At 43.9% G+C, this 72089-nt stretch overlaps 1 pseudogene; it reads left to right on the plus strand.

The window, feature by feature from the left end:
- The first annotated feature begins 26601 nt into the window (after positions 1 to 26601).
- Positions 26602 to 27516, plus strand: LOC121835085 (annotated as a pseudogene).
- The last annotated feature ends 44573 nt before the right edge of the window (positions 27517 to 72089 follow it).

A 72089-nucleotide genomic window follows, 5' to 3' on the forward strand; every position in this document is an offset into this window, starting at 1 on the left:
TTTTTGCTAAAATACAATTCTCAAGTGCGCATGCCCCGTTCGCTGCCTTTCGTGCGCACTAAAACACTCCAAAACGCGCCTCGAAGCACCGGCACCGCACCTATTACGAGTAGGGGCGGCGATGTGAGGGGGGGCATTCGAGGCGGTTTGGCCGCGACTCCTTTCGGCGCGGCCGGCTGCATTTACTTCGCGGCCAGAAAACATTCAAAGAAGGAATCGTATAGCGACAAATGAAATGATGTCTTCATTGAACAGAGAATTTGCTTGCTGCGCTTGCCGCAAGTGATCCGGCGTTTTCGGTTGACAGCGGCGAGGCGAGGCATCACCGATTCAAGCGGCGTCGGTTTCGATCGTTCAACGCTCCTGCTCACCTGTTAGCATTCGTTATCCACTCTCAAGTCCCTGGTAATCCCCACCGCGTCTGTGCACGCACTATTCATCGCACGGAACACCCGTTCAACTGGCCATGGGACTGATCCACTGATCCCACTGGGACGAGAGACCGAGAACCGAAACCTTTGGGGCTGCTCGGTGGAGCTATGGAGCGCCCCATGCTTTTCACTCAAACAAGTAGACACATAAACGCGCGACTCCTTGAATTGGGTGGCGACACGCGCCACCTAACAGACAGTGCTCAAACTAAAAAAAAAGAAACCAACAGTCTTTGCTTTGAGCGGCTCACCTGACATGCACTACATATTACACGTCACACATACGCGACATGCAGACACCATACAACATTATACATGAACGCGGTCACAAACAGCAGAAGGTACAACATTAGATATTGACGCTCTACATTCCTATATACACGAATAGTCGACACCACCAGCTTATATACTGCTGTATTTTCTGTGACCGATTAGGATGGTGACCACTGTCATATTTTTCATAAATACGAAATGACTGCAAGATTTATCGGTATATATTATTTTCCTCTACTGCCCTTTAGAAAGCGCTCGTATCTCTTATGTAATCTATTGAAAAAGTGAACTGCAGCTGATAAATCAAATTGAATAGTCGCTACACGCCACGTTTTGATCAGTTTCGTTTTCTCGCTTGCCTACACTTCAAGTATACAGAAGCCTGTTTAATTAATTGTATTAGTTATCGAAACCAATTTCAGCTATCATAACTTTCTGAACACGCTACTGCATTTTCTTTTCTCTTTTTACATATCCGAATGACTTCAGCGGCGGTTGAGTAAATGTTGAGTACACTGAGCGCGCGCAGGTGATTCTAGCGAAGCCCGTCCGCCGCTCCTCCCCGAAGCGTTGCTTCAGTTTTCTTCTTTTCGCTACAATTGTTTCTGCTCAAGCGCGTGTCTTTCAAATATGCGTTCTATGCGCTCGCGCTCGCGCCAAGAGGACAGTGCAGATATGCCGTTTTCGGGCCGGTGCCTTCACCTACAGCGAACGCGAAATACGTATGCTAAATTATCTGAAGCCTGCAGGTTCAGACAGTTGCGTTTGACTGCGTTGCGGCAGCGAGAAACCAGGACATCCCTGCTGCTTATATCGCGTGCCAAGACGATTCCTTGAATTGAATTCCACGCTTCATGCCAAGCACAGATGTGCCGGTGAGTCGCTTTCAGTTCTCGACGCAACGCTGTCAAACGCATTCAAACTCAAGTGTCTGAACCGGCCTCAAGCATCAAAGAACGCCGAGAATATAGTTATCTGCACTGCACCTGCTGGCTTCTCCAGCAGTACTTTTTCGAAAAAAAAAAAATGTAAACCGAATAGCACCTGTATGTTTGCCAACGCCTTATTTTTTTAAATTTACTTGGAATCCTTTATATAGGCAAGAGGAACGCGTGCCGAAACGCCTGAAATCCTAGTCCCCTCCTCAGTATACTCCACCTTGGATGACACACACTTGTTTGAAGCATTTTTTATCGAGTATGCTCGATGAAATGTGCCAAATGAGCCAGTGAAGGCGAATCATATATCCCACGACAGAGAAATACTCAAATACGCAGGCATGATCCAAGATATCTGTGTACGTTCGTCCTGTCCGGCCTCAGTCGTGGTGTTCAATGCTTAATACTTCCCTGCACTTGAAAGCAAAAAAATTGGATATGACAGGCGTGCAAGTTCGGCGGAACCGAGGAGGTCATTTGCAACTGATCTTCACGCAGAACTGACCGATCACACCTTTCATGAGATCACGCTCTTTACTGAACCGCACAATAAAAGATGATAAGAGTATCTCGTTTGGCGAACATTCCAGTCAACTCACGCCTGTGCGTAGCTCCCTGTGTTTGTCTAGAGATTTGGGTGAATTCCTCGAGCACGACGCCAGCTGCCAACTGTTTACTAGCAGTACATGGTAAAACTCGCGACGGAACCAAAACGGACAACCGCGATACTTTTTATCTGCCTCGGGTTTTAGTAGGTGCCTACCAGACTTGGAAGTAATCCGTTACAAGTAACGGAATTACTTGTAATTAATTACTTTTTGGGTAATTTTGTAATTAATCCGTTACTTTTCTAGAAATGTAATTTTTAACGTAATTCCATTACTTTTTTAGTAACGGATTACCACAAGTTACTCGTTACATTCTTTTGTTAATTCGATTTTTTTTTATATATGAAGCATAATTGTAACAATATGATTTTTGAGTAGCGCCACCGAGTTGCGGCGGAAAGAGGAGGACATAGACTGAACCCAAAAGCTTGTGACGGGATCTCGGTAAAGAAAGAAAGAAGGTGGAAAGAGGGAAACAGAGGGGGGAGGTGACTCTGCTATCCCCTTAGCACGATAACAAGAGGAGGGCCCCGACGAAAGTAGACAAAGAAAAAAAACGGGAGTTTTCACACAGCTAAAGAGGTTTCTTAAGACAACCGAAGGGTCGCTTACACGATGCAAAAACGTCGCCTTTCGGTCGCTTTTTCTGAAAAAGAGAAGCCCCTTCTGAGCCTTGGGCACTTGATTCGGAGTGGGGCGAAAGAAGAATAGAAGAGTAATGGCTCATAAAAATGTCACATGACACGGATCTCCCAAACTGGAATTGTGGGGTGGGTCTGCTGCGTCTGCTGTTTCTTTTTGCTAAGATCATTATCAAGAAGTTTGTGCGATCCAGTCCCTGCCCGCGCTCCGATTTCAGAAGCGGAAGGACGTGAGTAAAGACATAAGCAACACACTGTGAATAAGCTCGAAGTTCAACTAATAGTTTTCCTTCGCGTCTTTTTCTTTAAATAAAAACAGTAGCCACTACAACTTCGTGTGCACGGGGGACGGTGGGGAGTCAGCCTCCCCTCCTCTTTTTGCTTATTTGCGTTTTGTGCGGGGGACAAGCCGAAGTCGCCGTGAGTTCCAAGTACGGGGCTTTACGGGACAAAAGGCCAGATGCCGTCCAGTTCCAAGGACGATTTTAGAACTCCAGTGCCTTCTGATGTTTTTACGTCACTTTTTCTTATATTTTCCTGTTACACGGCAAAAAAAGCATGTCGTTTCCTTCCCGTGTTGGAGACTAGTTTTCCAGCTTTCTGGTCAAGTAGAGACAAACACCAGAGCCCTAGCTCAGCCTACAAGCGAACCTAGTGGCGTCTTGGAGAACGATACTCACAATAGTCACCAGATCCGCTGATGAGTTTTCTGCGAATTTTTTCTTTCTCTTGCTTAGCTTTATTGTTGTTGTTGTTGTTGTTTTTTTTTGCAAGAACCTCGCGTTTTCGTCTTCTTAGTAGGGTGTAGCCCTTGCCAAATCCTGTCTTTCTCTAAACTCTCTTTTTCTCTTCCTACTTATGTAAGAATGTTTTATCTATATGAATTGTTTTTTCTGCTGTTAAATATTTTCTACTGAGGTCCCGCCTCTAGCTCGCTAATCCACGGCTAAACATACGCGAGAGGTCCCAGCAGTGAGCATTCAGCATGTCTCTTGTACTGTCGCCATGGCCCTCTTTCGAGGGTCATGGCGACAGTGCGAGAGACATGATGTGACGACAACGCATAATGTGACGGCAACGCCACATTATGAACTGAAAGGTACCAAGGGAACTGCGAATTTAGAGTTTCAGTGCCTACTCTGCCTCCCCGAAAGAAAGCGAAGTCCACGAATTCGAACCGACTGAAACACGCAAAGGTAAGCGCTTTTTAATTTTTTTTTTTTTTTTTGTGGAAACCAGTGATTTAGAAAATAAGATTTTTGTGTAGTTCGTAATGTGGCGTTTGCGTCCCCAAATTTACACTCGCAACATTGCCTTTGGTTATTTTTTTCAGCCCGAGTGTATCCGCTGACGTATGGCGTAAAGTACATTTCGAACAGTTTATAAATATATTGATATTTATTTGAGCTCAGGGGAGCCTCGGCGAGTTGCTGATGGAGTTTACGAAAATTGTATTTTCGCATATCGGCAGCTCATAATGCTGCTTCCACGCATACCATTGCGACATGAGCGATATGGGTGTGCGATTTGGTAAAATATTTGATCTTCTAAAACGTACCATACTCGGTTTCCACTTTAAGTGTGAGCGTAGCAGAAGCTATAAAAGCGAGCTCCGGGCTTTCAGTGTCACTGCCAAGCACGCGCGCTCGTGCGGTCCAATCGTTCAGGGCCGATCAATTTTCCTCTTTCTCCCGAAAGAGAGGAAAGGTGAACGAACTCAACTTCCAACGCCAGCTGCTCTTGATGTGCAATAAATACTAAACACAAAACTTAAATGACTTCTTACATTATTGGATGCTAGTAATATTTGTCTACGTATAACTAATAAGTTACGTTTTTACCGCATACAGGGATAATACGAAAAATCGCGTTCTTGCATGTATTTCTTAAAGTAATTGAAAAGTAATCGAGTAAAGTAACGAAGTAATTAATCGATTACATTTTAAAGCCAGTAATTTGTAACGGTAATCCGTTACTTTGATGGCCAAGTAATTGTAATTGTAATAATTACTTTTTACAAGTAACGGGCACAAGTCTGGTGCCTACCAAGGTTGCCTGAACTCTTTGGCATGTTTGTTTTCTGCCAGTTTAGGCGAACTGAGCCACACGCCTGCTTCGACCGGTTCAAATTTAAATAAATGGTAACCAGCGCACAAAGAAAACAAGTTTCAAGTACTTTTTGAGATTTTTGAAGTGACTTTTACTATTGAACGGCCGCATGTACTTGAATGTTCAATTCAAGAGTTTATAAGACGTGACTACCCTATGCTTGTTTGTCACTTGCCAACAAAGTGGTAACGCTCAATGGCTCGAGCCCAGTGGGTAGTTAAGTAAGCCTGTCGGGTAGTTACAGCCGTCAAAACGCATGATTACTAGGGGGGGTGCTCACTTTTTCTTAGAGTGTAAGTAGTGTAGGCCCTTCGACAAATCGCCTTCTGCGCTCTGCTATCTGCTATCTGTACTGCTATCAGCTATCTGTACGACCTGTGCAGTAGCCCTCTTCTTCAGAATATTGAACCCCGCACATGTGTGTACAGCCCAGCGATAATCAGTAGACCAACAGGCGGCTGCCAAGGTCACGCCAAGGTCACGCCACTGGGGCGGTGTTGCTGTCGGCACGGCACATGCGCAAGCGCTTCACCTCACGGGATACTGGTTTCTGCACACGCGCAGTACGCACACACGGTGTGTGCGAATGTGAACTTGTTCCTAAACAGCCCGTAGGCGTGCACACTTCTGTAAGTATAGGTTCCCTGGGCGCCGATATCTTGCTTCTTGTTTAGATCGTCTGGTAGTCGATCCCTGCTGAGGCGTGCCCGTGGTTTGCTATACTGGGGACCAAACCAAACATTTCTACACACTGTGGTCATAAACTAGCTTTTGGAAAATGTTTGCTTCCAAAGGTGTAGAGCTTTCCCTGAGATACAGCGATTGGCGTGTCTGGCTCAGAAAGGCAACTTGTTCAGTTCGGTCTGCTTGGTAACCGGAGGTGGTTTGCACATTTATTACGTAATAGTCATCACGCGATTAAATGAACTACTGAACTTGCGTCCGCATTCAAAGGGACAGCACTTCTACCAGTGTATACAAGGACAAACCAAAAACACTGTGCGGCTACATTATTTTTGCTCTTCCTTTCTTTCCCCTGTAAAACCAAAAACGTGTTGGCTAAGATCGATATTAGTAGCAGCGTCCGCATCAGGCACGTAGCCAGGGGGAGGGGGGGGCCCATTGGGGGGGGGGGGGGGGGGGGGGGGCCCACTTCCCCCAAAATCTCCCACTTTGCTGGCGTCTCCTCTCCCCCTTTCCATCATACAGCATTTTCTCGTGAAAGCCCCCCCCCCCCCCCCCCCCTTCCCCCCCTGAAACAAATCCTGGCTACGTGCCTGGTCAGCATGGTGCAGCATTTCCTGTTATGCCTAGTTTCTTTTTTCTTTTTATTGTTTTGTTGTTGTCTTATCTAGCTCTGACAGGAATTCTCAAATAGGTAATAAAGCTGCTGAATGCGGTGTAACAAAATTTTGCGAAAAATTTAAGACGTTGCTTTTGTAAATATATTGTTATGTTTTTTTATGTTGGGTTAAATAGTCATTATCACTTGCTAATGCTGCTTACCTACGTGCCTTGTTGATTTGTGTATAACAATTGCGTTTATACGGAAGTTCTATTTTATTTCATCTAATTTTGTTTTAAATGTTTCTCTGCATGAACAATATTCCGATTGCTACTGTTCTCTCCTTCTCCCTTTTCTAGGTCGTGAAATATATTTCGGGCGTATGTCTTTGAGAGTACTACACTTTAAAACATGTATAATTTTAAATATTACGGTACTTAGGCTTAAAGACCTATAGGTACTGCACTCATCGAGGATGCATATTGATCATAAACAAATATGTAAAAGTGCTCGCGGCATTGTGCATACCTTGGCAACTCTAGGCTATTGCTACAATCTGGTAGACGACCATCAGCTTTTCACATTTCAAGAAATGTGGCCTTTAGGCCACTCGCTAGAATATATATTGGTTGAGTTTTTAGTAATAAGAAAAAATCAACAAAAAATTGGCTTTACTTGCAAGATTGACAAATTATGAAGTTAGCCGCGTCAATAAAGTACTTGAATTGGTCCTTGTTTTTAGTTAGATATTGATGTTCATCCGGGAGAAATAAAAAGTATACGGGGCGTTTTGTACACACAGAGCAAACACTATAACAAATGATTTCTGCAAGGAATAGCGAAACATATAAATATATAAGCTCCCGCTCGCTCCCAAGCCGTGCAAGCGTGCCTTGCGAAGCCTCGTCAGTAGCGTGTCTGGCTCGCAAGCGAAGAATCGTCGCTGAAATTCTTCAATTTGTTTTTTTAAGCAAATGAACTACTTTATAAATTGAAAACATTTATTGTCATATGACTTACTGCGATATTTAATGCGCAGGATGTCATTTTTTTAATAACTTTCATTCCACGTGTGACGTCACGTTTTACGTCAGGGTTTTGGGTTGTTTAAAATTTCCGCTTGAGGTCATGTGGCTGTGACGTCATGGCCCTTTCGACCAATCAGGATTATCGCTTCCATGATTTTCTCGTCTTGCCACCGACGCCGGCTTTTCTGCGACACGAGTTTCTTAACGCGATCGCGTTAAAAGCGAACATAAGAATTCAAGTGTGTCACGAAACTACGTAAACTTAAAGGCCGACGACCTGACTCGAGATTCTGCAAGGCAGAAGATCCTCCTCCCCATGGGAGAGGAGAAAACAGGCAATGGTCGGCCAGCTAGAAGGGGGAGAGAGGGAAATAAGAAAAAGGGGAGAGCGCGAACTGGTCGTCGGTCTTTAAGAGCACATTCCAAGCTCAAGAAGGTTTTTTTTAGCTTGTGATTTTTTTGTGGACATAGCATTGCATTATCTAAGTAAAACCTTAAAAAGCTAGATTCAAGGACCACATCCAAGGTCGCGGTGTACTCTAAAGAAAGAGACAATTATTACAATTAAGTTTTAGCTATTACGAACCACTGACAAATACATACTTATTGACTCACCTGTCAAGCCTCAAACTTCTAGAAAATGTTCGCTTTCGGGGCAAAATAGCAAACGAGAACGGTGTTATGCAAGGACGATTGTTCAGGTAGACATTATCGTCAATAGATCTAGAATCTCTGGACAAATATTTAGTTACAAATTTTTGTGTAGATCCATTAAAGTATAGATAGGAAGACCACAACATTTTATTTCTCCCTCTAGAGCGAAGTATACGAGATCTCCTGAAGCGCTACTGGGATCAGCCAGAGCTAGTAGATACTCAGGTATGACAATTTTAAATTTAATAATCCTTCTTTCTTCGTTAAAAGAACAAACAAAATGAAATCCGTTTTGAAACTAAGTCAGGTGGACGTTGGTGTACATTTGAAAATATCTTAAGATAGGCGCAAGCTACCGTACGGCCGATTGCAAACAAAACCGCAAAACACAGAATTCGTCTTACGGCTTGGCTTGCTTCCATACACTGTTCACCCCTAAGCTGATGCTGCGGTGGAAGCCACAAGCGCGTTGGACGTGTCATACCACGATCCTTCACCACGTGATTACGCTCTCGCCCACGTCCTCGCGCGGAGAGCAGGGTCAGGTGGTAAAAGGGAGACGGCTCATTGGTCCGGCGTGAGGGTAGCTGCCACCGTAGCCTCAGCCGAGGGAATAACACAGTAGAGCAGTGTCCTGTAACGCAGCGTGCTGTAACGCACAAACCCGTAAAGCAGGAGCGCCACATTCTTACCAAAATATTTCAGGCCGTTTATAGAGATCCTATCTGGCCCCAGTGTCCACGCGGGAAAATCGAATTTGAAATGTTGTAATAATAATAATAATAATATTAATATTAATATTAATAATGCTGTATTTTTCCTTAGTACCCACAACCGACTGTGGAGCAGTTCGTGTGGTGCACTGTCAGTTTGTTTTTACAAAGACTGTTTAAAATGTACAAAATCATTCGAAAATACACGAATACATGTTTCGAAGCCAATACATCTGCTGCACAAACTCTCGATAGGATAGTGTACACATCCGCGAGGCCAATTTTGAATAGTACAAAATCAAGAAGAGAGATCCAATTCACAGTGGCCTACGTCATATTGTAAAACTATAAGACAGCCAGCGTGCTCGCACAAATAAAAAACCCTATTTAAATGTTTCGAGCCGCTCGTTGCCTGTCCGCCATTGTTTGGGCTCGTACTCTGGACGTGTATTGGACACGAGGGCTACGTCAGTGTTCGGCAAGGACTCGGGCCCAATCACACGCTCTGTGCCCAATAGGTGGATGGATGGATGAATGTTAATGGCTATACCCTTTGTAACGGGCGGTAGCTTGCGCCACCTACACTCTTAGAAAAAAAGGGAGTCAGGTGGAGTCAAATGCGCTTTTGACTCCCCATTTTTGCGTGATGGCGTCGAGGTACTCCATCTGGCAGCAAAAAGGAGTCTGATGTGGTTCGGACTCCCTCAAAAGCACTGGAGTCAAATGAGAATAGTAAATGCCTGAACTCAAGTGACCCCACTTGGCACGCAGGGAGTCATCTGATTCTATGAGGTTGGTAGAGTCAGCGTAACAGAGTCTCGCCACCAGAGTCAAATGACCCCGTTTTCAAGTCGCGTGAACATTAGACAATTTGACGTGTTTGCAAAAACGATATCACCTTTTAGGGCAAGGTATTTCCATGCACTCCAGTCACATACAACTCCCAAGGTTTGTTTAGACAGAAAAAAGAAACCAGCGTGGCATAGGCATTTTATTCGACATGTCTTAATTACATTACCCACACGCGCCTTTGACTTTTTTTTTCTCTCATATTTACTCAGGTAAATGTTTGCGGCTCGCTCCAAGAAAGCCGGCCCAATGCACAAGGTAAATGGTAGCGCTGTGCTCTATCTCCAGAAATCCGCATAAACGGCATATGAATTATTAGGAGACTCTAATTTGTAACGGATAAATCGGGGGTCAGCTCACCGCAACTTCATTTTGAAATCAATCCCGGAAGATGTTTGCTGATGTCTGTACACATTTAAGAGCACGCACTATGTCACAGTTATTCCGCTGTCGCTCATGCTTTGCCTAAGCGCATAACACCACACACAGCACACGAATCCCCCGGAGGTCCGGTGATGAATGCGGTCGTTGAAGATCTCTTCGGTATCGATGACTGCTTCTGGGGCGCGCGCAAAGCCGACGAAACGAAGGCCCGAGATTGGCGGAAGCGCGGGAGCCTACGCTTAGGAGAGCATTGCGTATTCATCGGCATGTCACATTCGGCAGCTTCAAGCAACAAGCAGAGGTGGAGGAAACGCTGTAAACTCTGCCCATGCATGTCCCGTTCTCAGCTTCATGCCCTGTTTTCCCGAGAAAGTAAAAACATCCCGACAATGCCGCAGATGTCGTACACTGTCTCCCCGAATTCTCTCGGAAGCCTCCTCCTCTCCTTGACTTATGCCCTCTCCTCTTGCCGTACTCGTCCCTTTTGTGTTCCCCAGTGGAATTTTCCGAGCCGTCAAAAAAAAAAAAAAAAAAAAAACTGGTTTGTTGGTGGCGCTGGAGGGTCGCTAAAACGCTTCGGGATATGTAAAAAATGGCCGACCTAGCGTTCACCAAGCCATGCTCTGCCAATCTTAGAGGCGCCGTCACTGATAGGTTAAATTTTGCTCCCTCCTGCGCTTTTTGTTGGAACATAAACGTTCATTTGTTTTTGTTTTTTTTCGTTTTCTTTTCTTTCTGGCTTCGAAGGGATCTTCTATTTTTATAATATTTCGAGCCTATAGACGCTTTACACACGCGCCAGAATACAGCCGCCATTGCTGACCTTCTCTTGTTTTACCGAAATACCGACCCACTAAAATTGGTGTGGAAGAGCCTCCACAAAAGCCAGTGCTGGGGAGAAAGGCAGAATAAAATCTAAGATGGCGATAACATGGCCTGCTGTGGTAATAATGAAGTGAAGTAAACGTAATAAGGGGGAAAAAACTGAAGGTCAGTTATGGTGGTGCCCATGCACAGCTGCTGCAAAACTTCTATACGTGATGGGCAGTTTGATACTTTAGACCCATGTTACGGATAAAAAATCAGGGCGCGGGATGGCCAAAAAAACATACTTTTCGAGCAAGGCTCGTCAAATCATGAGACGTTGGAGAAATGCAGCATTCTGCATTAAAGGGGTCATGAAACGCTTTTCCAACTTTTTCCTGTTTCGCTTTCCTCCTCAACTCTTAAATCGCGCATTCCACCAAACAGTTCAAGAAGACGAAAAGAAGGGAGGCCCCTCTTGCTCGGAACTTGGTTTGTGTACCCGGAGAGAGCCATTGTCCCCCTAGAAGATTAGCCCGTCGCTCAAAACTCAGACAAAAGTTCCTTTTCCTAGCCCGTTCACCCCTAAGCTGACAGTGCTCTGGAAGCTACGTGCTCCTTGGGCTAGCCACACTTTTGCCACGTAAGCGTGGCAAATGTGGCTGCACAGAATGAAGTCAGGTGATGAAACGGAGGTGGCCGATTGGTTCGGCAAGCGCGTAGCTTCCACCACAATGTCAGCTTAGGGGTGAAGGGTCTAAATGAGGTCCGGTTTTGTGTGACGTCAGTTTGGACCCGATGACACGCTTTTGGGACCGCGGATGTATCCCAGTGAAAAGGCAGAGCGGTTACGAAGGGGAGGAGGAACGAAATAGTCCGCTGTGTTTTCGAATTTTCGCACTGAATATCAGGCTTTTGACTTTCTACCTTTTTTCTTTTGGCCCACTGAATGATGTTCTATTAGTAAAATCCCAATCGAAAATGATCTATCCCAACCCAAAAATCGTTTCATGGGCCCTTTAAGTCCTTATTTCGAACTCTTTTTGTCCGCCTTCCGCCCTTTGAAAAGCATACGGGAAGGGCCTTAGAACGCACCTGGTATGGCTGCGCTGCAGCGTTCTTCCGCAACATAAAGTTCGTCTGCCTTTCTCGCCGTCACCACGGCAACGAACGCCGAATGAATAGAAGCACGCACGGTACCACCGCGTGAAGCCAGCAACAGCTGACGCCATTTTACGAACGCCGTCTGCTAGCCAAAGCCGAGCGCGGTTGATCCTGTTTTTTTTTTTATCCGTAACATGGGTCTAAAGTACCAAAGTGCCGATTTGTCTTCAGACAATTCCGCGTCCTGTTTTTTTACCCGTAACATGGGTCTAAAGTATCAAACTGCCGATTTGACTTCAGACAATTCCTCAAACGGCCAGCTGCCTGAAGTGCAATTTCTCAATTAGGTCAGTTTACGCTAAGCCAATAGTTGTGACAAGAGGACACCCGTGAAATTTGGTTGATCATGACATTCGTGAGCGTTATCTCAAGAAAAGAAAAACTAAATAATGCGCAACTACGAAAAAAAAAACATTGTGAGAAAATAGTATGGAAACTTCCATTGCTACAACTTATGGCCAACTCCTAAAAATAAATGTTGGTGGTGCTTTCTCATCAACTATAGGAAACTGCGAAAATCGTCCTCCAACGTCAGGCTCGATTTAGGGAACACACTCGCTTGCCCTGGTTGCATTACGAAACTTTAGAAAGATTACACGTTGTCTTTATAATTCGCAATAGTGATATGTGAACTTGCAGCAGACGCGTAACTAACATTAGAATGGGTCCTTGATAAACCCTTGCGTGACACAAATGCTAAGTGCGGACACGCACCCGGGAAACCATGTGAAAATTGGGTATTGAGTTGTGGGAATCCCCCCCAGTACATAGGAAATTTCTCCGACTAAATAATAAAAAACTAAATATCAATATTTCCTTTGTGAGACGCTCCATATTTATTTTGCAATTTTTCATCAAGTACCCAAGCGGAATGCTTTTGCGATTTCTTTGGTCCGCGAATTCACTTTGTGAATTTTTCTATCGTGAAAATTGTTTTAAACCAATCAAGAACATGTGTTGTGAAAGAACCTAGCGTTATTTGGCCTACGGCGTGTCGATGTATCGGATTATGACTTTGGTCCACAGTGTATTACGAAAAGCTATAGCCAAAAAGAAAACATCGCTTCTGGAACCCGTGGGATCTCTGTTTTCTTTGGTGCTGCCCCGGACGACCAAACTTGCCAACCGTCCCCTGTCTAGTATTGTCCATACTTTCTATTTCATAAGTCATGAAAAATAAAAGCATGCACAGCGCGTTCCGTAAGAAGGGATTATTTTGAAACTAGCATCGCCATTGCTGACAATATGAGCTACAACAGCCACGCGTGCTTATATAGAGCATCTACTAGCAAGAGGTTTTGGTCCAGACTAGGGCTAAAATGCAAAGTTTGGACGTTGTTATTCGAACTATTTTGCAAATAGAAAGATAGTGCAGCTTCCCGGAATCTCAGGAGCAGCAAAAACTAAACCAAGTGTTGTATTTATTGTCCGAGGCGTACGTGTGCATGCAAGTCACAGGCGATTTTAACCGGCAAGTGACACTTTCATTGAAAGTTACCTCAATCACATTTGTGTTTCTGTAGAAACACAACATCTCCAGATCCTCTTTTATAGAGCTCTTTTTCATAAAAAGGTTCCTTTTCCTCGTGATACAGATACTAAGAAGTAAGATATATCTGCAAGTGAAGCTAGAATACACTCAGATGCTAACTTGTATAAGCGGAGGCAAGATCAGTAGTGTGGACACCCGAATTCGCTTCTGCAGATACATAACAGATAACTGGATGAAACAACGGTCAGAGTGTGACTTTTTTTTGTTACGTCCTTATTCGGTTAAACATTGTGAGCCTTCCTTGGAACTCATAATCGGCAAGGCAGCCGCCTCGCGGATTGCATAATCGGAGAGAATGATAATGATACCTGATATAGCAAAAAAACAAAATATGTTTATGAAACCACAATTGTCAATCATTTTAATCCACCTTTTTATTCCTATCGACCTTCGTGGCGCATGACTTCATCAGGGTTTGGTTCATTCAAATGATCAGGTGCCTCCTCCGGCAGTGTTGTTTCCACATCCCCTATAACGTGCCTGTGGTTCCGATAAACGTGTTTCTTGTAGGAATCAACACTTGCGTACATTCTTGGGCACCCATCGATGTTGCAAAGCACCTTAAGTCCCCCTCGCAGCTGTGGACATCCCGCAAAAGGAGGAAGTGCTGTAAGAAATCTCGCTGCGAAGAACTCTCATCTTGGGCAATGGAAGTGCACACGCTGTTCCTCCATCTTCTGGCGCTGTGTACTGTTACGGTCTCTGCGTCATAAAGAGGCCACACCTTGACTCACTACCTTGACTCACTACCTCACTACCTTGAGACACGCATTGCTACAGCGTGAGTTGCGCCCGACGCGGCCGACGGTCTTCACGTCACCGCAGCAAGGACAGTTTTTCCCGAATCCCTTTCCTTCATCATCACGCTCACCTCGATGCGTTAACAGCCTCCACCTTACCGATTTCGTGTAAGCAGTGCAGGTTTTCTTTTCTAATTATGCACGTCACCGGGTGACATATGTACAAGGCATCGAAGGGGACGGCATCGACCTTTTAAAAACAGTATACACCAAACATTCAAACGTCAAAAAAAAAAAAAAAACATGCAGAGAAAAAGAGGTAACAGGCTGTGAAAGGGGGAAAAACGTTAAAAGCACTAAGGCTCCATCCAAGGAACAGACCGGCGTGGATGCTACGAGACGTCCCAGCCAATCAAGCGTCGAGTGAGCATCACGTGACCCCAAGCTGCACGTGTCGCCACGCCCAACGGGCGGGTCACGTGATACTCTTTTTTACTGCTATTGGGGCTCGTAGTCGTAGCGAGGGCCTCTTTGCAGTCTTTGTTTCCATTGTTCCTTTTTCGGTCGGCTTTACGGCACCCTTACAGCCGGCCGGCACACACTCGTTCTTTTCGTTTTGCTGAAATAGTCCGAAACATCTGTGTACAATGCGGGAAGCGTCACAAGAATGTCCCCCTCCACCTTCCTTCGTCCATTTAAGGAAGAGCGAGGGGCGGGGGTTCCTCTTGTCACTCGCCGGCGCCCGAAGCGCTCGAGAGCATGTTTTTGGAATCTGTCGGAAGCCGCCTTTTACTGCCACGCTCCCCTTCCTTCAGGCTGGTGTTGCTGAACGTGCAAACAATTTGAACTGTAATTGCCTGATTGCAAACTGTGCTCCGTCTACGAGGATTAAACTGCTTCAATTCGTAACGTACTGCCGGCCAAAGAGCGTATTCAGGGTGGTCTGAGGCACCCATCTTGATGCATACATCTGTCCCACAGTTTGTCCATTGCTTATGGATGCACGTGTGCACGTACGTTCTAAGACTAAGGTCACGCAGTAACCCCCCCCCCCCCCTCCCCCCTCCCCTTAAAAAAAGAGCCATGCAAAAGCAAAACACGAGCCAAGATCTGCTGAAGAAGTCCCTTTTTGTCCTTGCCTCTGTTAGTTCTCCCAAGAGGTCTGGCCCTGCGAGAAGCAGGGGTATACATTTATATATTTTTTTATTAGTATTTTTTTTTTTTTTTTTTTTTTTACGGGGTGCGAACGGGAATGGGGCAGGCGCTCCAGCGTTCTAGCCACATCCTCTGAGAGCCACGCATACGGCTTCGTTTACCATCTTGGAAACTTCTTTTCTCCCCTCTGAGGGGTTAGAGCGGTTGTTTGTGTAAGGAGGAAGACTAATTGGAAGGGCCAAACCGTAGGAACGAACCACGACCAGTACCTACCAAAGAAGAAGCATTGCTTGCAGGGACAGCGTCTCGCTTCTCCGACACGTTGCTCTGGCGGCAGTCTTAAACTCTTGGTCTGGTGGCTTCACATTTTGCTCTTGTAAACGGAAAAATGTTAGCTGACGAGACCATCACGTGCCTGACTTTCTGTGGCTTGTCTGCTAAAAAGGTTCTAGTTCCCGGAAGCTTGAAGCTCGCTGATTTAAAGATAGTCTTGAAAGCTCACCCGGATTTCAATGACATCAGAGACGACACCATTCTGCAGGTAAGTCGCCGACAGGCTTGAGCGCATTATGTTTGAAGATATTACACCGTTTGTTTCTCACCTTAATTGCGTTTGTTTGTTTTCGCGCCTGGTTCCAACTTTCTAGCGCGGTCAGCCTAATCCTCACTTCTACTGCCACTTTCGTGCTTAAATGTGGCTGATCGTAGACAAGGAACAGCTTCGACAAACTTCAGTCAACACGGATTAATACAGCGCATCCTGTATATTTTGCGAGATATCAATATGTAAAATATAATGCAGAAACGCGTCGAAGTGAAGGCCAATCTTTTTAGGTTAGATTTTAGGGATAGCTCCAAAGCGAATACGAAAAAATAAAGAAATAGACCAACGTGGATAATATTTGTGACAAAATAAGCCCTATTCAGTTCACTTATGCACATATTATAAGAGACATCCTGAAATTCCATGGCACATTAAGGCGACGCCCACACTGTAGTTTACAATAGGACACATTAGTTGCGTCTTTTAGGTATCCCCACAGGTGCTCCAATATTTCTAGTTTACTGTCGAAGTTGTAAATAATGGAATTCATTTTCAAACATGCAGCCTTTCTTTGACCTTTCGGCAAACGCGATGTACCGTTGCGCACAGACTCCAGGTACATTTCAAGCTTTTATTTTACAATATTCAATTCCCTTCTCATTTCAGATTAAGGACAAAGACTTCGACGAGTGTGTGGACATTGAGGACAACAGGATTCTGGATGATAAATCCAAGATCATTTATCCTCAATGTATGGTGACTCAAGTGGGGAATTTCAATGACAAGTAAGTTTGTTGTTGTTTCATGTAGAAAATTTGGTTTCTTGGCTAGTTCACTCAAGATACTAATTTATGTGCTGAAGCTGCCTGATATAAGTGTTGACGGAATTTAGCACTGCTGATATACATTAAGAGCACCTAAGTGTACTTAAAACTTATATTAATGTTTTTTAATAAAATATTACAGTTATAGGTAGGAATTTCATTTTTCCTTTAATATTCCGCGTAATTAAGTGTTTTATGTTAGTTTATATTCTGTAATCCCTCAGCATTTCTTCCATATAAGTGTAAAACTAAGCAGCACTACCTTTAGAAAGATCGAGGCGTTTTTATTCTTTTTAATGCACATCCTGACATTCAAAACGGAAATTTGATCAAAAAACGGTTTTGACTGGTTGTCTCAACTTGATACGAAAGCACTTCTGAAGTTACTAGACCCTCAACTCTTATTATCGCCAAAACATTTGGCGTCGGAGATCTTTGCTGTGCGAACAGCAATATAACCCGATTATAATAATATTCAGGCTGCAAAGTTCAGATATAAATGTTCTCCTTCCCATGCCGCATTTTAGCCACAAAAATTTGTTTAAATTTATGTTCAGAAATGTTTGCCTAGGCGACGAACTGTGTATAACCTTTGCCTGTAAATTACAGCAAAATCGACTGCAAAGAAATTTAGTGCTCCGGTTTTCCCGGGCTGCTAATCCTGAAGAGTAAAATATGTAAACCATTCAATAGAAGCATGGTTGAGTCTAATATATTTTCATTTTTGATCTCTCACCTGCTCTAAAATTTACCGATTTGGCGGCAACAAATGAGAATGGGACACTGCATCACGCGTTGCCCTCAGTTTATTTGGAAACTCAACATGTTTAAACAAAAAGGAAACTCTCTGTTTTATTCTAGGACCTGCACTGCTGTCGTGGAGCCAGTAGCACCGTCGTCAGGTGTCCTGACGGCGGTGACCACAGCAATTACACCGATAATTTCCCCAGTGCCAACGCAGGGCTCTGCTCTGCTCCAGTAGGGACCCGAAGGCGTACAGGCTACCGGAGGTCCTGTTGACATTCGAGCTAGGCTGGTTACCCTGACCTGATTCTTGATCCACTTCGGCATCGTATCATCGAGTGACTGTACTACGACCTGTGCACATATACAATTGTAAGTGGCAATATGTTACAATTTTCTTATTCAATGCTATATTTAAAACTTGCGAAAAAAAATCCCTCCCAAGGTAACCTGCAGTTCATTTTCTATTGTTCAACATCAAAGCAAAGCAAACCTATTTATACATAGTGAAGACTGTCTACGTTATAGCGACAGTGGTTCACGCAGTAGACGAGAAATTGAGTCAGTGCAGCACAACTGCTAGCCTAGGCTTCTTAGAAGTAACACGGTGTAGAGATCACTAATTATACAAACGTGTGACGGTACATTGCTCATCCAGATAAGAAAGGCCAGGGGGCTGGGGCTGAACCCAGTATTCCGAGCCGCGAGCTTACGCTCCACGTTCCCTGAGCCGCGACGCGCTACCATCCGCCTGTTTGTCGCAAATCAATTTACACCGGGACAGCTAATAAAAATAATGTAAGTGGTGCAAGCGCGAGGTGCCAGTTATAAAAGGTGATTTGACGCATGTGTTCGCGCAGCTTCTGTGTATGTTTTTTCTCACTACCAAATGCCATTGATTCAAAGGGTTAAACACCTTCGCCAGAATTTCAAGAAAATACAAAACGCTCGCGAAAACTGTCCAAAATATATTCGAGAGAAAATTTTACAGCCTTTCTATCAATTATTTTGCAAGGTACCCCGGCATCTTGCACAATATGCCGGAATATCGTTAACGTCAGCTCCATAAAAAAAAAAAAAAGAGTAATCTAGTTTTGGTCGAAGTCAAAGCTTAGGCACGAGCCCAATGCTCTGTGCGTTCCCGACTCGCAGCTTGGCTCGCGCAGTGTAAGAACCGTCGACTTCGGTCGCACGGAAGCTGAAATGAAGTATAGAGGCACATTCAGCTGCTAGCGCGCTGAATGAACCTCTTGCGGAAGTTTTATCACTTCGACCGATGTCCGCTGCAGGATGAAGAAGCCTTGATTTGAAAGTGCACTTATACGGCTAAAAATCTATTTGTATTTTCATGTATGTTGTTTTCTTACAATTTTGAAAATTGCTTGTGCTTCGTACCTTTATTTAGATTTTTCTGTACTCTTACAATTCGAAGAGTTAGCGGGAATTTTTATCTCCCCAATGTTCCTGAGAACTTTAATCCAAAGTCGTCTATACATTCCAATAAAAGAGAGGTCACACATAGTTATTTTCATGTATACATTTCGACGTGTAAAACATTAATTTTACGTTAATTTTTTCATGCGGATGTATTAAGGGCTGCAGTAAGAGGCAAGTTTCCAAACTGGCGACTGAATCTTAAGTAACCCATACAAACCACCGTCTTATTACGTCTCATGGCATTTCTGGCATCACCTTAGATCATGACTTAAACGCTACATTTAGTAATATGGCTCCATTATATTAATCAACAATGTTTAGCGCTCTCTCAACTAGATATTTTTATCTTTCAGGATCCCACAAAGACGTCAGTCTACCCGGCCGTGACTTACAGCCGGCATCATCCCACAAGTTCTGACGCTGCAAGAATGACGTTTGACAGCCTCACGCTTCCAGCCCTGGATATCCCGGGGGCTATCGAGCTGGCCTTTTGCGCGTATCGGGCGTTTAATGTGGAGTGAAAAACACGTTTCTGCTTTTAGAAAACCTGTGTAACATGAAGCAGTCTCTGCCATCCGTGGCTGTGATGAAGGCGGCAACAGCTATTCGTTGTTAGCCGCATGCTGTTGACTGCAATGGGCTGCAAGCAGCCCATTCCAGTCAACAGCATGTGGGCAGTAGGAGTGAAATTGTAAAAATATTTTGTCTATGAAATAAAACTGTGATATTGCACCTCATGTAATTCCATGAAAAGCTCCCCCACCACTATCCACCACATTCCTGCGTGGTGTATTTAAAGGGGCATGTGGTTTTAAATAAAATCACGTCATTTCACTACGGTTCTTTATAGCATGAAAATTATTCCATTGAAAACAGAATCCAGAGAGTCCTGTGCAGCAGTCAGGTGAGTCTAGGAAAAAAGGATTCAAGTAATTCCCTCGGGGGAATCGTGGGAAACCAGGAACGGAATCTAACAATTCCCGATAGACAGTCACGTGATTCCAGAAGAAAAAGAATCCAGTGATTCCCGTAGGGGGGTAGCCTGATTCCTTTGGATATTGGAGTCTCGTGATTCTAGTGAAAGGGTCGCCTGACTCCTGCAATACTGGAGTGCCATAATTCTACCGAGAGAATCCACTGACTCCTTGTGAGAGGGGATCAGTTGACTCCAGAGAGGGAAGGCGTCACGTGACACCACCAGCTGAGGGAGTCAGCGGACTCTAGTGGAGAGGGCGTCTGATGACTCCACCGGGCGCTAGAGTCATTTGAGTCTCTTAAAGGAGCCACCACATGGACAGATTTTGACTCCCTCAAAGGGAGTCAGCGTTGATTCCCTTTTTTCTTAGAGTGTAGCCCAAGTCTAAAAATCACCAACGTATGATTCCTACCACCCTTCTAAGACCAATTTTCTAATTTTCAAGAAATGGTAGCTGCCAATGTTGCTCGATGAAGGTTTGAAAAAGGCCCATTGGGAAACCTGCTGGAGCTGAAGAGGAAGAAGAGGGCAAGCTTCGGAGGAAATAGTGAGACGCAAAATTGCAGCGTCCAAGGCAGGTTCATTAATCAATAGATCAATCAACCTATTGTAGTCCCCGACAGCTTAAGCAACGAAGGACGTAGCGATTTTTAAGAATCTTATGAGATTGCGGCATCAGCCGATGAGATCACCGAGGAAGGCATCACAAAGTGTGAGTCGTGGTCATTATAAAACCCGTCCCCCGCCTTTCTTAAAGGAAATTTGTTGAAGAGGTCCTTGAATTGGAACAAAGAGTGAAAGCTGTAATGTTGACAGCTTAAAAATAATGCGTCTTTTCGATCTTACCAGTAAGAGCGTCGAAATAGCCAATTAAAATTTCGACGTAGACCCACCCGTTGCGACGCGCCGAGGGTAGGGGAGAGAAGAACTGGCCAGTTACGGTCATCGGCGGGGCGTCACGCCGTCAGTGATGTCACTACGCTCTGGACAGATACGGGCAGCAGAGAGGATCGCCGCATGACCGGCGGTAGTCGCTGCGCGTATTTTTTTTTTTTTTTAATAAATGCGATTTGCGTTTTTTTTTTTTATGTCGAAGATAAGCGCGATAAGTGAATTTATGAGACAAAAATCTATAGAAGTCCGCTCCTAACTCAGATTTCTCGAAGAGTACTTCAGCTTCCCTTTGAAGGTCGACGACGAGACTCGAGATTCTGCAAGGCCAAATATTCTCCTCAACATGAGGGAGGAGGAAACAGGCAACTGTGGAAAGGGTAGAAGTGGGAGAGGAGGATGGAGGAAAAAGTGGAAAGCGCGAACTGGTCGTCAGTCTTTAAGCTGTCACGGACCATAATTTGGCAATCTGGGGAACTCTCGGTAACATCATGCACACCCGATACTTGGGAACAAGAAAGCGAACAACAAACACAGGTCTCAATTGTTCCTGGTTTCAGTTGTTGTCGATTCTCGGGTGCTCGAGGTGTTAAAAGTTCATCAACCCCGCCTGCACGTTTTCAGTTATTTCTCTAATTCTCAGAGTTTCGGTAGATTACTCACAGCGCAACAAAATCTACATTATGCGGCGTTTACATAAACCGGCGTAGCTAACCGAGCTGGCCGCGGAATCGCGCAGCGGCGGCAACCAGGCATCGTTTGGGTCACTGGTCGCGGAAGGTATCCACGTAGACGTGTTGGATTTTGAGTTACGGCCGAATTTAATGCGCTCCTAAAAAAAGAGAGGCGCCCAATAAGATTCTCGGGAATTCTGCGGCGGGAGGCTTCGCCGTGTGTGTAAACAGGGCCTCGTTATGTGTGGCGGAGGATTGAAGGGAACCGCTTCTTGGAAGAGATCGGACCTAACACGAAGCTGGGCCTGGCTTCCAGAACGCGCAGTCTAGCAGCTGGACTCGCTTTATGACTGCAACTTCGATAGCGGCAAAGGAGGGGCATGCCTTCTTGATGTTTTTGCTTACCTTTTTATACGTTCGCTGCCCTAGTTATATGGGCTCTAAAAGAAACATTCCGACACTTTCTTCGCGGTTGTGCAACTTTACATTCTCTTTTTTATTTGTTTTCGTTTTGACGTTCCGAGTTTTGAGTAACTTATAGTCACACCTGTAAAAACCATGTTTCTTTTACTTGAGAGTGTGATTTGGGATTGTAATGCCAAGCTCTACTTGTATTTGAGCCGTGAATATTAGATTAAAATTATTTACGGAGCTTTTTTTGCAATGGGTTTCTGCAGCTATTTCTGTGCCGTTTTCGTAAACATCTTTGACCAATTCCTTTCAGGCCAGATTCCAGTTTTTACTTTCTTTATTGTTGAAGATATAACGTTCTGCTGAATCCTATCATGTTTTGAACATTACATTTTGAAATTAATAACAATATGTTTTCGGAGTGACACAAAGTTATTGAAGCTGTGACAGTTTTTTTTTTTTTTTATGCTGGCCAAAAGTCAAGATTAGCAGCCGCCATAGTGCGTGATGTATTCATAGTGTTTTATAAAACACAGATAAAATTTGCCAGCAAAATTCCTGCATCGATCAAGAAATATTTATGATGTAACTTTTGGGGATTACTGGGAGAGTTTGGCAGTACGTTGAGTATGACGACAGCCTGGCAACGACTGCTTGAAGTCAGGGAACCGGGAATTTCTATGTTCCCTCCGTCATCTTGGGCTCCTCACGCATAACAATCCACCGACCGTCTTTTGATAAGATAAAAGGCCATTTTGTGTTATCGAAAAAGTCGGCTTGTTCTTTACTCCGTCTTAACGCAGCCTGGCTGACAGCAAAGGCTACGGTCCCAGTTAGCCATTCAGTATACGTCGGAGTAAAATCATCGAAGGGACACAACGTGTTATCTGCCGCCTGTCGGGAGTCGCATGTTTCACCGCTCGCTATTCTGTTACTTCTCAAAATACTGCTGTAGGAATCTTCTGAGACATTCAGAATAGATTTATTACTCTAAATAAATAAAAAAAACTGTTTTGCTCTTTTAAAATGGGAACCCCACCGGTTCCCCATTGTATTCATTGAAATGCGCTAGATTTCAGCTTTCTGGTGATGTCAGTCTTTAAATTATGTCAAATAGGTCGGACATAAAAACTTCCCAAACTTTCCTGCAAATCACCAAGCTAAGACAGTTCGAGATATTAAAATATATTATCTAAAATATAACTACTTCTAATACATTAAGCCTATAAATATTTACAACCCCAGTGATACAAAACAGTCTTAGTGCTTTATGTTGAAAAATGAGATTATCGCCGGTGGTCAAACATGCCATCCCCGACCGGTGGGAGAAACATCAGTGTCCGCCTCAGACACTTCAATGGTTAACAAATTGAAAACCAAACAAAAAAAGCCACCAAGCAGCACCTTTAATTTAAAAAAAAACACACACAATTTGTCATCATGTAAGATCCTTGGCACTGTAGTATGGCGTCAATGATTTCTGTTAGCAAAAATGCAAAGCCCATCACCGAAGCTCGTGCCCCAACATCTCCCCTCCCCTTCTCCCCCATGTCCTGGCTACTGAAACTGCCAAGTTACGGCGTAGAATATTAGTCTGCGCTAACATCCCTGTCAAAGTTATAATGTGAAAAGTAACTTTCTGTGCTTGTGCGCATAGGTAATTATAATGTAACACTTTATTGTCGGTGTCAATAATTTACTTTCCTTACTGACTCAAGAAACAAAGTTGATCAACACATTTTTTTTTCAAGAATATGCTAGATTTCTCACAACCAAAACTAATAATTAAGCATACGTTAGCCCACAAGAAATTTATGCGCTTAAATTATTTATATAATGAAAAAACACCAATATAAAAAGATGGGCAAGCAGTGTGCCAACGTTGCCAACACGAATCGAGAAATTTTCTTGGTCCATAAATTTTCTAAGCAGTCACGTCTTGCGAGCGTTGCCTCTCAAATTATGTTATTATACTGTCGTCCTCACTCAAATAGCAAAGAAGTTGTTCACCCAAAAGACAGCACTAGAGAAGTGTCTTGACGACCTAATTACGGGAAACTGGCCTTTTTATTATTAATTTCTCAGGCGGTAGTTTACAGCGGGCATTTCGAACAGCCCTCGAATCTGCTCACGCTTCGTTCAAAATGAAAATCCCCAAAAACTGACGAAGAGGCGTGGCCACCGGAAGAAGCTTAGACGTGATTGGTTGGCGTCATTTATGACCGTGTTTTGAATGCATGTTCATCGCAGGCTAACGCGCTTTCCACGATTCGTGCTCTCTTGGCTTAGCGTCCCAGCGTCCCGCGAGTTGTTTAGTGCTGCGTTATAATATAGACATGTTCGCTTATTGGGTTTTATTATCCCGCCTATGTCTGTTATTAGGTACATAGAACGGCAGGCGTGCTATGGGGGAACTTCGTGTAATAGCAACGCCGGAGACCTAGGGACCCGTTTGCGTGGTAAGCTGAAAAGTGCGTGTTTATGTAACCAGTGGAGGCATCTATTTGTGTTCACCATAAGCCAGAGAGAAGCAGGCTCTATAAGCCGATTGGGCCAATCAAAAGGCACCAAAAGTGCGACTTCGCGGCATTTGTCACCTCGGTGTGCGTCTGCACTAATTTACTAAACTAATTGAGCAAAGGGGTTGCACAGGGACCTCGCACATTTAGTAAATGTGCCTCCGTTTGTGAGTCTTTAGACTTTGATTTGACTCTTTCATACGGTGAAAGAGGTTCAATACAGTCTTTACTATTAAATAATATTCTTATCTACAGAATACACGCAGCACTGTGCAAATAGTGACTTGCATCAACTAGAGCCTAATCATAGGTTGCCTTCATAGTGCAAGCGAGATACAGTACATACCGGCTCAGTGTTGAAGCTGCTATTGACAGTTTAAGAAACGTAGGGCGTGGCTTATCATCTTCAAGATCCTTGCTTCTTAATGTCTCCTTCTGTGAGGGAATATTTAGTTTACATAGAGCAATTCAATCCGAAGCATATTTTCAATCTATATACAGTGTTTTTGTTCATCGAACCCAGATTTAAAAAAAAAAAAAAAAACACCGGGAAAGCCACACAAATGCGGTCGTGAAAGTGAGTTAGGCGGCCAGGCGGTCATTTTGTTGAAGAGATAATAAAAGTAAAAAAAAGGATAATTTAGCGAAAATTCAATAATCATAACTTTGCATAGACATTCTAGGGCACATGTTTACATTGAAGAAATTGAGGCAATCAACGTTCAAGGCCACCCCAGTCGTTGTTGTTGTTGTTGTTTAATTCTGAGTTCAGCTCGCAGTCGGAGTTATTCATTGGTAAATTTTGTTCAAAAAAATCTGTCGATATCGAAACCAAATGCGCGATGCATGCCGGAAGAACAATCCTCGTTTCACGCCGGAAGGTCACGTGTTTTCCAGTGCTTTTGCGCAGCAAATTAAAACAACTTGTCGCGGCCGATAAGGCGGCTTATCGCTTCGCCAGCCATGCAGCACCGACTGCAATCAGCTCCAGCCAACGTTGCTGATTACCTCAGTTGCGGAACTTCCCATAGACACTGCTTGCATAATCTGCAGCCCCCACCCCCCTCCCCTTACGGCTCGCCTCCTGTCGTTCGACGCGCCGTTGGATTTGTTTTTCGTATATTTGTTTATCTTATCGTTTGGGCGGGGGGGGGGGGGGGGGGGGGAGGGGGGGGGGCTGCTACGGCAACTGCATTGTATTTTTCGGAACACGTATGTTTTGGAATACAGTGTCTAGATAGTGTTTCACCGTACTCTATGGAACACATAGTTTTGAAACCAAAATCTAGATGGCGCTTCATACGCCATACGTGAATATAGCTTTCACATTTAAATATTCTAAGCTTAATTGGTAAAACAAGATGGCTAGGTGGCGTAAGCTACCGCCCGATCCAAAGGGCTGAGCTGGATTCATCCATCCATCCATCCGGTAGGAGGCGGGCTGAGGGGAGTGAGGGGAATTCCGTAACTAAGGTAATCTAGTAACGTTGGCTGCGGCGCGCTGTGACCCAAATAGTGGCGCGAATTTTCTCATTAACACGTGACCCTCCGGCAGTGTCGCCAGGTCTACTGATTTTTCAGTAGATGCACCGATTTTGCACGGTGTCTGCTGATTCCCTGATAAAAAAATAAATCTACTGACTTTTTCTTTAATGAATAAAAACTGGGGATATAAGAATATGCAGTTTGAAGAGCAGGCTTCCATATTAGCCAGCAAGCGCACGAAAAAAAAAATTAAAAACGAAACTATGCATATGTATCGCTCATTTTATTCATCTGTCCATCGAAAACTGTACACGGCCAACGCAGCCGCGTGCGCGTTCTTACGAAACTGAAACGACTTTGGTTTTGTTTTGCTTAGTGCACGCATTATAATGAGCGGCGACTGAAATAGCGGAAACGGCACCCTCCCGGCCCCCTCAAAAAAAAACAAAAAAAAAACATAAAAAAGTATTAAACAGCGTGGGAAGAAGAACTGCAATTTCGAGGATGCGTCTGCAAAATTATAAAGGTAATAATTTCGCTTTATGCAATGCATGTGATGTGCACTTGGCCGGAGGAAAATGCGAACTAGGAAAACATGCAGCAAGTCAAAAACACACGTCGAATGCAAAAAAAAAGAAGCTTGTTGGCCAGCAGACCCTACTGAGCATGCCCTCGTCAAGTCGAGCTACCAAATAAGACAACCAGGTTCGTGAGGGTGAAATTCGGTTTGATGCATTCACAGCTGAATACTATGTGCCTTTTACTCTCATGGACCACATGCCGAAACTCTTGGTGACGGTGTGTCCGGACTCGGGTATTGCTAAAAAAATCGCATCCAGCCGAACTAAAGCTACTGCTGTCGTAAAAAGTGTCACTAGACCCTAATGCAAGAAGGACCTGTACGAGCTTCTAAGAAAAAACAAATTCTCATTGATTGTAGACGAATCAACCGATGTCAATTGCTGCAAGCATCCCTGCGTGGTAACGCGGGTATTGCATAGAGATCGCGTCGTGAACGCTCTCTTCGACCTCCTCCAAATTCAGGATGCGACTGCACAGGCTTTGTATGAGCACGTTGTCAAGGCGTTTACCTACTTGAACATCCCTTACAAGGAAAACATGACAGGGCTTGCAGCCGATGGGGCGAATGTTATGATGAGGACATGCAATTCTCTTATGACGCTTCTGCGACAGGATACCCCGAAGTTGTTTGTAATGAAATGCATTTGCCACTCCTTCTATCTCTGTGCATCTCGTGCTTCTGAGAAGCTTCCACGAGCAGTTGAAGACCTGGTTCGAAACACCCACAATTATTTCCACTGAAACTCCAAGAGGCAGGTAAGACTGAATGCCTTTCAAGCATTTCTTCAGAGTAAGCGCCACAAACTACTGCATGCGAGTAAGACCCCGTGGCTATCTCTTCACTCCGTCGTCCAGAGAGTGCTAGAACAGTATGAGCCACTGAAATGCTTCCTTTCCGAAGAAGTAGACACATTCCGCCTTTTGGCACCGCACACGATTCTGCAAAGACTCAAAGATCCACTTGTTCAAATGTACTTGGAGTTCCTCGAGTTCGTCCTTTCAATCTTCACCAATCTGAACAGGAAGATGCATTCGGAGGCTTTTCAAATTCACACACTGAGGAAAACAATCTCTGATGCTCTGAGGAACATCTTAGACTGACACATAAAAAGTCGTTATTTGGCGTTAACACCTGTCGAAGAAGTCGAGTTCAAGAACCCACTCCATGGTTGTGAGCTTAAAGAAGTGTACCTTGAAGCCAAGGTAGCTTGCTCGCTTCTCAAAGAAAGCAACCTCCCAGCGCCTCTTGTCGAAGGCTTCAGTCAAATGTCTAGACTTCTACGTCGAGAGCGCACAGCAGACCTACTCAAGGTTTGCATTCAAGGGTCCGGCTACCAAACTTCTGGAAATGCGTGATCCTCACCACGTACTGGAAAAAAAAAAAAAAGACACAGACTTTTGACCCTCTCGCTTCATGATTCCTGGCCAGCATGGGCTTAAAAGATCTCCAAGCTCTCGGCACAGAGTGGCGCTCCTTCCGCAACGTGGAACACGAACCGTCGTCTGCAAATGTGGTCCTGGAGAACTTCTGGAGTACGGCCCTCAGAACGAAGCACGGAGATGGCTCTCCGGCCTTTCCCATCTTGTCAAGATTTGTGCACTCCCTGCTATGCTTTCCACACTCAAGTGCAGCAGTAGAAGGAGTCTTCTCAAGCGTTTCTGTTTTGAAGACAAAGCAAAGAAACAAGCACAATGAAGACACACTCCCCGACGGATGACCGCACAGTCGGCGTGCTTCTCTTTTTCAGTTAGCCGCACGCTCTTGAAGAGGGTGGACAGCTCAATCTATGACGAGGCCAGCAATGATTAAAAGCCTGTTTATGTAAGAAACAGGACTTTCTCAGACTGCTTTAAACTTGTCGGTGTTCTGCAAATTGTTGGACATTGTGACATGTGCTTAGGGAAGTGTGGATTGCAAGTCAAGCTGCTCGTGGGTGGCCTGCGTGTTCTGGAATGTCTAGCGCAATCTATGACAAGGTGAACGATGACTGGAAACAAATTCTGAGAAACAGGACTTTCTCGAGCTTTGGTTTAATGTTTTGGGGGGCCTTCATAATGTTGGACATCGTACTGTGCTCATAGATAGAACTGTTAATTGCTATTAATAAACTGCTCTTGGATGGCCTTCGCGTTCTTTAATTTCTCATTGTTTTATGGTTTTAGATACAATATTTGAAGGTTAGTGAGCTTGACGTTAAGGTGGCGCGAGCAGGTATCGAACAAAAGCTTGTTTTGGTTTCGCACCCTTGATGGCGTCACAAGTATGATGGGGATGCCCACGAATAATTTATATGTGTGTTTATTATACTGAGATACAACACAAGAAAGACAGTGCGAGGAGGGAAAAGGGCGCGCACAAGAAAAGCTGTTCTGGAAAGAAGGTCGCTCCTGTCCACTTAAACTTTCCGTTTCCGTTCTTTTCCTCCTCCCACTGTCTTATGTTGTATCGGACTACAGCACATAATTTATGTTATATCATCTATCAAGAGCCGTCGTGAATACAAACGATTATTTTTTAATCACTACTGATTTTTTGGCTGATTAACTGATATTTAGGGTGTCCATCTACTGATTTAATTTGTTTCCATCTGGCAACACTGCCCTCCGGTGTGAAACAAGGGAATTGATCGTCCGGCGGCCATCGCGGGTTTGGTATCGGTATGGACATATTTCCAGAACAAAATGAGACAATAAACAACTTCAACCATGTGATCAACCTTGAATTAAAAAAAAAATCTTGGGCTGGCTTTTAACATTTGTTTTCCTTTCTTAATTATAAACATGAGTCCTAAATCGTCTAATTAAAAAGTAATTAGAGATTTTTTTCTCTAATCAGACATCTTTTAGTTGCATTCTCTCTTGAACATAATGTCCGCCTGGCAGTAAAACTCACACATACCGCTTTTGTGTAGCTTTCACAGCCTTTCCGTGAAAAATTTGCATTCCATAGCAATTTATATATATATGAGATGCGAAGCATAAATATAGCTTAAAGTTCTGCCAGCTTTAATAGTGCTCCCTAAAGCGAATTCTAACTTGGTCCTTTTCCTTAGCCTCAGTGTTTTTCTAAATAATCTGACGCCGCATTAGAAACTCCTTAGAATTCCTTTGAAGGTATTCGGAGAAAATGATATCATCGCTCCGAAATGTTTTTCTGAACATCTTTCAACGAGCAATATATCGCAACAGAAATTTTTTGTAATAGTATTTAGTTTGCAAAACGGCCAGTACAATTGGAACATATGTTTTTTTTTCTTTTTAAACATTTCCAGAACCTCCCTTGCTATAGCCGTACAATGAGATGTGGGACTGAAAGATTGAACCCACCAATTGGGGTGAAGGAGATGTAAAGTTTAATTAGGTTACCTATAAATTATGAAAAATTCTATCAATGCGTTTTGTATTAATATGGTTCCAAAGTCCAGTGCCCTTCTCAATGTATCTGTTTCCTCTGGAGTACCCCAAGCGTCCGTCCTGGGTGCTTTACTCTTCAAAATTTATATTAATGACTTTCCGAATATTGTTTCCTCCAAATTAAGATTGTTTGCTTAATTGTGCTATATACCGAATAATATCTAATGAGTCGGATTCCCTACACCTGCAGTATGATCTGGATGTAAACTCTGGTCTATGGACCTAAACATTAACGAATGCAAACTAATCCGAATGTCCCGAAGGGCTGCCGTCAGCGCTGATATAGGTCCATAAGCCGACCTAAAAAAAGTTTTTTCCGCAAGGCAGAAACATTCTTTCCGCCACTCTTCAGAGTTCTTCCTCTTCCACGGCTATCTTGACGGTGGAGGACTTCTTTTAAGCTCCCTCTAGAGGGCTGAATAAGCCTGGATTTTATCCCGGCTTATCCAGCCCCCCGTTAATCGCAGTAACAAAAGGAGTTCCCCACCGTACAAATATCAGTGGAGAGAAGGATAAATGTGGAGGGTGGGAAGGGGAATTTTCCTATCCTGCGGAAAACCTTTTTGTAGGTCGGCCCTTAACAACACACCATCAGAACATCTAGAACCTTACAAGTACCTCATTTTAATGCTAAGCTGCGATTCCTTTGGGCACCTGCATCTTTAAAACTACTTCTGTATAAATCATTAGTCGCATCAAAGTTCGAATATCCAGCGTCCATTTAGGGTCCTGGAAATAATGATCTTACTAAGTAACGTGATGCTGTACAAAATAGATAGGTGCATTTCATTTTCACGACTATCGTCATACCGCTACTGTTACTTCAATTAAAATCTCCTTCCTCGAACATAGTCTCGAACATCGCCGAAGAATCTCTATTATCTGTCTATATCACGAAATATTCTACCAGAGCGCCATACCTAAACGATGATTTAATAATCCCTTCATTTTTTTTTGTTTCCTCTCGCCTCAATCATCATTAAAGTGTTGCCGTCCTATTTTGTTAATATAACACATTTACGCATCTTTCCTCCCAAAGGTGTCAAATGACTGGAATCGTTTACCTTACAATTGAGGAGGCTGGAAAGATTCACCTTACAGCTGATGTGACTTGAACCACTTACCTTACTATTGATGTGAGTGACTCACATCAATTGGTGATAGTGCCCTTTTTTCATTTGTTAGTAAACACGTTTTTAAATGTTTAACCTGTGTTCATGTTACTTATATTGTTCTATTTCTCACCATTACCCTCTGTAATGCCTTTGGCCATAGAGTTTAATAAATTACTAAATGAATAAATATATTCCTTCGAACGAGCCAAAATCCGCTCAGACCACACAAATTTAATTTGGTACAAACCAATAATATAAATATAATATTTGTAATTCTAGCATGAAGCCAAAAGGTTATTTTACATTTTGGCGTTGAGATAAGGCAGTACAAATAGTCCTTGTGTTTCCACAACAATGGAGGTCACCGTATCATCCTGACAGCTGTACCCACAAAAGATAGGAAAGGAACATACGCCGCCGCTGGTAAGAGGTTGATAGGTGTAATAACGAAGCATTACGGGAAGCCAATTCATGCATACCGATTTATGTCCGTTAACACTCTACGTGCAAAGTCGTTAACGCCACTTTTTGTCTTGCATACCTTGAGACCGCTGTCTGAAGGAGACGGCCAGCTGGGAGATCATTCTACGAAGAACTTCTATCGGAATGCAGACATTTCTGGCCCTTCACTTGGAATACAAGAGCTTTGTCTGGCGCAGTCTCATTCTTTAGCCCAACGCCATTGGGGTGTCTCGGCAAAGACTGATTGACAGAAGGGTGCTGAAAGACGGCGAGACAGAGAGCTTACGGCGGTCGCTCCCTGTGTGTTAATACATTGAATGAGAGCGCGAGGAAGTATTTACGCGATGAAAGACGATGAATAGTCATCGCAATAAGGTGGCTTTACTTTCAAGAATACGAGTACAATGCCTAACATTTAAGAACGTTAAACTAGAGTTGGTCATAAAAAAATAGAGGCTTTTTTATGTTTTTTTTATTGTGGTTAAGACTCGCCAAGCTGTCTCGTTACAGCATTTTCAATTGGTCTCCTTTATTAATGTGGTACTGATGGAAATCTTATGAATTCTTTAGTATAGAACTTAGGTCAAAATTTCAGTGGCTTAGAACGCACTAAGAAATAAAACTAGTGCATCAAGTGTATGTTGTTCTAAAAAATATTATTTATATTATTTCGTGAAAACGCGCATTAAATACGAATTATATCGTGGAAGTACAGCGAACAGAATAAAGATAATAATAATAATAATAATAATGAGTTTATTTCCATCGAACGTTGATGGTGGCGATCAAGGAAAAAAGCTGTATGGCACAGCTTGACAAGTCCTTGACCGCCTACAAAACACATGTAGCAGCAACTAAAAAAAAAAAAAAACATTCAAAAATTTGGATTACTGCAATTTAACAAAGCGTGTTTCAGTCTATATATTTTATCATCGGCTATAACAGAAAAGTGACCTATTTGCAAACAGAAGTTATGCGACCCCAAAAGTTTGGTTTATACTCAGATTCATATGTGAAGAAAATTAGTCTAATTTCTCTAAGGGAAAATACACTGAATTCTAACCCTTCATCTTTAAGTAAGTTAAATATTTTTTGGGACAGTATGTTTGAGTATTTATGTGCCATAGTTCGTTCTTGCAGTGACCACCTCCCAACATTCTGCACGACGGGTAGAATACGCGTGAATATTTTCAGAGAGCTGTCCAAGGTTTATCAAAAGTTTGTACCCCTAATTTGTTCTAGTCTTAGACTATAGAGACACGTCTGTAGCTAAAGAAAGCATGTATATCGATAACGTGAAACTTCTTAAATAAACTAGCTGTGTGGAAGACAAATGGAACGTCTTCTATAGCCCTAAAAAGCTTTCTATGCAAGAAGTGTATTTTTCTAGATTCGTCGACGTTGTTGAATCCCAGACTAAATTACAATAATTTAGGGGGGGGTAAAATGACGAATTATATATTAATAATTTTACCATGGCTGGTGATATGTACCGGTGGCGGTTTATCACGCCTACTACTTGTGACAGCTTAGAAATAAGGTAGTTAACATAACTATCCCATGACATAGTCTCGGTAAAAATTACACCTAAGAGCTTGAAAGATTTTAGAACCTCTATTTTGGATGAGTTCAAAACGATATCTCTTGTAATTGTGACTACCTTATGTTTTGGGCGAAAAAGCACTGCTTTTGTTTTATCGACGTTGATATGTAGAGATTTAATACAACTCCAAATCGCTAATGCAGATAACGCTTGATTTGCCATGTCAAATAGCACATCGACATTTTCAGCTGAAAAAAGCAAACTAGTGTCGTCGGCATAGTCGATAAATGTTGCATAAGAGCTAATGAACAATTAGCAATCGAAAGTAAGTGGTTTTTATGCAACTTTTATGGCAATAATAAAATAAGACAACGTAATGTGTTCAGCAGATTAGTTCTAATATCTAAGCGACCTGTTTTAAATCGTAGGCAAATAAATTCCTATATGTATATATTTATATAGATAAGGCACCTTATAAGAAATCCAAGTTAATATAACACAAATAATTATGCAAGTATATGCCTTTACTGTTAAATATTATGTAATATGTGCTGAAAGACTAATATCGTCAATAACTTTGCCAAGGCTTAAATATCTCAGTGGTTTTAGCTCAGTAAGTGCTTCTCACAACAGCAGGGGGCAAGTTCCCTTCTGTTGTGACAATATGCGGATTGCGAGATACACTATGTGTTACTTCATTCAATGAAGGGGATATCGAACAAATGATTGTACTTGCACTAAATATGAATCGTGTTTATAAAAAATAAAGAGTAGTTAGATCTAGGGCCTTGAATTGACCTTGTGTTGCTATTCTTTTTCGGTTAGTGCATAATCGGTAATATTTCACTGGGATAAGGAAACCAAAATATACATATCATATAATGCCCGAATACATTTTGTGCAATAATGTTATAGACATTGTGCTCTCATCGGTTTGTCGCTCAGATCAGCAATTTAATTTCTCGGAAAAAAACTCTATCTTTGACAAAAAATTACATAACAGGATTTTAATACATTACAAAAAAATATTGTAGGCTTTCGAAGTCTATCCCGCCGCCCCACCATCTCCTTGACACAACTGATGTACCGCTCACTAACGTGGTGGATCAAAGGTTTAATGGTATAAATAAATAACATATAAAAAACGAAGAGTATTGGAAATAACAAACTATAGACTTTATACAAATATATTGCATACTAATTAAGCTAAATAAATTGAATCGAGCGTAAAGTACTTAGTCTCCTAGATATTCATTCCGACAATATGACTTTTTTTTCAAGTCTAAGGAGTGTAGAATATTTAGGCATGGCCCGTAGTCAGGACTAATGTGTAGAAGCTATTCAAGCCCTGTCAGTTTTCTAGGCCTAGAGTATGGTTTCAACAGTTTTCAAACCAAGTGGACTATTTGTGGTATAAACTGAGTTCTACTTTCACCAGTTACTAGAAGCCGTCGCTGTACAAGTGCCACTTTCACGCCCGCCGCCCTCCGCTTCTAAATTTAATTTACACCCTTCAGTGATGCTGAAATGCAACACAGGGCGCGCATTTGATTCCTTCTAGATTTACGAACACGCTGGTATCCTTCCTTATGTAATATCATATCATGATATGTGTGTGTACAAAATCAATGTTCAATTATTACAACATTTCTTCGTGGGCCAACGTATGCTTAATTATAGTTAGGGTTGTGAGAAATCGAACATATTGTTGGGAAAAATGAATGTTTTGATTAACATTAAGTAATAATTAAAAGTCAATCAATAACACAGATAATCAAGTGTTACACTATAACTACCTATGCACACAAGCACCGAAAGTGACTCTTCACCTTATAACTTTGACAAGGATGTCACCGCACACTAATATTCTAAGCCGTAACTTGGCAGTCTAGTAGCCAGGAGATGGGGGAGAAGGGAGGGGAAAGGTTGGGGCGTCGTTGGACGAACGCCTCGAAACGTTAATCGAACACTTTACTTCTCTACGTTAAACTTGTGTAACTAAATTTAAAATAAAAGAAATCAAAACGTATACAATAATAAAAAAAGTTGTTCTTAATCGTAATCAAGCTGCATTTCTGCAGCTTTTTCTCCGGCCTCCCATTCACCAAATGTATCTGTGGTGAGAATAAAGTTTGTATTGTATTGTATTGTATTGTATTGTAATGCAACGAACCCCGAGAACGAAAGATAAAAAAGTTCAACACCAACAAAGTCCCGAACAGAGAAGTGAGCATAGTTGTAACCCGAGACTGGGGATACGGACAAGGGACAAAACACAGAACAACAGGGACGAAGTCTCAAACGCAGCTACAAACTTTATTTCACAGGACAAACATATATGTCACTCGCCACCCTCCGTCCCCCTCTTTTTCCCTTCCTTTCCCAAAACTCCACCCCTTCCCTCTTCCTTTTCCCAAGCCCCCGTACATTCCAGTCAAAAACAATTTTGATGGCGCCAACTCCAGACATCACCCGACAAGCGCTTAGAAACGTTGCTAAACAGGTGAAACGCTATACTCCGCGACAACGTTTCTTGGCAATGCAGTGGAAGGTACAGGCCCGCGTCCCCTCTCCCATTTTGAGTGTACACAGGCTCTTCTCCTCTCCCCGGAAATGGGGGAGGAGGCCTGCGTACACTCAAAATGGGAGAGGGGACGTGGGCCTCTACCTTCCAATGCATTGCCAAGAAAAGTTGTCGCGGAGTATAGGTCGGAATCCATGCAGCGAACATTACGAAAGGAAACGACGATTTTTCACTTGTGGCGTTCGCTCTCCATGCTGTGTTACAGTGGTGGTTATCGCGCCGTGTGCAAAGTGAACGTTCCACTAGGTTAAGTTTGTCGCTTGTTTGCCGCGTTTTTTCTACATGAATTCCGACCTTTATACATATGACAGAGCACACCCACGTGTTGGAGCCCTTCACTAGAGTTGGTCAAAAAAGATATTTCGTGATTGAATAAATAAAATTTGTGGTTTTGCTATCTCTTAGAGATCGTGTCCAGTGTGTATGATTGGATCCTTGGTGATCATCCCATATCTTGTGTGATTTGGTCCTATTAAATTTATTACCAGATAACTTACGACTCATTGAATAATGCATAAATGTGACATAAAATGCGTGATCAAATCACTTGTGAGTAATCAAAATTGTGCCTTTTATAGTTATGTTTACTGCATGTGTTAGTCAATTGAAATGTTACTCATTTTCATTCTTGATAATGCAGCCATTGAGCTGTAAATTTTCACGTCGCTGTTATTTGTAATAGGTCCGAGAGTAGGCCTTCGTATACGAATCTTGATCATAAATATATATATATATATATATATGTATATATATGTATATATATGTGTGTGTTTTTATATAATAAAGCTTCAAGTTATTAAACGAATATCAATAAATTTAGAAATAGCGCTTTGTAATTTATTTTTCCATTTTCCCCCCTCTATACTTAATTTTAATGCGGTCGATAGAGTTAGTTTTTTCTTAACACTACTCGAGTTGGCTCAAGTTAGAGTAAGTGAAAAAAAAATATTCGTAAAAGAAACTGATAGAGTGAGTGCAATGCAACTTTTCACAAAGGTGTCTATAGGTGTTGCATTTCAAGTACTCAAATTTCATGAGTGTACGTCGCAGGAAAAACAATTAAGCGTAAAGAAATTCTCCCTTTTCCTAGGCACACGATGGAAAACGGCAAAAAACCGACTGGTTGACGCTGATACTCAAGGATGGCACAACATGAAGCAAAAATGCGTTTTTTTTTTTTTTTTAATACTGGTGGAAATTGATAAAACCTGTTTGCTCTACTGACGTCTGAGGCCTGGTTAGCTCAGTTGGTACAGCTCTCCACTGGAAATGGAGAGGTTCCGGGTTCGATGTCCCGACCAGGCGGATTTTTTCGGTCGCGCACCAGTAACCTGTAGCTGTGTTTGGAGATTTGTGTTTGTCCTTTGTTCCTATGGTTTCCCGTTTACAGGAATTACTTTCGTCAAAAATGTGATAGTTTCTTTGAGATGAATATCCTAAAGCATACCCGTCAGATCCGAGCGCGTGTGGTACCATCTGTGAATAGCTTTGTCAACCACAAAGTTGTTTACTATCCTTCTTCCTAAGCATAAAAGGAAAAAAAAAAATTTGCCTTCATTTTTTTTTTGTAATTTTTACTTTTGCGGGGTTTGGGTATAATAAATTCACCATCTAAAGTCTTTACAGCTGAACAGCGTTCGGAAAGGCCCCCGTAGACGCTCCAAATTCCTTTGAGCGTAATCACCTCAGCAACACCGCGGTGTTTCTAACACTGCCCCTGTCCCTATTTTGGAATACCCTCGCGAAGAGCTCCGGATCCGGAGGGGAGCGGTCGGACTGTCACGAATGACGTGACGGCTGACCGAGTCGCGTGCATGCCTCGAGCGAGGCGTCGCCGCATCCCACGTATGGACAGAGCTGTGCCTCGCGTCTCCGGCATCAAGCACGTAGGATAACTTCTTTTTTTTCTTTTTATCTCGTATATAGGCCCGAGCGTCGTTTCAGTTCACCAAGAAAGACGTGGCAGAATGAAGTGTGTGAAGAGGTCGAGCACACTGTCTCCAATCGGACTGGGATTTCGACGATACCCGATCGGTTAAGGGTCATCCGAGGATGGCGTTAGTAATAAATGTGACTATTTAGTCACGCGCGGTTTAAGAAACGCATGTCGTGGCTTATTGCCTTCATGGTACTTGATTCGTCATTTGTTCGTCCGCTTTCTTATCGGGTAACGACGCAATTTAATTGGCTGTGGAGGGACAATGAATGGGGGCCCGAAACGCCCTCCGCTCTTTAAAAACTTCTAAAGAAAAGTTTTTTTTAACAGTTTGGCTGGTACGCGCGTGTCAAAAAAATAAAATTTTACGCGAAAACAAAAATTACTTACAGATATATTGACGGCGCGAGACGCGATTTAGTCGGTAATCTCCTCCTTTCCACTTGTTTTCTCTTTTGGAAATACGGGCGCGTGGAGGAGCGGTGGAGTGGCTTGGTCATCACATTGAGGTGGAATTAGTGTTTGTCCATTCTGTCACGTCGAGGACATTGCGCGCAGAATTTAAAATAAATCATACGCCGTCAATATTGCTCTAATTTTTTTTTCGCGTAAAATTAATTTTTCGACACGCGTGTCCATCCCAGACTGTTTAAGAAAATTTCTTTTTTTTTCTTTTCAGGGGCTTTTTTAGAGTTACCAGTGAGTATACCGGACGCTTCTTTTAAGCCTAACGAATTTGTTTTGAAAAAGCCGCGAAAGCTACAACGTTCATGCGGTTTGTGCTGGTGAGGATCCATAAAGGACGCTAATCTTCACGATCGGTCGGTTAATTAACTAGAATATGTTTATTAACGTTTGATCTTTGAAAATAAATGTGTTATTATAATAAGAAACTTGCTGAGCGTCATCGAAAAATACTAAATCAGTCAATATTCGAAATAACTGGAGCACGTGAGAAGCACGGTGGAGCACTCGTACAGCAGGAACGAGTTTATCGGCTTTTACTAGGCATGTAGCGAACCGGTTGAGGTTCGAGTTCTACCAAGTTTGACATTTTCGAACTTCTTGTGAAAAGTTCGATCAAGGTTCGACTCAGGTTCGACTTCTATGTGCATGCGCGGCAGGCTGGCTTGTTAGCTTCGGATTGGATGGAAATGGCTAAGGGATGAATTAATGGCAGCTCTAATTGGTTATTTCAATTAATAGAGTACAATAAAAATTAAGTTAACTTCTCCAGTGACCAGAATTAGTTTCTGTTAATTGCAACTGTTCATAAACTAAAAATAGCCCTTTGCGTAAAAAAAAAAATATTCTCCAAACATAGACATGCTCTCATCAAGGTCTGGCCACACTGTCCAGAAACTCGAATTAGTCGAATTTGGTTTAAAGGTCGAAGGTGCGTCGAATTAGTCGAACTCCGAAAGTTCGACCTAAAAATTCGGTTCAAGAAAAGTTCGCGATATCCCTAGCTTTTCGCGTCTCTGATCATGCCCGTTTTCTCACCCCGGCCTTGTGCCTCTTATGCAAGTGCGCTTCCGACGCGCTCAAAATCATTGTAAAACTTACTGATGATTTGTTTCTGATGACGCCCAGCAAGCTTGTAATGGGAACCATACGTAATATTCAATAATTGAAAAGTGAATTTACAAAGTTTATTTAATTTATTGACCTATCGCGATGGTTAACGCTCTATGTTTTGTCCCCTTGGCCGCGTGACTCACCTGCGCAAACAGTACAGAGTGTAACTTTCACGACGTTTTATAAACGAATTTGTTAAACTTAAAAAGGAACACCCTACATAGGATGGTACAGTATAAAAATTGTATTAAAAACACCAGCTTAGAAATTTGCGACTGCTTTAAAAGTACATAATAATAATAATAATGTTTATTTCTTCATTAAGTACAATTACATGATGAGAGGGGAGTGAGGAAAACAACTGCATTTCTGCAGCTTCACGAGTCTTGCCCCCTCCCCAAATGGGAAACAGCGGCAGGTCTAAAACTAAATGTGTCACGTTGTAAACAAACGAACGAGACAAAAAAATTCTCCTTTATAGCAATTCAATTTAGAACATTCCAATGTGGCAGAAAAATTAGCTGTTTTAAACTGACTGTCTACTAAGAAAAGCGACTGTGCACATTCAAGGGCTTAGATACATAGCAAGACTATGTAATACTATACCCATTCACTAAATTCATTCTAACCGGATATAACTGTAACTTATAAATGAGGACATTGAGCGAAATTTTTACTTAGTCATTGCTACGCAAATTTACTCTACAAAAAAAAAATTTAAATATATTTTATTGTTCATGTTGAAGGATGAATATTATGAGTATTAAGGTAATTAAGTAGGGTCGGAAGCCCGTTGCATAGCATTTGCTCGCAGTAGCTTGTTCTGCAACTGGGGACTTTCCAGTAGCCTGGACTACGAGTGGGATATGTTGTCAATTTCGGTGATAAGGACGCCAGTTCACTAAGATTGACAACATTATTTTTTTTTATTTCAGACCTATAACTTAGACAGAACCGATATTTATACATATCATGAATATGCATTAAATTTAAGTTTTTCAGCAGAAGTCTACTAGGGTAATCATATGGAACATTACATATTATTCGCAGTATTTTTTGTAGGATAAGTATTTTGCTCATATTTGCCATTGTGCTAATTTCCCAGACGAGGTGACAGTATTGTATATGTGTAAGAAATGACAAGTTATAGATTAATAATTTCGCACTTTGTTTTGGCAAATTTAGAGCGGTAACGATACATTATGCCAATCACACATGACAGCTTTATCAAGATGTGGTTTAGATGACTATCCCATGTCATTTGTTGCGCGAAAACAACTCCAAGAACCTTAAAACAGGTGAAAAGTTCTTTTTTATTTTTCCTATTCAAAACTTTATCTTTTATAATAGCTGCATTTTTATTCTTCGGTTGAAATCAAATAGCATTAGTCTTGCTCACGTTAATTTTTAAGGCATTAGCGTGGCTCCAGCTACTAAACATCTGCACAGTTTGATTCTCCCTGGGTGCAAGGTTATCACAGCACACACGTGTGAAAAACAAACTTGTATCATCAGCATTGATTATATATTTGGTATTTTTATATACGTTCAAGATGTCATTAATATTTAAATATCACAAAAAAGGGACTAAAATACTGCCTTGTGGGACGCCAGATATGATAGGTTGGATATCTGAAGAGTACCCGTTAATATGAACATATCGTTTACGATGAGCAAGATATATGATGAAATGATAGCTGACGCTTGTCCGCGAAATCCGTACCTTTTAAGTTTCTTTATCAACAACTCATGGTTTAAATAATCAAAGGCTTTCGTAAAATCAACAAAAATACCAAGATTCATCTGTGTATTCCCAAAGCTACGCAAAATGTATTCCCTTTACTCCAGAAGGGTTAGCTCTCTAGACTGCCCTTTACGAACATAAAAACAAACCGGAAACCCCACTGAAAAAACCTAACTAAATGTTCATTTCTGTTTCATGTAATTGTTTAGTGCGATATAGTCTAGCTTATATGGGAGGGGGGAGGGGGGGGGGGGAAGGCGTCACAGGGATAGAGTGTCAAACTAAACGAAACAAAAAATAATTAAAAAGGCGCGAAAAAAATCGCGGGGCCCTTTCGCTAAAATAATTAGTAAGAGGAGTTTTCTGACGCATCTAAAAGGCGGCTATCGATAGTAATGATGAGGACAGGTGGTTCTATGCCGGTGATGTTCTCGGAAAAACAATAATTGTGATAAGCTTCTGTGGTAAACTGAGAGACTCCAACTTTGGCCGTGGTCGATTGGGGAAGAAACGTAAGGGGGGTTGAGGAAAAGCTTTTCACTTAGGTTAAGATAAGCATCACCGATTTCGTAGAATGGTCATGATGGAGCGTATTAACGACTCAGCGAAAGAAGAGGTAATGAGAGGCTTACTTTAATAGATAAAACACTGGCTGTACGATGAAAGTCGTCGGGCATGACGTGAGCGATGAAATTTTCAATTTATTCTTTCTAGATGGGAGTGGCGTTTGAACAGGATCTCAGATTGCAGCTGCTCTTTGTTGTCCCTATATTGCCACGCGCGTCGCCATATACAGACAACGAAGAGGAGGTACCAAAGGAAAGTTTCAGATAAAGAAATAAACTCGCGTTATGTTATGCTTAGGCATGTGGCGAACCTGCCCAGGTTCGAGTTCGACCACGTTCGACTTCTTCGAAATTTTAACGTGATGTTCGACAAAGGTTCGACTGAAGTTCGACTTTTGTGCTCATGCGCGAAAATGAAAAAAATACAGTTGACTCCACCCGGCGGAGGAATAGTGCAATATTTGCTGAGTGTATTGGCATCACCGGTTCACATTACTAACTAACCAAAGCATTACAAGCGCATATTTTTGCTTTAATATGCTATAAACATTGGTAACCATTTTATAAAATATAAAATAAACTACTTCCTAAATTATTTGTTTCCCGAAATTCGAGATATTCGCGTAGAAGCCGGGCAACACTGTTCAAAAGTCGAACTTCTGCGAACTTCAGTGAAAGGTCGAAGGTTCGACGAACCAGTCGAACCTTGATGTTCGACGTCAAAACCAAGATTCGACAAGAGTTCGCGACACCCCTGATTATGTTTCCAAATAGCCGGCAGGCCTCGGGAATGGCAGACATGACCTGGGTGAACAACATCCAAAGTATCATGTAAAACAGTCAAAATGTTTGCCACGGCATTAGGTAGACCATAGAAGGCCCACGAAGTAGCTTGCTCGTGGCTAAAATAAAAACGCGCGAAAATAAACTCAAAAGATGTGAGACGTTGACGAACCTTTACTCTCACTGCCCCATCTCGACCTTCTAACTAAGCAATACAATTTTAGGCGTTTCTGGAAATTAGAAATTTCGCTGTCGCGCATAGTACGCTGAGCAAGTTGGCGTAAAAACTACAATATCAGGAAATTAAAAATTGATAGTAGAAGGCAAGTGAAGCCGATTACAATTAGCAGTTTGAGCGTTAAGAAATATGATTGGAGGCTTTGTAACGTAAGATGTGGAGCTGTTACGTATCAGGTTGTGTTAGTTCGGTGGCTCCAAAACTTTAAAAGTATGACCATGCGTCCAGCAAAACGGTAAAGCACCGAATAAAAATATAGAACTAGTAAGGTCACTTTGAATAGACTCGTGAAATATATTTTTTTAATAAAATGAGGAGACTTATCTTAAGGTCAAGGTATCGCCAGATGTATATAATTCAAATTCCTCTCCGGGAAACAAATCCTTGGACGGGAAGAACCTTAGAGTTGCAGGGACATTACGTTTCAATGAAATCATTTAATGCGATTTATTCGCGTGTTTTATATGCGCGAAAATATCATATCCTGATTTTAGAAGTAGAAGGGAAGACAGAGAAGAATTTATGAATGCTGTTTTACTGACGTCAAGATGTCAGCCCGCGCGCATATATAAGGCAGAGCAGAGATCATCTGATTTCTCATTTCCCGTATAGTGTAGGCAGTTGAAACATAGAAAATAGGACACAACGCCATCAATAAAAAATGTTTGTCAGCAAGAAGCTAACCAGTAAATAAGGTCTAGCTTATGGCCAAAAACGGCCTTAAGTAGAGGATTTCAGTGAGTCGCAGATCTTGCAAGAGAAGACCGAAATTAATATGCATTCATAACAAGGTGTTAGAGGGAAGGTTAGTATGAGGTAAAGATTAATTATACTCTACTAATAATACTCTACTAAATTCTACGAATATTATTTTCACCTCCACTTCTTTCGTTCAGATGAAAGCAAATCCCAGTTAAGTTTGTTTCATTTCAGTGAAGCTTTGTCCCCGCCCATAGCGACCCAGGACAAACATGACTATTCATTTTGAATGCGTTTCCAATTTATCAATCAAGGTTGTTTGTGCAAGGTCCCAGACAAGAAGCGTTGAGATTTTGTTTCGCCGTTACAATTGTTGCTTCAACGTCTACCACTTGAACAGGTTAGTATTGTTTACCCAATATATCTTGAGACTCTGAAGAGCCCATGCAAATGGGCATCGAATGTTACATATTCGAAGAGAAAAGGCTGGGTGAAATTTCGAAATGCTATGCCGGCATACACATACCTACCTGGCGGTATAGCCACACCGACACGTGGTTATGGGTCACTGGTACGCGATACTGGTCACCTGTATGAAAATGCATGTTACGGTACGATCACACCGGACGGTTTTCTCTGATTTGTCGCCGCTAACTTCGTACCAGTGCTACCTGTACCCTTTATTTGGTGAAAAGTAAACTTGTGTCGGCGGCCGGTATCGGATGCGGGTGACCCGCATACGTATACAGGAAACCAACGTGAGTATGTCGGTGGCCGGTACGAACCTTCATAGACCAATCAATATAAACTAGTACATGGTTTTCTTTTTATAGGGTGAGTTAAACAGTACTTTTTTATGTAAAGAAGTTTTAACTTTTTTCCATGGCAGTTGTGTGCCTCAGTGTACACTGTGCGACACAGTTAGCACGCACGAGCGATCGCTGATTAATACGGTTTCTATTAAGCTTAACATTTGCCATAAAACTGCTTTTGTGGGCAATAGTCACCATTCAGGGCAGTAAACTAAGCCAAAATGATCTGTTGGGCGAGTTGGTTTTACATAAATACTGAAGCCACAAGGACAATGACATGTGAAGGACGTAGACAGGACCAGCCCTAAACTCACAACTGAAGTTTAATTAAATGGGTGGGAAAGATAAGAAAGATGTTAGGAGCATTCAAACTTCAAAGTATAGATAGTAATTTAGAATCAACTACAATGTTGTTCTCTGGACATATTGGTGACTTTCGAATTTGTGAATTATAATAATTATTATTTCTTATAAATATATTGATTGATATAAATTTCGAGGAGCATTCAAGATGTGCATATAATATATGAGCATAAAGGTAATTCAAGCAAAATATTTAGACTTAAAAAAAGAGAGAAGGTAATTCAGGGACACCAATTAAAACATTCTAGTTCTTTCGACGATCAGACCATCGATGCCGAACTTATGCAAGCTTTCCTCTTAGATGCTGTCAGGTATGGGCAAAATGCATGCAAATATGTATCGAAATACAAATACGAAATACAAATACAAAATACTTTGTCAAAAATGTATTTAATTACAAATCTAATTACATTTCCAAAAAAACATTTAAGTACAAGATACAAATACAACCTAATGTAGTTGGTGTCCTCCAAATGCCTTTCCAAATACATTCCTCAAAATTTGCATCAGTGACTTCAGGGTACCTGCAACGGGTTTCTGGGTATCTCATTTTAATTTTGCATCGCACACTCGCGAGTTAGTGTGTCAGGCTCTAGTGACGCAACAGAAATATAATCCCAAATAAATGTAATCAGCTTGGACCTAATAGGTGAAAAAAGTACAGAGCTTCAAGCAGCTTTTTTTTGTCGATTCATTTCGGTATAGACCAACAAAGAACCGAGACGACCGAGACGCGCAGCACTAGCTAAAGTATTTTTTATTGTTGCAACTCGCACCAGTTACGAAAATTTGGACGACCCCCGCATTCAGAATGTTCCAGGCAAAAATATGGATGGAAATCAGGCTGGAAAGCATCACAAGTTGTCACAGGCACTTATTTAGCCCGTCTGCCTGTGAACGTTGATTTCGTCACTATGCTTGCCCTGGACTAGCACCGTAATTACAAAGTCACTAAACGCTTGTGCTTGATTGAGGGACACTGCATTCGGTGCAGAGCGTAGTTTTCTTCCTGCTCTGGATAATGACAATAAATTCGAGGGATGTATTTTCGCCCACAAAATTGTATTTGATTACAATTTATTTGAAATACCCACTTTTCAGTATTTAGATACACACGTCAAATACATTACCCAATTTGTAATTAAATACAAATGCAAAATACACAGAGTATTTGAAATACGTATTTGAAATACTTGTATTTGAAATACTGCCCATTCCTGGATGCTGTCATATTCGCTTCCAAAGCTTCTGTAGTTATTTGATCACTAAACTGCTTGGGTATTTGTGTGTAAGTGTAAGAAAATATGTGGGGCTTACGAATACTTTGTCTCAGTAAAAGGCAGAAAAGCACCGATATCGTATTCGCGCTAGTAGTGTCCCGCACTGTGTACACCGTAGAATACTGCATTTGGGGCCTTGTCTCAGCTAGTCCTTGATGTAGACGCAATTTTTAGATTGATTGGAATGTCATGACAATGAGGCATTGATCACAATGTGTGTGTTCAGTGCCACAATCTCCTTTTATGGCCTGTAAAAGAACGCCAACCTTGATCGACACCGACATATTTGAAATTGAAATTTTTAATTCAAATTCTTTTTTTGCCCCAGTTTTTTTTTTTTTTTTTTTGCGAGCCTCAGTTTTCCCCCTCCCCCTGTAGTCAATACATAAAGACTCTAGATAAGATGGTGCTTTTACCGGATGCATCGCTTCGCTCTTGCAGGAAGTGCTAAGTATGTTCTTTCTCTTTAAGTTTTCAATCCAGAAAAAAAAAAAAACAATAAAGGTGCATCATTTTTGGTGCAAGAGCTTTTCAATTTTTTTAATACTTATATTTATACAGTTGTTCAGGTATACCGAATTTAGTCTTAAAAGCGCAACATACAAACACCGTGAATTCCCCAGGCTTTCTTTTGTAGAGCTGATTATGTATCCCTGCGTAGTGCGTACCAGACTAAATTCAGTGCTCCATTTTACGTTAAGTGCGACAGTAGCCAACACTACGAAACGATATAACCATGGAAGTAGGAAGCCTCTGGAAGCGACATGACGCCACCAGAGGTGAAGCAAGAAGCCTAATGATGACCAAAACCATAGCCTCCTCTATACACACAAAGCCTGGCAGTTCGACGACGGAGCCACACAAGGCCCGGTCGCAGATTTGGAGCGCAAGGCTCTGGTAGCACAAAACATCAAAGAGTCATTTCTCAGGGAACCTGGACATCAGCGCACAGATTTTGCAGCGGCGAAGACCCGAACACCCTTGTTCGCTCGGGAGAAGTGTGTTTCGGCGTCTCGCCGCAGCGGGGCGCCAGTCACGTGGCTCTCCTCTAATCCGTTGTCTGCCGCTCCACAATTTCCATTCCGGCGGCCGCTTCTCATCGCGATCTGCCAGGCTTTGTCAGTATATAGGAGGCTATACCAAAACCAAAAGAGTGAGGCGCTAGTGGACGAAAAGGAGAGCTATCCTTTCCGTCCAATAGCGTCTCTTGATTTTGGTTCTCGTTGCGGGGGGGGGGGGGGGGGGGGGGGGGGGGTTTCTCTAGCTTCTGTCCTCCACCTCTGGCGGCGTCATGTCGCCTCCAGAGGCTTCCTACCCCCCCTGGATGGAACCAACCAACCAACTTCAAGAGTGCACCATCAAGGTGCTCGTCTTCCTCGTGGATCTGCTATTACCGATTGGCTTATCCGGCATTAACAAAGCACAAAGAGAACTGGCGCCATGACAACGCACTTTTTGGGTCTGCTTGATTGACTCCCTTCGATCGTAGCTTTGGCGGCGGTAAGAAGTCTTGTGAAACTGAGTGTAGTTGAACCGAGTGGTTCCAAAACTATGCGAAGCGCAAGTTCGTCTGCTTCTTGCACAGGGGTTGCGATTATGTGAGAACACCGAGCTCTCATTGGCTCATCGAAAGAAAAAATAGTGTGTAGACCTGAAGCCATCTACCATTGAGGACTCCCTACTATCCTTCCAATCAAAGCTAATCAGAACTCGGCGTCGTTCTGACGTCACCACAACTCGTGCGCAAGAAGCAAACGACTTGCTCTCCGAATACACTGAAATGCAAATGCAATTTTTCTCGCTGTTTCTGTTTGTTTCTCAATTGTAAAGAGAAAAGCATAAACAAAAAAAAAAAATAAACACCTCCGACAAACCAGTAACCACAGCCACACAACTAAGACAATATTCCAAGTACAAAACACCGCAACGAAAGCAAAATCGGTAAAACACACAAAACAAATGAGACAATCAGCAGCTAAAGAGCCGACAGAGAGACCGTAAAGAAGACAGCCCAAAGTGGGGAAGCATAACGCGTCTTCTCCACAGCGCGTTCGATTTCGGCACCGGTCCGCTGGTATGCATTCTCCAATGCTCTTCCCAGGGCCGCGTCAACTCCCAAACAAAACAGGGGAGGGCAACATGGGGAGGGCGTTGGAGAAGAGAAAGAGAGGAAGGGGAAGAGGGGGGGGGGGGGGGGGCAAAGGCGGCAGAGGGACCAAAAGACCAGCCAGGGTAGCACAGAGAGCCGTGGCCGCCGCAAAAGGTGTTCGTCCGGAATTCCCAGCGGCGCTTCTTTCGGACCGGCGGGCCGCGCGGCGCACGGCAATACCCCCGCTGGGTAGGGCGGGTGCAAATTTGGAGCTTACGCCCAGCACGATGGAACCTTTCAAGTTCGCCGAAACAGCTAGAAACAAGAACGGGACGGACGCGGCGGCAGCAGCAGCGGCAGCAGCGAAGCTCGCCAAGCGGTTGGAGTGAGAGCGCGAAAAGTCTGGTTCTCTTTTCCCCTCCCCTTTTGAACAGCCTCCTCTCCCAAAGAGAGTGGGAGCGAGAGGTAGTGGAGGATGTGATGTGGAGGAAGAAGGGATTTTGATGGTGATGGCGGCGCTGACCGGCCGTGGAAAACTGACTCGACGAAAGTCGAAGAGCCACTGCCCAGTGCATGGCGTACCGCGGCACGTTCATTTGGACGCGCTGATTAGGTGGATGTGTCGTTTTTTCTTTCTTCTTGAGGCTGAGAAAGAATCCACAGGCACCATACTAACGAAACAGAGGTGTATCCTATGTATGTTTGTACACGCACTAAGACAAGTATGCATGTGCCATAGCACTTGCCTCCAGAGAACTTACTACCAGTCCACTTGGACGCGGAACAAACCAGGCTGAGGAGAGAGGATGAGAACTAAGTGTAATACAGCCATTGTCGCTTGTAAGATTGCGTACATTCTACCTAGGTGTCAACGCAAGAGGTCATGTTTCTTCTTTTCGTGATGAAGTCAAAGAGGACAAAATATGTTCAGCAGTGCTGAATATCTCCAAGGTCTAGATTTTGGAGAACACGACGAGGCGAGCACCAGGTGATTCCGAAAATGACGAGCGCCATTCAAATGAGCCATTCCTTTCTGTTCATCTGGTCTCAGTCTGAAAACTAAATTGATGATAATGTAGTGATTGCGCAGGCGAGCTGATGGATGTTAACCTTGTCTTGTCTTTAGCTGTGTTAGAGACGTGTCCTCGACTGTTCATTTTTCTTCTACTTTAAAACTTTCCTCTTTTCCTGCCTCAGTCTCGGGCTAAGAACAAAATGGTAAACAACTGAGCAGTTACGAGATTTTAACTGCAATAGAAGCAACACACGAACGCCTGCTTCACCACAAATAAAATGGATACGGAGAGCCAATGAATTTGATACATGGGAATAGCAATTGGCTAAGTCTAAAACTCATTTGAGCTCAGTATTTCGTGGGAATACGGACCATGTCCTTGAGTATAAAAGTCTTCACAGAGTAAATAAAACGTATTACCTATTAGCAAGAGCTAAAACTTGGTTATTCGACTGTCACATTCCACTGAAGACGAGAGCCATATCACATTAAGATTAAGTACGTCTTAAACTGAAAACTCCCGTGAACTCAATGGCAATCACTGACAATATTGATAGACATTGATGGTTATTAGCAAAGTAAAAAAAAACAGCAGAGGTATAAAATTCTTCACAGAGTAAATAAAACGTATTACCGATTAGCAAGAGCTAAAACTTCGTTATTCGACTGTCACATTTCACTGAAGACGAGAGCCATATCACATTAAGATTAAGTACGTCTTAAACTAAAAACTCCCGTGAACTCAATGGCAATCACTGACACTATTGATAGACATTGATGTCATTAAAAACGTAAAAAAACAGCGCGAGGGCTTAAAACTGTTCGGATGCTCATCTCTTCACGATTGACTCCTGCTTTTTCACAAAGGATCACGCTCTAATATCATTGCAGACTCTTTTATGGCCTCCCGCGGTCACTTTGAGCAATGGCTGCATGGTCAAAGTGCTTATCATTATCATTATTACCATCATACTCATCATCAATTTTTCTTGAGGGCCCGAGTGGGTGTTCCATAATGAAGTGGACATATGCATATCAAAACATACAATACGTGAGCACTTATTTTCCTTTCATCACAGATAACCGTCTAGTCTAGCTTACTAACTTTAAAAGCAGCGGAAATGTTGTCATTATTCGTTGATTATTAAACAAGAACTGTCGTCCGAAGAACCTCCTAAATAAATTTAAAAAGGCGAAGTTTGTTGAAAGAGCTAAGCAAAAATACCACTACAGTTAGAGGGCTCTTTTTCTGCAGTTTTCTTGGCTCTCGAAATAAACGTACAAGCGCATACTCATGTTGTTCTTGCTTTTAAAACGTCAACTACACGGCGAGTGAGACTACAATAACCAAATGCTGGAGATCAGCGACTGTTAAAGTGTTGTCTGCAGGCTGCGTATCTTTCCGTTTTCATCTTGCTATGGCTGTTCGTGCAATTCAGCCATTCCCTCCGCTTCTTTGCGCTGGCTGCCTGCAAAGCAGCGTGAAGAGACTCGGCGACGATTACGGTGGGTAATGTCGCTTGACGTTGAAAGAGAGGGAGAGAGAAAGATGAAGAGAGAGAGCGAAACAAATGGAAAGAGTGCTTTATGTTTGTACGCTGATGCGTTCCCTTTATGATGTCTCTATGTGCCCTTGCTTTCGCTCTTGTGATCTTTTCATTGTCTGTTTCTTTTTTTCTTCTTCGAAGCCTATAGTACACATGTGTTGTTGTGTACTATGCTTCGCCAGCAGTTGCAAAAAGTGAATTTGTAAAAGAGCTGGAAGAAACACAACTGAGCTCACTTGCGACTAAGACACATTCTGAGCAAACATAGCGAAGTATATCCTGAGCAAAACATTATATTGAAGCTACACTTTCGCGCAGAATAAGCTAGATCTGATACACATGTACCACTTTTACTGATAGTAGCTTTAGTATGCATGAAAGAACAGCAAGTAGGATTAATGCGCTTCATGGCTACGGGAGATGCTTTTGTTGAGGCTTGGGGCGGAAACAGACATTACAAAGCATAAACGAAAATCAGCATGAGTCCGTTTTTTCTTCTTTTTGATTTTTGCGAGGGCAAAAGCTTTGTTGCCGAGGTCTTATCAACAAACTAACAAATTGAAATCATAAATGACTACAAGCTGAGCGAAAATTAATTCTCGAGACTCTACTGTAGGATGTCAACAAACATAAAACACACCCCACAAAACACAAGTCAAAGGATCCACTAAAACGACATGGACTCATTCTTTATTCGCGATTGTGAAGAGTGTGACCGCGGGGCATTTTGGAAATTGCAGAACTTGCAGTTGCTCACTCTTTGAACAAAACAAAATATATACAAGATTCTCACGATACTGTACCCCAGTCTTTTTGAAGACTAGTTAGTGCCTCACCTTGTAACCACGGAGCGTATATTGTACGCGCAACCATTTGGCCAAATCGAAATTTCGCTCTCTCGCCTAATTAGTAATTATAGTGATGGACAAGGCATTTGGCGAAACTGTTTGAGAGAAGTTACTGAATACCGGTTTCAAAACTTATTTAGAGTACTAATCAAGTTTCTTTCCCTGAAAAATATCTCGAGTTGAATACAAATACTTGCATCGTAATTTTATTTAATTACTTTTGAAGATACTTCTGAAATCCACAATTTGTATCGACTTTCGTGACACCAGAGCGCTATATTTGCACAAAGTAGAAGCTACTACGACAAAATCGCAGTCCACTTCTATGCAACCCCAGCACAAGGAGTAGTATCACACTGTTGAATGCTACAAAAAGCCAAACGAGGCTTTGTATAGTCACATCGCAGAACATCACAACCTTTAGTGATATTATATTACGCAACTTTGACTCATCGTTTGACTAAGCGCTGAAATCGCTATATTAGGAGTTCACGTTAGACAAATACGCAAATAAGTTACCCAAACGCTGCATTCAGAGATGACTGAACTTTAAAAAGAATGGTACAAGGGGACACGAATTTTCTTCTGTTTTTCTCGTGGTTGACAATTTCTTTTGTATTTTCCCGATACTAAGAAGCGCGTTCAGAAATTCTTAAAACTTTGGGAAATTTTTGCTTGCTTTTTGAGAGCTCATCTGCTCAGAGCTTGTTTTCACCTTACTGTTGCAATCTCTGTCCTTATGAAAGGGTGGGGCTATCCCCGTTCACCCCACAGAGTGTCCCCGGGAGTGCCAGACCGGCGAAAGAAATAGACATTCTTGCTGTAGGGGGTTTAAACACAATAAAGAGAAAAAAGGAACACTGTGTCCTCTCCTGATGTACTCGCTCATTTTCTTTTATTCGTTATTTTGCTGGCGTTGTGAGTCGGTTTTGCATTGCGCTTAAGGAGTGCTGAATACATTTTGGTACTAAATTCCCTCGCGAAGTTTTTTTGAAGGATTGAAAAATGTTTTTTTGGGATAAAGAGTACTAGATGCTGAGAAATGCAACTAAGAGTAGCAATTACTTTAGATCAAATATATCCTCAATATAAAAAATTACTACCAAAAGTGTTTAAAATACAGTATTTTGAGTAGATTATTTGAGATAGGTAAAAGTCAGCCTAATTCACACGATCATGTGTGATACGCAATGATGGCGACGCTACGGCCAATCAGCACCAATATCCATTCCTAACTTACTTCCGTCAGAATCAGATACCCTGCATGCAGTAAAGCGTAGTATGATGGCGCGGGTTTCACCACATATCTTCGGATCTGGAGGCAGTGGAGAATTCAACAGTTTCGCAGCGAAGTTGGGAAGTGCCCAAAGCTAAAAAGTTACATGTTTATTCATATCGCGCGATAAATTTCGTTGGCAAAGTTTTGGCTAACAGCGTTGTAAAGGGGCCATTGACAGCAGGCGCGTTTCTCGTTGGAGTGCTTGAGAGGCCTCAGTGAGTAAGGTTTCAGTAAAGTTTCACTCCAAGAGTGAGAACTTGTCGCCACCTTTTTGAAGGTGCTCATCATTTTTGGTTTCGTTCAGACAGCCCATCAGCAACACGACAGTAGGTTTGGCAAAGACAGCGGCACCAAAAATATTTACTACGGGGATGAGTTGAGCTAGTTGGTTATGAGACATTACGAATGGAACCAGCTGAACATTCAAAGAAGGAGAAAGAGAAAATACGCCAGCTGAACATTCCTTGAATGTTCAGCTGGTTCCACCCGTAATGTACCAAAAATATGGCTCACGTGAATGAGCCTTTCACTCTCGCTTGCCTGGGGAACACTGCAAAGCTTAGACCATGCGCTCTAATTCACTAATAATATTTATATTGAAATCCGGTGGAATATAGTTCTTATTGAATAAAAAATAACAGAACTCCTGGGGATATATAAACAAAATCAAATAGCATATTTCGTTATATATGTTGACTATCGTAAGCAATACTAATTATTTTGATATTTCTTGAACGCTTGCGTCAATATATAGCCCTCTGAAAATTCAGAACCAGACCACCACGGTTTGTATTCGTAACAACGTTCTGTTGCAACGCCCCGGCTGTATTCCTTTTTTTTTTTTTTTTTGTCTAAGGCGCCAAGAAAAAGCAATGGCACAGGGAGCAAGGAGCCCACAAAATGCACAGACCTGACACGATAAATTGCAGATGTACACGAGTCCGTGTCAGCTCTTTCGGATAATGCTGAAAATAAGAAGCAGTACAAAATGGACTCCCCAGGTAGCGAGTATACCCTGTATAATCTGAGCCGATGTATACGATCTTGAGAACAAACCACCTCTATAACATATAGTGAGTCGAAGAATCTACAAGATCTAGACATACCTCGCGCCACAAACACAAAACGGCCCTTCTCGAAACCACCATGCCGATGACACGTTCGAATCAGCCCCCCCCCCCCCCCCCCCCCCCCCCCTTCCCCCAAGAAAAACAGAAGTTGACAAGAAGCAGCAACCGCGGACGAAGATAAGAAGCACAGACTCCCCAAGTAGCCTTCGAAGAGAAATGAACACGAACAACACGTATCATCTCCAGAGGAGAACAGAGTGCCCTTTATAGCGCGCCACAACAGGAGGACAAGCACCCGCCGTTCTTCGGCCAAGAGGTCGGATAACCGTCATTAGACGTGTACAAACACGCCCGTCTCTCGCACCCGGCGATGCACAATGGTCCATCCCGCCTTTTTTCCTCACACCCAGCTGTTGCCGCGGCAGTGGCCGGCCGGACGCATGGTCTTGAGCGCCGCAACCGCTGCTTGCTATGCCCATATCTTGTCCTGGAACAACCGCCCCCGGTCATCCTGCCTGCCTCCTGCTGGCGCAGAACGGACAGGAACAACGTGCCATCAGCGGCCTCCGTTTTGTCCACCGTCCACACTGCCTCACCGAAACTTGACATACGGTTAAGGCTACGGTCCCCTTGAGCAAATCAGCGCGCTCGGAGGAAGACCACGTGACCATGCTTTATCCCACTAGTTGCGCCACGAGCAGAAAAGAGAGGGAAGCCCCGTTTTGTAGGAAGTTTGAGCGACTGGCCTCGGCGGCTTGAATCGGAGAGGGAGATCGAGGGGCCGTGGACTAGCTGCTCCTCTAAGGGGAGAAGAGCCACGACTGAGACAAGCAAAAAGGGTCCGGGTACGAGGGAAGTTCCTCCTTCACATTTCTTCCAACTGCTTGGGTTACGCGCTCGCCCCTCTACCTCTTGTAAGAGCAGTCACGTGCTTCGCCTCCGTCTCTATGATTGACTCACCGGGGCCGTAGCTCTCGCCGTTTGCCAAAATACGGTGAGGCGGGGTACAGGTGGGTTCTCTTTTTTTGAGGACCTTTGTATCGAAATGCCAGTCTCCAGGGGTCCTCTCCTTTTTCTGCTTCGAAGAGGAGAGAAGGATGATCGAGGCTTGCCCAGGGGGCAAAACAAACGGGACTCCCTCTCTAAATTGGGGGGTTTCTTTCCTCTTCTTTTTTCACCCCCTTTCCCTTCTTCTCGACGGTGCGAAAAAGACTGATGAGAATTCTGGAATTTTTTGTGTGACCAGCGGCATGTGTGTTTTTCCTGCTTTGTTTCTTTTTTTTTTTTTTTTACCTCATTGGTAGTATTTTTGTGTTTGAGAGTTATTCGGAAGAAGTGAAGACCGCGGCATGAGGCGATCGCGTGGGCCCTTCATTTTGTCGAGGTTTTTATGTTGCTACTTTTTTCTTAACTTTAGGCAAGTGAACATCTGTGAAGCGAGCTCTTATGTGGTGTGTATTCTTTTTTTCCTGAAGCGTCGTTGGTGTTTCATTTTTTTTTAATTTAAAGTTACGGTTTTGACCGGTAAACCACGACTTGCCAATAAACGCGTGAAAAACCATCCCCTCATTGTAGTGTGATGTATCTAGACTATCAACCAAGCTTTCATTCACATTGACAATGTAATGAAATAGAGACACAGCAAATAATATACGCTAAGTAATTTCGCTCGGTAATATTGTCACAAATGGCGATTGAGGCAACGAATGACTGAGGGAAACTAAACGTTTAATTAGGCAAACTTGTGCCCAACACAAAATAGAAAAATGCTAGGGTCGTAGGCGTCTATGGCGGTGTAACAGCGGGATCGAGCGCAGGGGCGAGACTGACTCCGTACAGCGCGGAACAGCTTATTTTGAGCTTTATCTGCGAGCCTAGAACATTCTGCCTCGTTCGGTCTGGAAGTACACATTGTGCGCGTGAAAAAGCTACACTGCTCTATAACGTTCTAGAATCTTCTACAACCAAAGAGAAAAAAAAACGGAAAGCAGTGACGGGATTCGAAACTCGGCCATCTGCAATCAAACGCGCTGCCTAGTTTGCTAGCTGCGCACGCGGCATTAGTCACCCTCCTTTAAGAGCGCATCGCCCCGATGCAACACAAAACTAAACAAAAGAACGACCAAGCTAAGAAGTCCTCTGAAACAAAAAACGTCCACAGTCCCACTGAGCGAAAAACGATATGAGTCGAACGACGTGAACTACCTCGGGTCGTGGTCGGCGTCGTGATGATGTTTGCATTCCGTCGTGCACCACTTCGTAGTTGAGCTCCCCGAAATCGCCGAAGTACCTCGTACGGTACGAAGTACCATTTCAAAAGTTTCTCGCTGAGGCCGCGGCGACGAATGGGTGTCCACACCCACACCCTGTCTCTGGGCTGCAAGTGAACCTCCTGACAACGAAGGTTGTAGCTGCCAGCGTCGACACATTGCTTCTCTTGAATCGGGAGTTGGGCGAGCTAGCGGACTTCTTCGGTCCGCTGAGAAACCGCCTGGTCGTCGTCGCTCCCATCGTCAGCTTGTTCCTGGGGGTAAATCTGACAAAATGCGAATGGTCGGTGAGGACTGCGTAATTTACACCACCGTTTCATCATCAAGAAGAGAAAAAAACTAAGCAACATGTTATCTGGAAATGTGTTGTGATGTCGGTATGATAACGTGTCGATAAACTTGAACGCAAGACTCAGTATGTGCATATATTTCAACAAAGAAAAATATTCTAAATTTTGATTCAGGCTAGAAAGAGCCGACAGGTAGGTATAAGCGAGCAACAAACAGGGGGTTGTGGTATTTAAGGAGAACGCTTGGCAGAGCTCTACATCAGGTTAGACTTTTAGCATATAAAACTTCTATTAGAATTATTCTAAAATACGCATAAAAAGCTTACGATCCTGGCAGGACAACCTTGTTTAAAGAGCTTGAGGATGTCCAATCACTGGTGTCGTGGTTTTTTTTTTATTGCTTTTTTTTAGATTTCAGGTGGTCAACGTCGATCACACGACTTAAATCTTCAGCAAACTTGCAACCCGTAATCAACAAAAGGTCCTGCCAGTGCGTTAAGTTGTTCTTTCAGATTTGTTATGAACCCCTAACAACGGACAAATGTAAATACCTAAAACCAAAAACCTTTTACTCTGAACGATTAAATTATTTAAAGGTTGTGACTCCTGTTACTACTGGTATAAATATATTTAAACAATCGTTTTTTGTACATAACATAATATGGAAGCCACCCAGTGACGTTCATATTAACTCATTTTCTGATTTTGCTGAAAGTTCAGTGTATTCTCTTCCTGTGCTTAGTTCCTTTAATACTGTAGCCCTTGAGCAGTGTAGGATATTGTTTAGGTAACAATCATTAAATGTGTGTAGTAATGTTACTAAATCAATCACGTTTTACCAAATTTTTAACAACAAAAGTTCCCGGTGTATGCATGTTGAATACCAGTGTAAAAAAGGATGTGTAATCAAATTGTTATGGTGTGTCAGTAAAAAAAGTGTGTATTTGAATAATTTCGCTCCTGCTTTGCCCCAACGAATTAACAGTATTAAAAAAAATATATTTTTAGGCTTAAACTTGATATCGGCCGCTTCATTCCCCGACTTATCTATTTAACTATAATGATTGGCTCAACCCGTGATCTACACGTATGTAAACACAAAGGTATTTTTAGATTGTAGTCACAAGTGAACATGCCCAGGGCGTCGCAAATCCGAAGCATATAATTATCGCTCCCGCAGCCAATAAAAAAGCAGCATTTGCTGATAAAAACGTCAAAGAACAAATCGAGAAACAGGAAGCGTGACTATTTTAATCCACACAGATCGTCTCCTAAGCTGTCAATGACCATATCCTCTTTGAGACACGTGTCTGGTCGTGGAGCGACACATCTTGGCTGTGTCTGTGAATGAGACAGCTGAAGATGAACCACAGCTGATCTGCAAGGATTGGTCGATGCAAAAGTAGAGCCTATACATTCTAAAAAATCCCTCGCGTCTGCTTGCCCGCACAGCACTCGGAGAGCCAATCACCGTAACTTACGGAGGCTGCTCAGCGAATGACCACGCTGAAACATATTTTTAGACCAACGAGGTAGAGAGGCTTAGAGCGATAAACCGGGGTTCCGGTCTGCTTTGGAAAGTAACCCCCACAAGGCAGTTGCCACTGCTACGCAAATTTGACTGCTCGTCACATGATCAAACCAAGTACGTGACGTCACAGGAAAGATGGCAGCGCCCATGCAACGGCTGGCCCCAGCTGGGCCGGAGCTTGTTGCTCCGGCCCAGCTTGTTGCTTGTCGTTCGTCTCGGCGAGCTGATTTCACACGCGAAAGTCGTCATATGAGGCCGGTCGAAAGCGGCTTCAGAGTTCAGCGTGGTGTCTGACGTAGGTATAACGTGAAAATACGGAGGAACGGTGTGCATTTCGCTGGTGACCGACGGGGATATTGCCACGGAAGAGACAATCTGCCCTACGTTGCTCGGACCTCGGATTGATTCGGATACCCCTAGGATAAACATTAAGGCAACCTTTGTGTGCTCTCGTTGACCATCGGAATCTTCGAGGTCTGCAGTGAAGCGTGTGCAATATATTTGGATACACAGTTTAGCGACGGAAATTGCGCGACTCGTGCTTCGCAGTGTACAATCGTGGTGCAGCTTCATTCAAATGACCGAAGACTCACTTTGGTTGTGCGGCGCATCGAAGAGCTGCCTTCAAGCTGGTAGTTCCTGTGCCATGCTTTAGGTGATGTTGTGCTGCTTCCCAAATTGTTTCGGCATAGACGTGCACTTTCACGGAGCACAGGTGTTGCACTTGGTATTGATCCCGCTGGTCTGTCGCACGCTTCGTCGGCACAAAGGTTTCATCAACACTCGTTACGCGAATAGCAAGCCGTATGGACATTTCATTGCGCGTGTTACCTACCCAGTCCACCCTTTCACGCCGCTTTGCGACGACTGCCTGCAGCGGCTCCTTACCAGAAAAGTGGTCCCTCATCCATTTCAGTTCAGTTCAACCACGGCAGTCGCCAAACCCCGAGGGAGAGAATTTATTCGGACAGAATGCCACTAAAGCAATGCAGCTTCTTTAGTGGTCAGGGTATGCTCTCCCTTCTGTCAGTTTTGTTATATTGTCCCGAATACTTGCTCCAGTCCTATCTTCTATCAATATTTACTATTCTGGAAAGTTCGAGGCCATGTTCAGCTATCCTCGGATGTTTTGGTGGGAGTGCTGGGTACCTTACTCATAGCCCTTCACGCTGTGTGCACCTTGCCGGCTCCTCAGCCGAGTTGCCCGATAGCGGGACACGGGTGGCGGACTATCCCGCAACTTAAGCCCCCGGCGAGCCGTGAACCAAGTCCTATCCCGAGCCCAGCAGGAAGACCGCAAGTCGATCAAGTACCGCAAGCACGAACCTCAATATTGCACCACGAAGAACCTGAAATCCGAGTCGGTCGCTGCTACCAGCAGGAAACACCGGAATTCGGTCTTTTGCCAGAAAAACCGAAGCTGACTAAGCCAACAATGACAAACCGCATCTGCTCCCACCATTGTTTGAATGTCCATCGCACCTCACACTCCGACGCCCTTTCACGCATGGTATATGAAGACGTCGAGGGCTGGATTGAACAATATGACAGTGCTGCCCGCCACAGTGGGTGGACAGACAACCAGATCCTGCAGAACCTATACTTCTTGAGGAAGAAACTGTCAGAAACTGGTTGGAAAACCATGAATCCTCCTCAACATAATGGGAAGTTTGCAAGATCGAGCTGAAGTGCACGTTCATCAGCCAACATTGGCAAGAGAAATCCGAATTCATGATTCTGTCCAGGACATGGCCCCAACAAGAGTGTCGCTGCCTTCGTGGAAAATGTTTTGCGCCTGATCGACCATCCACGCCAACACTGGTGCTACAGAAGACGAGTAGCTAAGAATCCCATGCCCCTCATGTGAAGGACAGCACCTTCGGCAGCCTTGTTCGCAACCCCACGACAACAGTCGAAGGGTTCATATCACCGAGGCTTCCAACATGGGATGTATACTGCAGGCCCGAGCCTGTCACTATCAACAACTCCCTAGCGTCTCGACACTCGAGTCATCCCGCTGCAACTTCGACGCCAGACTCCCAGGCGTCCGCAACATCATCCACATTGTTTTCCGGGAGGAGATCAGGGAGCTACTTTCTGCAATCTGTTGCCCAGCTTTTATTTTGATTGCCGAGATTGTTTGGGAACAGGTTCGACAGGCATTTCAACTGAAGACTTCTTCGAGCAAAGCGGCATTTGACGAACCGAGGGCGACTTATGCCATAAAGTCACGACGTCCACCACCGGCTACCCGTCAGTATTCAATGCTAATTCAACGAGACAACCCAACGCCGAAGCATTCCCGACATCGGAAAGAACCAGTGTATAGGTTCTCGCTGAACAAAGTACACCGAGGAAAACGGAGGTGCTGCGAATGGTCAACCGAAAACCACTCTGCTACCACTGCATGAGGACGACCCTGTCTACTGGAGGTGCCCATACCAATGAATTGGCCTGCAAGAGTTTGTGCCGAACGACCTTCCACCCCGTCTCGAGGAGCGTCCGCGAGACATTAGGATTCATCTTCGGTGGCCTTTGCCCCTGGTGCTGACATTACCCCGAAGCTTCTGATCCCCATCACCTCGACGGGAGTTAAGCACGACAAAGCAGGTGAGCGGCAATGCAAGGACAGTTGATTTGGTGCTGGTTGTCGTCCAAGGACAATACCTAATAATTTGCTGACACCAATTATTTGTGTCCACGCAATGAAGCACACTATTTCCAACTTTGATGGAGAACGCCGTTGGGGGACTTGAAGAAATAGAGTGGTTGGTTGCTCTCAAAAGTGGACACCAAGCATCACCCGACTTCACTCTGCTACATGAGACTTACACAAGTTGCAGTGGTCGCGAGATGCAGAAAATTCACCATTACGAAATGGAAGTGAAATGGCTTGGATAGCAAACCAACACTGTTGCCTGTAGCCAGCCATCAAGTCAACACGTAAGCACTACATGCCCGAGCTTGCTGCATTGACGCAGAGAACTACCAGAAAAATTCGCGGATTAAAAGCCTGCTCTGCAGCTTCAGTGCATCAAATGTCAGTGGCCGCACATGACGTACGATTATAAGACGGCATCTGTCGGTCAAAGTTGCCACTCGACCAAACTGAGCACCAACGTACCAGGAGCGTCAACCGACAACTGGGAGCTCAGTTACTACGACTGAACGCCTGACACGAGACTGTCGCAGAAAGAACTCGTTATGGAACCATTTTCTAAGAATCAATAATTATGTAATTAAGTGGAAATAAACATCTTTGATACACTAACTAGATAAACATATTTCCGCTCACCTTTATGCCTTCAGAGTCTCTTCACAAAGAATAATGTTCACCGCACGTGCTGGACCTTTTGAGGACACCCGCATCTCTGACCCCTCGATATTAATTGATGGGACATACCAGACTGGCAGACTGGTTGCACTGGGCTGCACTCGTTCCACTTCTGAACATGTGGCGCATCCGAAAACCAACTCCAGTGATGTGAAAATGTTGTTTATTAATTTATTCTCTCCAATAGCCTCTGTAGGCATTGCAGAGAGGATACTTAAAGCTACACACATGATAACATCATAGCACACGGACATTAATGAGCACAAACCGAGCCCAGCTACCGAAAATAAATATTACACTTGTAAGAAATAAATTTTGGTGCAACTTGCTGAGTCCAAAAACAAACACACCTCTGAGCATCTAGTTTAATAGTATGGATGCATTGCTATATAGCAGGACACTTTCTATACGCATGACACAATAGGCCCTTTGCAAAACCCCATCAAGCAACACATCTGTCACCAATTTTTTTTTCGCCGTAAAGCACACGAATGGACCCCAGTTCGCGTCGAAGGCTAATTCAGCATTCGTGTTCAATAGGTGCCGAGCCAAGTTTATAGTGATCGCTGACATAACATTCTTGTCAAACAAATGCCCAAATTATGAAGCCCTTAGGTAATTAAAGTAGTACTTACTGTAATGCGTTTCATCACAATTTGGCAAACAGCGAAAGCTACAGTCTCGGTCAGTCAGTATGTACGTTGGAGAGAGGCACATGACAACATATCATCACAGTGCTCATCTGAACAGATTTGTCACACACCTTCACTCCGTCTCTCCGGTTGGGTTGAGGGGGCTGTGGCGGTTGCCCTTTTGCAAGTTATGGTAAAACAAAGTATAGGCGGCCTACACTTTTGGAAAAAGTATATTGGGGAGATTGAAAGGGATGGTAGTCAAGATTTTTCAACTTTCTCAGAAGCTTCCTCGCTAAACGTTTCTGCGATTATGCAGTTGCCTATAGGGCTGAAAGAAATTTTCCTGGGCCCTACATCCGACGCATACATTTCGCGTCGATTCTCAGACATTCCAACGTTCAAACAAAGCTAAGAGAATGAGAAAATTGCGTACTAAAAGCACTCAAAGTTCTATCGATTCTCGTACAGATCCGGGAATCCGAGCGCCGGTACGGCGATACGACTGATGCTGTCTCATAGGTGTTAATATCCAGACGATCCAAAACGATCTTGCGCAAAAAAGGGTATAGAGTCTCATTCCTTCATATTTTCACATTATATACCTGCGTCAGTCAGCACGAAGAAGCCCGAAGTCGTCGGAAAGCAGCTGCAGATCACGGCTACCACGCACCGAACAAACGCGCATCCGCCAGCTCTGGGCGCTGCCATCTTACCGGTGACGTCACGGCTCTTGGAAGGTCACGTGTAGAGTAGCCACATTTGCGTACAACATGGCGGCAACCGGAGGGGTGCCACTTCGGAACTTCCAGTTTATCACTCTAAGCCCCTCTACCTCGTTGATTTAGACCAAAAAAAACGCAGTCTGAGTTGTGACATTAAGCAATGCAAGCGTGACGTTTTGCATTGCTATAATGTCACAACTCAGACTGCGTTTTTTGGTCTAAACATATGTTTCAGCATCGTCATTTGCTGAACTGCGTCCGTAAGTTGCGATGATTGGCTGTCCGAGTGATGTGCGGGAAAGTAGACGCACGGGCTTTTTTTTTTTTTAAGAGTGTATTTGCTTGGTCTAGCGTAATTCCGTCCGATTCTATATATAAAAAAATATGGGTCAAAATTGCTCTTTCGCCACGCTGATTCTCGAAGAACTGCGCGTTAGCCTTTGGCGCAGCGGTAATATATAAAAAAGCATGATGAATTCAGCCTGTCAGCCCAATTTCCGCGGGTGAGCATTCCCGAAACCCTTCCTCTCCATGGTGCAAGCAGGCGTGCGCATGAAAGACGTGCTCCCGTTGCGCAGAAAACGACAGAGGCATTTCGTTGTCGTGCATTTATGTTGTGCAGACATCTACACGTTACCCCAAGAAAGTAACTAAATACCGTTACTCGTTACTCACTCAAAAAGTAACTAAATATGTTACTCGTTACCGATTCTCAAAAGGAAAGCGTAAGTTATACATCAAAAGGAACGAGTTACTTTTCACGTTACTTTGACGACCAAATGCACATCCGTTCTTGTTTCATGGTTTATTGTTTTCTTTTTAGTAATCGTTGCACGTAAGCAGCAGCTGCCTCTCGAAGCTTTCATCAGTTATGTTTCCCTGCTTCTTTAAAAATACATCTCCGGCGACGCTGGAGAGTCCTTCTATACCGTCGCGCTCGAAGGAACGGCAGTGTTGTGCTTGAGGAAGAGATGGTGAATCTTCGGGAACTGCGCCTTCATTGAAGACAGTGGGTAATGGGGGTCCTGTACCTTTCCGTGTTCGCAACCTCCGGGTTTACATTCGGCCCGTACCCGGTTCTGGAAGTTTCAACCAACGAACCTTATTATGTTCGCTGGATGAAGGACATTCCCAGCAGTAGAGTTCAGTACAGCAACGTTTATCGCTGGACACATCAGTCGAACTGTTCGACTGACGTGTTCAGCGATATTCGTTGCTCTACTGTCATACTGTTTAGTTGTTTTTCGGGTTGCCCATCTGCCTTTGTCGCAGCAGACGCACACACAGGTTAGAATAAAAACTAGGCCATTTAAGCGGTGTTGTACGTTACTCCTCAAAAGTAGCAAGATACCGTTACTCGTCACTTGGCCTTAAAAGTAGCTAGATACGTTAAACGTTCATTTTCTGGAAAATAACTAAATACGTTACTCGTTACCGAAAATAGTAGCTAGGTAGAAGTAACCCGTTACTTGTAACGCGTTACGTACATGTCTGATGTTGTGCGTATACAGGGGCGTCGACACCGTGCGCTTACGGCCCTGTGACACGATAAGACGACTGCGCGCCAAGAACGGCGTGGCAGGCCGAAGCGTGCCGAAGAACGGAACCGCAGCCTGCAGCGTGGCGTCCGAAGCGCGCACTCGCAAGCCGTCCGCGCGACGTAACGCTTAGCAACCGAAGTGCAGTGGGGGACTTCGGGCCTATGGCATACTTGGGCCGCCAACGAGGCGCCGCGGGGCGGCATGGGGACCCGGGCCCAAGGGGAGGGGTATCATTTAAACCTGTTTTTCTTCCACCCTTTTCACTTTGCCCTTCTCAAAACAACCATTCCTAACGAGATCTCGCTTTGACCCATCGCATTTGGCTATTTCCAGTTTCGCCCGTCTCGTTTGAGCCCGTTCACGTTTCACCCTTCCAACTTGGCCCCCTATGGTTCCCAATACGAGTAGCAGTGTTTGATGTCGCTATTTTGTAATAGCCAAACGTTAGAGTAGAACATTACAGATCTCCATGAAAATCGACTGATAAAACACATTCCATGTTAATACTTGCTTAAGGAAATAGGCAAATACACAAAGGTGTTGGCGATGGAGCTTATCATATACGCGAAATATGCTGCGTCACTGCTCTTTTGAGTGGCGTCTCATGTTTTATAAAAAATGAGCTACTGCGCACGCGCAAAACGCCTTCCACAGACCACTGGACAACGACCTCAGCGCGCAGAAGGCAATTATTGGATAGGTCTCTGGTTGTGACAGGGAGAGATCGAATGCCGAAGCTCCGCCCCCAGCACTCGATCGTGTCTTATTTACACAAAGCGGTCATTAATGTGCACATAATCAAATCAAAACGTGGTGTAAGAGCTCACTTAGTCGTTTCAATTCTCAAAACACCTTTTGTTGACTTACATAATCCTCATGCATGCGCAGCGTTTCTGTTCCGCTAGCAGACCTTTGCAGTCTGCCCGACCAGTCTACTATGATGTTGAGGTGTTTCCTCAACATCAATATTTCCGTTTGCAACGCGCAGCAATGCGAGCGAGTCATTCGGTATTCTGCGCTAGCGCTTTCTTATCAAAACTGCCTACGCAAAACTACGTTTTTATTTTTTTGTTTCTTCTTTAGAAAGTATATTAAGAATATTTTTTGCGTGCTTTTCCCATGCGCACCTTCAACAAGTCTCGTTAATGAGCTCCGCAGTTCTGCAACTCCAAGAAATGTGAAAATGGTGGGCATATATATATATATATAGATCGGGTGTAAACATAAGGAAATCTTTGTTTTAACCCGAAAACGCAGGACCCTAAATATATATTCGAGGGTCTGCAGGGGGCCCAAACAATGTAAGACTCACCAAGAAAGCCGCGAAGGCATAACTTCCGTAGAAGCCGCCGAACTTGTGTCATTCGGTCGTAACGCGAAGGGGTAAAATCAGAATGGTCCCAGTTGCGAAGAAACTGATTTGGATCTTATGAAAACGTACAAACGAGACGGACCACATGAAAATGGGACGGAATCGGCAAGGTCTAAATGCGAATGAGACATTTTCAGATAACTGGCACAATGAGAATGGGCCCAGTTGCGGATAAGCTGACTGGTTCGGATCTTCTGAAAAGGTTCGAACAAGAAAGGCAAGTGAGAACGGGACGGAATGCGCAAGGTTCAAATGCGAATGGGACTTTTTGAGATACACCCTTCCCCCCCAAGGTGGGGTCCCGTTTCCGGAGGTGCTTTTAGGGGACGGTGGGTGTATCAATGAAACGCGTGTTAACCCCCCTTCCCCACACCGCTTACGGCGCTTCGCGATTATAGTGTGTGGGTGGCTCATTAAAGAATATGAACCCACCTGGTCCACCCGTACACGCCGCTTCGCGGCGCCCCACCGGCGGCCGAAGCCCCGCTGTACCCCATTGCACCTCCGCAACAATGGCACCCCCATATTTTGTAATGAGCCATCCGCAGACTGTCACCGCAAACCGGAGTGATTGGAGGAAGGAAGCAGGGGGGTAAAGGTGGGTGAGCAGGAGTGGCGATTTCCGTGCTCCGATATCTGGCGTCCCGAGTGAAAGATCGCGGAAGAGAGTGACAGAACACGAGATAAAGAAACCACCACTGTTGCCAGCCGAAGGACGACAGTCGCAATGGTAATCGCGAAGACTGAAAACTCTTAGCAATATAAGCAGTGATAATTTAACTTGGTAAACTAAATTCTGAGTTGTTCTAAAGCTTATAAAAATCAATATAATCATTACGCTGCATTAACTTCCCTTCTGTCGAAATCTCGGAAATCTGGTGGTTGCGCGGCTTCGTATTCCTGGGGCGCGCCTACTCGCGCCTATCAAAACAATAGCGCGAAGGCGCCTATCCGGGTTTAGTTTTGCGTTGACTTGAGGCCGTACACCTGGGCGCTATGCAAAAAGAAAGCTTTGAAAGGAACGCGAATATCTTTCCACCGGTAAGTACGTGGTTTGTTGAAGTTCATGAAACTGCTCTGATGATATAATTATATTCGTGAAATCGAAGGCAGTTGGTAGACATTTGAGGGATCACGAAGGTCTGCCTACATGCTCCACCGCTTGCGGCAGCCAGAATGCATGAGAAAATGGCAGACCGTTTGCTCTAGAGTTAGCTTATATGAACTCTATGGAAGAGAGGGGCCCGGGGGGCGGGGAGGGGGGGGGGGGGGGTGTTGACACGTGCACCAGTGATACACCCTCCGTCCCCAACGAAGTGGCTCCGAAACTGACGAAGGGGGACGTCGCCGGGGATCTTCGGTGTGGCTGTGGCGCCAACTCGTGGCGACGTTGCGAGGTTTGAATATAAGTGCTCCAAACCAGTCCAAGGTCAGTGCATGTACCACGGCACTAATGCTAACGGATTCAAACAATTCGATCGAGGTAACCGTATGCGTTCCTCGTTTAATCAGTATCTCGGTGTCTGGTATAAAGGCGACTATACTCCGTTTCACTATTTAAAACAAATACGTCCGACTTGCATAACAATGCCGACGATTTATCAGACGTTTCGTCTCCTATGCATGAGACATCATCAGTGCGGCCTGGAAACACCCGACCGTTTTACATTCACTACGACCGCCGCCAACTATATGGTCCAATGGTGCCAATAAAGCAGTTTAAAAGTGTATCGTCTCTTCGCCCGTTCCCTTTCTGCGTTTTCTGTCACCGACTGAACTAACCGTGCAAAAAAAATAACTCGCAGTTACAAGCCTCATTTACAGCGGGTGGTTGATTTAGTCGGTGATAACAATTCACGAAGACTCGCCGAGCTCATTGTCGATGCAGTCTTTTTGCTGCTTGTTGGACTCTGTTAGATCGCAACATTGACTGCGGTCGAACATAACACGAAACGGAGTATACCTCACCATGTTAAGACAAATAAGTTTGGGGGATCTTTTGTATTTCCTAAAATTTCGTTCTGAATCAGCTTTTGGCACTATGTAAAATATTAAAGCAGAGACGGATGACAAAAACACGATTTTCATAGTACTGTTTCCTGAGTTTTCTTCGTTTTCGTTTTTTTTTTATTATTTTGTTTCTTAGAGCTGTTGATGCCACGCCATTGTCGAGCAAAGTTGATGGAATCACATTTCAAAACTGCCAGCTTCCTGCAACATCATTACGGTCAATTTTCGGACCTACGCAAAGCGAACAAAAGGGAATCAACTGTATTTCAAAGCATCGTCAGCTCCGATTCTGGAATCATTTGTCGCGGGAAACACGACCGACCGCCAGAATTCTCACACCTCCTCCAGTTCCCCAATCGCGCAATCGGCAGCTCGCATCAAACACACGTGCGAAAATCACCGCATATCTCCCGCGAGGCTTCAATTTACTCCGGTTTGATCCGTATCTGCGCCACGAACATCGCAACACCTCAGCTCCACGCTCCGCAGAACGATACCCCCCAACTCCAAGACAACAGCAACAACAATAAGAAATATAAATAATAATAATAATAAAAAGAGTCCAGCCGCTTGAGGTGCCGCCCCAGGTGAACGCCACCGAGCGATCCATTGAGATCACGTCGAAAACAAAAGGGACATTATATGCCTTTGAAATACTACACTGTCGACGCGTGGCTCGTAAAAGTCCGATCTAGATTAAGTGTCCGTCCATTTCCTGCCCCGAACCGCTGCGCGCTATCTACGGTCTGGTCTGTAGACCATCGCGCGTACCAGGGGCGGACGCCGAATGATCGTTTATGGCCGCCAACAAACCTTCGTCGTGTCCATCGTATTCTCTCTGCAGCCGTGGAACCCCAAATGGAAGTGCGCTGTTTTACGCGTTCTAAGCTCCGTCGCCGCCGACGTTCCTTCATTGTTCTTCTCGCCTCTCAATGAAAAGGACCAACAATGGAGGAGACGGCCAGTACGCGCTCTGATTGATTCGAACGCTTTCTGAGCCGCCCCGTTGATCTCCTTTGGCCCGCGGTGAAGGGAGAGTACGGCGACGCGTACCGGGAGCTCGATTCCTCTACCCGCGTTCTGATTGGGCGTCAAAGCGAAGGCGGCGGTGGGAGCCTGCGGTCCAGTATGGCGCGAAGGCGGCGGTTGGTTCGGTTGAGTATGCCGCGAAGAGTTTCGCTTGCTTTCCAGAGATTTTCTGACAAGGGAGTAATGTGGGGTTGGCTTGTATCGACATGTCTTATCTCGGTGTCTCGATCGAAGAGTAATGGGACGTGAACGATGTTTCTAAAGTGAAACAAAGCATAGAGAAAAGAATAAATTCGATCGCGGAGGGACGTTGCGTGTTTCGTGGCCAAACGTGTCAACGCGCCGCACCTTGATGGCCCGGAAATTGAAGGCACCCATTTCAGAACAAAAGATCATGAGTTTGGATCCCACTCGCGCAATATGCAGGCCTTTTGAACAGGCCCCTGCAAGAGCATGGTGCAAAACAAAAGCAGATATGCAAAAAAAGAACACATTTCATACACCATTTTACAGTCAGATTAACATTCAAAAGAAACACAAACAAAAGAACAATGCAATCACTTTGTCACCAAGAACAACGCAATCACTTTGTCACCCAAAAAGAAACATCGGTCTGCTAATCACATTGCATCGTCTATATCTCAAAAGGATGGATGGAGCTCGACGTTTTGAAGGGCTCCTTCCTTCCATGATCTATACTCTCAAAACATAGTCACGTATACTGCTACGCAACGCATTGGAAACACCAGTCATCCGTTTAGCTGCAATCAGCTTAGTCAACGAGAATGACGAGCGGTATTCTACTCTAGTTATTCCGTAATTTCGGTGACGAAACAGCGTCTAGCCGCGCGTATGGCTTGTGGAGCCGAATACGGATGGCCCTTCTCGTTTGCTGAACTAAGGCAAAACAATGCTAACGATTTAAGTTTGGAATAAATCCCGGTACGTTCCATACAATGCGCAACACAATTGATCCGAATGCGACATTAGCACTTTTTTGTTTTCATTTTACTTCGAAAGGTTATTGGTAGGCATCCAATTTTGCGGCCTAGGTTAGCCACAAAGAGCACTTTCCAAACTAACAGTTTCGACGGGTGTACTAATATACTAAGAATACGAAAGAACAAGAGATAATGCCAGCGATGGCTTGTTAGCGCTTAGAGTGTCACGCAGTGCTCACACACGGAGACATCTGGGCGCCTAGTTTAGCGCTCTTTTTAAGGTGGTCAAATAGCCTAGAAATTGTTTTCTATCAAAATCTAATGCAGTCACTTTTGCTTCTTTGAAGTAAGGTTCCTTTTCACGCCCCGCCGAAACCTTGAACTGTGATTGTGTTTTAAAGCATGAAATGTTTATTTGTGGCAGTCGCCTCCAAATTCAGCGTCGTTGAAAAAAGCTCAGTGAATGGCGGCTGCCGCAAAGTTGGCCAGCTGCCAATTTGATTTCGCCTCTCGGCCCAGCTGCGCCGTGGCGTCTTGGCATGGCGTCTCTGGGAGAAAAATGTAACAAAGGGAAGGAGGTGCGAGAGGACCATGAGGCCGTGGCAAGTCAACAAATCTCTCGCTCCAGCTACGTCAGACCGTGAATACTTGCCTCGTAGTTCGGCATGGCTGTCACGTCTTTGTGCACGAGAAAGGGCCGTGAATTTTTTCAAACTCTTACAGGAGCAGAACGACTTACCTTTGTACAGTCGTCCACAAAACTACATTTCAATTTTTTATTATTATTTTTATTGAAGGGCTTTTCAAATAAGCGCAGCGCGTGAGTCTTACTTCTCGTCGGCCGGAGGCGTTGATTTTTTCCTTCGCGGCCGAGCTATTCCCCCGTCAATTCACACACCCCAACTTATGTGCCGCTCTCTCAATCACCATGCACTCACGGCGAGCGCATACCGGCGACACGCCGATCGCAGAAAACCAATTCGCCACCAGGGCCCCGAGAGACAAACAAACAACAGGCACCAAATGTTCGCCGTCCCCTAGGTGGCGCGATCGATGTGTTGTCTTCCAGGAGAACGCGGCACGTCTTGGCGACTATCGACGTGACACAATTTGCATCGTCGCGGGGAGACCGTGTTTATGCAGGTGCCAGGTTCCATATGTGCACAAAGGACTAACGCGTCCGTAGCCGGAGCAGGTGCCACGCCCACTTCTACCAAGGACCCCTGAGCGGATCAATCGCGCCTTCTACGCGTGAGGCGGTTCTGGACCTCCGATGTCTTTCAGCAAGGGTTGACGTTTACGCCTCTTTCTTTTTCTGTCTATCCGGGGATTTGCTGTCGTTCTGTCTTTTTCATTTTTCTGCTTGTAACCGTGGCGTGTGGCTTTGTTGTCCTGTCGGTCTCTCCCGCGTCTTTCGCTCTTTTATAACGGCCCGTAAACGTAAACAGAGCGATCGACGAAAACAGCCAAATCGATGTCTTCGAAATCGAGTTTCCGTGGGAGTGGGCGCGGTGTATTTTGTTGGTGGTGTTTTTCTTGTTTCGTACCTGTTTTCTCGTCCGTTGATGTTTCTTTCTTTTCTTTTTTTACTTGTTCTCCGGCTTTCAGTTATCGCCATGGAAAACAAATAAAAAACAAAAAAAACAGCAAGGTCTACAAAAGGTCGGTACGGAGCAAGATGTTATTTGATCGAATCAAGTTTTCATGTATGTTTTTTTTTCTCTTTTTCGTTTGGAGCCGGAAACGTGTCGAGAAAGTGACGAATTCAGTGAAAGGTACGGAAAGCCGGCAAATCGAAGAGGCGGAAAGGGTAGCAGATGCAGATTGCGACTTTGTACCGGCGACACAAAGGACCGCACCCTTCGCAGGAGGAAACAAAACTTTTGAGGCGAGGTTAAAGGGGCACTGACACATCAAAATCATATTTTTTTTTATTATCCGAAACGATTGAAAACGATGCCGGGACATTACCCTCAAAATTTGAAATTTTAGAATTCAGTATTCGTGAAGTAAAAAAACAATTTCCAAATGCCGAATTCGAAGTTCCCGCGCGATCGGCGCCGGTGCCTTGACGTCAAAAATTGCGGAGACCTGAGAGTCCCTTTCTTTCACCCCTCCCTGCTGTTGCCATGGCGACCCAAAGCGAGGGGGAAAGGAGCCAGCGCCGGCGTTCCGGCGGACCGGTTTTGAGCGGTCTCGCCTGTTTCCCGTTGGAGGATACAAATCCAGGAGACGGCACCACAACGAACTCCCTATTTTTGGTATTTCAAAAAGAAGGGCCGTAGTGCGTTCGCAATTGCGTTAAAAAACATGTTTTAGGATTGCCGTAATTAAATGTTATAGAGATGTCGCCTACAAAGCTTCTAAATTTCATGATTCTTGACGTCACCGATCAAAAGAAGCGAGGAGGCAAGAGGCGGGAAAATCAAACGCCAAAAACAAAAAGGCGCGCGCGCGCGCGGGAAAGTTTTTTTTCGCGATGCGGTTTTTTTTGCGTGTCTATGACTGCAACTTGCATCGTTTTAGATAATAAAAATAAATACAATCTTTGGGGTGTCAGTGCCCCTTTAACAAAGGTTTGAAACCTATGGCTGGTCGCATAAGTCGCCGAGGACATAAGTGTAACGCTTTTCCCCCAAATGGGCTGTTTAACTATATTCAGGGTCATCTTGATAAAGAACAATACTGTCGCGTATAAGGTGCGTGTTCTCCACGTACAGCGAACACGACCCTATTGAGCCCAAACGTCGGCGGATACAACCGGAGACATCGGGAGGGGAGAGCCGAGCAGCGAGGCACGGAGAAGCACGGGACGCCTGGGAGCCACAGACTGGGCGCAGTTGCAGACCAGAGAAGGCGTTTCACATAACACCAACCGATTGTAAACTAAATGAGTTAAATAAATATATCCTTGCATTATCCTAAATTAACCGGTCTATCAGAATGGCGACGAGGATTGTATCCACGCCCATCCTCGACGCCACATCCGAAACAAAGGAGACAGCGGTAACGTCAGTGACGCCCATCTCAAACC

The sequence above is a fragment of the Ixodes scapularis genome, unplaced genomic scaffold, assembly GCF_016920785.2.
Source record: "Ixodes scapularis isolate PalLabHiFi unplaced genomic scaffold, ASM1692078v2 PGA_scaffold11__112_contigs__length_91849675, whole genome shotgun sequence".
NCBI classification, from domain to species: Eukaryota; Metazoa; Arthropoda; class Arachnida; order Ixodida; family Ixodidae; genus Ixodes; species Ixodes scapularis.